At 40.0% G+C, this 72,089-nt stretch overlaps 1 long non-coding RNA gene across 2 annotated transcripts; it reads left to right on the top strand.

Moving 5' to 3' along the window:
• The first annotated feature begins 37,508 nt into the window (after positions 1–37,508).
• Positions 37,509–49,764, top strand: LOC109143683. 2 transcript variants are annotated; one of them, XR_002043991.1, is made up of 3 exons: positions 37,509–37,614; positions 40,056–40,134; positions 49,670–49,764. It is a non-coding gene; the product is annotated as an uncharacterized LOC109143683 (long non-coding RNA). The 2 variants fall into 2 exon arrangements; XR_002043990.2 differs by lacking the exon at positions 49,670–49,764 and adding an exon at positions 41,242–41,877.
• Positions 49,765–72,089: the final 22,325 nt, after the last annotated feature.

The following is a 72,089-nucleotide window of genomic DNA, read 5'->3' as shown; positions in this document are numbered from 1 at the left end:
ATCTTCCTCTGTGGTGGTGATGCTAAGGATGATGCTGATGACAATTTAGCATCTCTTTTCATTCTTTGTATGTCTCCAAAGAAAGCAGCAATTATGTGTTTTCCCTCTGCTGCACTGCTCAGTTTCTTAAAAACAATTTGTTGTGGAGAATTATATCTACTTGGTTTTTTCCTGGGAAATATGTTTTCTTAGACAAGAGTTCCCACCTCAAACTGTGTCATTTAATTTCACCTCACTTTTCATAAGTGCTTTCATATGCCTCCATTTTGGTTTGTGCTGATAGAAAAAGCGAAGCTGAATAGACAAAATTCATCAAACAGTTTGACGGAATCCAAGTACTATATTATTTTTAAATGTATATTTGTTTTCAATACATGTTCCCTGTATATTATCTCTGTGTGTACACATACACATGGTTAAGGATATGTACTCTTTTGCTAAAATACAGTATCACATGATAACAAAGAACAACATCTGGCTTAACAGATAAGCACCTCCTAGTAGCATTTTGATACAGATAGACATATCCTTCCTCCTTTGGTAATGCAAAATAATGAAATACAAGTTAGGACTGCTCTTTAGCTGATGGCAATTGCCAAAAATACTATTATTATCCTATCCTAGGTCATCTTTTTGAAATTGATAGACTAGGAAAAAATCACAGGACAATATTAGTCTAAATACTGATGTCCTGACGCACAATTGCCCTGCAAAATGAGATTAAGGGATTCTGTGCTCTGGCTTGTAGACACTTAATTTCTGATTAGATGACTGGAAGAAACTGTTATGTTCAGAACAGTTAACTGGAAGAAACTGTCAGAGTGTTGATGTTTTCCAGGGTCTGTGGCTCCACAATGCCTGTTAATTCTATTTGGTTTTGTGAGAAAACAAATGGATTGTGTATACTCCTCTGGGGAATTATGAGGTTTCCTTGCTATTTTGCAACTTTTCTTACAAAATTCACTGACATAAACTATACTGGCATATAAAAGGCATAAACAGGGCCTGGTTTCATATGGTGACAAAGGTATCCAGTAGCCCTGAAAGTGAAGCTTGCTGACTTCTCCAGCTTGGAAGTCAGCAGATAACTTGAGGAAAGAAAGAAGTCTCTGTTTAAAAGAAAACACACATGTCAATTCTTACTTCTCCATCTTCCTGATAACAGGCCCAAAACAGTTTTACAAATCCTGCATCAGTTTCTGAGAAAACCTTTTGAAACATCTATCATTACACTGAAGATACCTTTGTCTGAACACAGATTTATAAAACACTGAAATGGTATTCATCAAATAAGCTGCCAAAAAAGGAAGACAGTAACTTATCAAGACTGAGACCCCAAGTATAACCCAATTCTGAATTACAATTAAGGGCCTGAAGTTACAGCCCAGGAGATTTGAATAACAAAGATTCAACTTTCTCTGTGGGATGTAGATATCTTTGATACCCAAGAACTGGCTGTTCATTACAAGCCAGCATACTTCTGCCTTGCCTTCTTTAGCACTTTGAAAAGAGGCTGGCTTTGTGTTTGTGTCTTTCTACTGTCAGAGTTATATACCAAATGTGATATGGTCCTATGTCCCAGAACAAAACACATGCCATGTATTGACATAGAATAGCTTCTGTGAGAACACTTACACTTAGGGACATTGCAGTAATTATCCATTCCCAGCCAACCCACGAGGGAACAGCTAAACCAGAAGGTGGGGGGAGAAGCCATGTTCTCCATCTCCCTTTCACTAGAAGGAGGCAAATGTAGACAAATGACTGCACTGCTCCTTTCTTGGAGCACCCTCTGGCTATCAGCCACTCTCTTACCAAAGTGAGCTACAACATATAAAGTCTTCACTCACTGGATCACACATTTTTTTCGACTATTCCTGTATACCTAAAAAACAAAAGCCAACCCTTATATTCCAACTTGCTTCCTATAGTGATTCCAATAGTTACAGCTGCTGCAAAATGTGTGCTCTCTATTACAATTATCTTGACATTAAGAAAGCTAAGAAAATAGCAAAGGATTTTGTTCTCCACTGGAAACTGTACAATACTTGGGATATTTCTCACTAAGGAAAACGTACATGTTTTAAAACATGTCAGCAGCTGGAAAGATTGCACCTTTAAAAAGTTATATTTAGAAGGTGATGGATTTGCTTGTAAAGGAATCACTTAGAGAGAGGCTCAGTGTAGCTTTGAGCTAAACCAGAGGATGAATTAGTTTTGTAACAACAAGACCTACAAGAGGGTTTAGTATTAAATATTAAACATTTCTCCATTAAAATCCTGAATGGAAATCTGTGTATGATGGATTGATTGAAGTAAACAATCATTCATGTGGCCATGCGCAAGAAATTTGTATTTCAGTCTGGAAAGACACTTTGGTGTTGATGTTAGTTTCTGGACTCTAACAGAGCACTACTGAGCACAGAGGTGGGCATCACCCCTATGCTCAAAGTAACACACCTAGCCCTTGGAGGACTGGAGGAGAGGAACCCTTTAAGTTAAGTTTCTGGTGAATTCTTCACCTTTTTGAGAGACTTTTTGAGAGCTGGAAAGACCAGAGCACACCAACACCTTTTTTACTTTCCAGAAGCAAACAATGGCAAATTAGTCAAGAAAACCTTATGATATATTCCCTATGTAGTAGTTTGTGAAACCATTGCTTCATTTGTCATAGCATTCCAAACGTTATTAACAACAGCTCTCAAAAATCAACTCAGATATCTTTAAAAAGAGGATGATGTGGCAACGTGGTCAGCAACTACTAGGTCCTGTAGAGAACTTTAGAGGCCAAAGAGAATGGAGTTTTCTTAAGTAAAATGACCTTGAGAGACCAAATCTTAGAGTATTTTAATGGAAACTGGGTGTCTAGGTCCCAAGATTTGCTTCAGAAAAGCCCAGCTTCTGGTCATTTGGTGCCTGCAAACTATTCTGAGTCCCTTCCTCCCTAAATTCTATTAACTCTACAGTTTTCAGGATCTCTTCCAGATAAATCAGTTTTGAGCTGATCAGCATTCCTCTATTAATATATTCCAGACCCGTGCTGTAAGAGTACAAAAAATCTGAGCAACTCAAGCCAGAAAACTTGTAATGAGTTTTGTTTTGTAAGAGATGGCAAAATGGCAGAAGCATTAAATTGAGTAGCAGGAAAGTTGGTCTGAACAGCCAGAAGAGTCTCCTAGCTTTAAATTGTTTTTACTCAGTGTAAATTGAGATGTCCCCACTGATTCACTTGGATCTATGCTCACCAAAACTAACCTTCTTGTTACCAGGAAGTCTGGTTTTGGCTGCTTTTTGCCCATTTATTCTAGCACAAACAGCTGACTTCAGTTGATGCAGCTCAGGTTGCCAGTGCTGTGAAATCCATTGTTATATATCTCACCTTCTGAGTTACATCCACCAGAGAAAAAAGTTTATGGTGGGTCCCAATAATTTAGACAACTAGTTTTTCCCTTTTGTTTCTCCAAATGGCCACATACACTGTAGATGAGTTTCATCTCTTGTGGTGGGCAAGCAGTAATGAAAATAATGTTGAATCACTGTGTGGGTAACACCTGGGTAATTAATGGGCTAAAATAATCACAGTTGCATTGTCTGGCTTATATGAGATGCATGAAGTGTTTTCTTGAGTTGGCATTTATCTCACATTTTTTTCCAAAGAATGTATTTTTTAAGGTAAGGAGTGAGATAATCCTTAAGGTATTTCAGGCTTCTGTTTATCAAAATGCTCATCCATCATAACAGCCTACCACTGTTGTCAAATGAGGTCTCTTGATTTCTTCTGCTCATCCTCCAAGCTCACAGCTGGTACCAGCTCCCATTGGAGAGTGGAGAGTGACTGAGCTGGCACAAGGTTACACAGCTAGAGTATGACACTTGCAGGGAAAGATGTAAAAAGGGAGGAGACCATTGCCATACCCTTTTCTCAACAGCAAAATGGTAGATTGACTCATCCCATTTGAAACTGAGCTCTCTCCAGTTACTTCTCCCACATTTCTTTGCTTGGAGCAATGTTGTGAGCCAGATGACAGAAGTTTTCCCAGACTGTATGGGGCTGCACTGGGTATGAACCATAGAAGCCTAAGATCACAGAACATCAGCTAGAAGGAACCTCAAGGATCATCTGGTCCAACCTTTCTTGGCAAAAGCACGGTCCAGACAAGATTGGCCAGCACTCTGTCCAGCTAAACCTTAAAAGTTTCCAGCGTTGGGGCTAGGGAGATTATGCAAATGGCTGATCCCATTGTGAAAACTTTTCCTCTTGTGTCTAATTGGGATATCCCAAGAAGAAACTTGAACCCATTGCCCTTCACCTTTTCTATGTAACTCCTTGTAAAAAGTGTGTCTTCATTTACTTTATATAAATGCCACCCTTCAAGTACTGGAACACAGTTATAAGGGCTCCCCATAGCCTTTCCTCACACGGCAGGCTTCCCTGTCCTCTGATCATCTTTGCAGCCTTTCTCTGGACCCTATCCAGCCTGTCCACATCTTTTCTGTATAGCAGACACCAAAACTGAACACAGTATTCCAGGTGTGGCCTGACAAGTGTTGACAATGGTGAGTTCTTCATCTCTGCTGGTGATGCCCTTGTTGATACAGAGAAGCATTTCAGTGTCTTTCTTTGCCGCAGCAGCATGCTGCTCATCCATATCAAGCTCAATGTCCGCTGGGACCCCCAGGTCCCTTTCCATGGAGCTTCTCCCCAGACAGATAGATCCTAGCCTGTGCCTCACTCCTGTGTTATATTTTCGCAGATGCATGATTTCACACGACCTTGTTGAATTTCATGCGGTTCACTCTTCCGGCCTATCCAGGTCTTCCTGCAGAGTGGCTGTCCCTTTCAAAGCATCCACCTCCCCACTCAGTTTAATATCCTCAACAAACTTCACTAGGGTAGATTTGATCACATTTTTCACATGATTTATGGAGATATGAAACAGTGTTGGGCCCAAATCAATCCCTGGGGAACCCAGTTGTGCCAGGTTGCTGGTTGGAAAAGGAGACATTTACCACCCCGCTCTGGGTGCCTCCTGTCAGCCAGTTCCTCACCTCATGGACCACTTTTCTAGACCACAATGAATCAGTTTCTGTAGCCAGAGGCTGTGGGAAACTATATCAAAAGCCTTGGAGAAATAAGAGCAGACAATGTCTGCAGCCGGCCCTCCATCAACCAAGCAGGTTACTTAGTCATAGAAGGCACTCAGTCTTATCAGCATGATTTGCCCTTGGTGAATCCATGCTGGCTTTCCCCAACCACGTGATTAATTTAACTCATGATGGCTCCCAGGAGGATTCATTATGTAACTTTTCCAGGGAATGAAGTAAGACTGATGGGCCCATAATTTCCTGGGTCCTCCTTTAAGCCCTTCTTTCAGATGGGGGTGACATTAGCCTTCTTGCAGTCTTATGGACATCTTCAACCCTCCACAACTTCTCAAATGTCATGAAAAGCAGCCTCATAACGACACTAGCCAGCTCTCCAACATTTTTGTATGGATATGGTCAGGGCCTATGAATTTGTAGGGGCCAAGCTTCTATAATAGTTCACATCCCAACACTCCCTTAGCTGACTGTGGGTCTGGGTTTTTATCAACCTGGGATTTTGTTCCCAAGGTCTGGTGCCCAACTGTTCTGGTGACGACATTGTTGAAGGAAGTTCTGCCTTTTGAGTGGTGCTGGTGACTAATTCCCATCTCATGTCTAAGAGAGGGCCAATATTTTCTTTCTGTTTCTACTTGTTGTTTATATACCTTGTGTACTGTAAGAAACTTTTCTTATAGTTTTTGACATCTCTGGCCAATTTTGATTTAAGTGGAGCTTTTGCTTTTCAATCTGCATTTCTGAATGTCTTGGCAATGTCTCTGTAGTTCTCTTGGTACTTGTCCTCTTTCCCATCTCAGGTAGGCTTCTCTTTTGGTTTTGAACAGACTCAAAATCTCCCAGTTTAGCAGAGAGTGTCCCCTGTTCCCTTACCTTTAAAGGAGAAACAATGTACTGCCTACTTAGGAGGTAGTATCAGAACTACTGTCATTTGAAGAGACGGCTCTGAGGGACATGGGCTTATCTAACCCTGACACATGGATTTTATTAGCATGGATTTCATTAGTGAATCTTCATCACTTAATTAACAGTGCCAGGAAACTGTTCAAGACAGTGAAATAGCATTTCACGACTTCAACGCAGTCCCTGGCAAATATTCATGCAAATATTGCTGTCTCAGGTCGTTGCCAGCGAGGCTTCAGGAACTACCACAAACTGACTTATTCTGTCTTGGAGGTTGGGATAATTCAGTACTGTGGATGTGATTTAGCCTGAGAGACAAATTTAGCATTGTTTTAATTATTCATATATTATTGTCTACATGCCTAATCTGAATAAATTTCACTATGGGTTCCATCTGTTCCAGGATTTGTTGTTGCCTTTGGTGCTGCTAGTATTGTACATCCTCAGAGTGATGCTCAAGACACGTGTCTCTTCTAGCATTCTCCTTCAAGTCACAGGTTTGTCTGTTTGCTTTGGTTCAGCTTCTGCTGACTTGAACACTAAGCAGAGATTAAGGGGGAATTGCTCAAAGTCTTTGCAGTCTGCCCAAAACACCCTGACTTGGAAGCATGGTCTGAACTCCTCTTGGGTCTGAACTTTCATTTCCTAGAGGAGCTGATGGTCCATCCAGACTTCCCACTCTCACCCCACTCCTGGTGTTTCCATCCAATGGGGCCGATGCAAAGGAAGGGCTGCAAATTTTTAGCACTTCTCTTCCAATCCACTTACATTCTACTTTTGCTTTGCTACTGAAACATAAAGGGAAGATGTCAAGGAAGAGAAAGCAAATGCTCAAGGAAGATATCTGTGTTGGCAACAAAGTAAAAAAAGCTCAGTAGACTTTAATCACTGTCTCAAGTATGTGTCAGGTGAAGTATGTGCCTAACGTAAAACCAGCTATGTTAATATTTTGACAAAGGAAAAGAAATGACTGCTGGGTGAAGGTTCTGTCGTCTAAATTTCAAAATACATGTGAACAATCTGTACCTTCAAAGTTCTGTTTTACATCATAGAGCACTTATTTAAGTAAACAAGAGCAGTTAGCTCTTTATTTCTGTTGTTACTTATATAGCAAGTGATGTCAAAGAACTTCACAGGAGGGTTACTTGTCCATTTAGTTTGAGTTTCCTCTAAATTAAGGTATCTTAGTCTTAAGCATCTAAAGAATGAGGATTAGTGATGTTGAACATATTGACGCAATGCAAACTAGTATAATAAAATCTACGCTTATCAAAATAACGTAAAGAGGAATGTAGTTTCAATAGCAGCTGTCTGCTTTTAAGTAGGGCAGTTAAAGAATTCTTTCCCAACTATAATTAATATGTAAATGCTTTATTTGTACAAGCTAAATCTGTCCAGTCATCAGACACAGACTATTGCTTTTGTATGCTTGGCTGTCATGACACTATTTATACAGAAAACAATTATTTTATCAACCTACACATCTACCCTCCGATCAAATTGTGTCTGCCATGCCAGACAAAGACATACGGAAACTCATATTCAACACTCCTAGGAGAGGGCAAGGACTTAAAAGAATTATTCTTTGACATTAATAGGATAACTTGTGTGCTTTGTAACAAAAAACAACTTTGAGATTGATACCATGGATGGAAGGTTGGTAGAGATGGATGTTAACATCACCAGAGATCCCTGCTTGCAGATAAGTATTTCTGAAGATAGAATTAGATCAAGAAAAAAACCTGACTTTGTCCATAATTTTCTAAATGAAAAGCATTAAGAAATCAAAATCAAAACTCATAAAGTTTAGAGCTAGAAAGTTCTAAACTTCATAAGGCCCAGTATGGCCCATGAGATTCCATGGCAAAATTTTCATCCACCTCTGCAGGGCAGTATCAGGCTTTAAATGCTAACTGACCTTTACCTCCCTATATTTCAATACATTATAATGCACCTTGGAGGATGTAAAAACCACTTAGCTGAGTTTTCCAGACCGGAAGAATTTTTCTTAAAAATGTGAATGTGTATGAAATATTACAGGGTAGTAACACACTGGAATACAGGAGATACTGGAACAGGTTGCCCAGAGAAGTTGTGTATGTCCCATCCCTAGAAGTGTTCAAAGCCACAAGTATTAAATTAGGGAAGACAGTTAAGTTTTAACAACACTCCACTAATATGCAAGAGTAATTTTACATTCTCCATTATTCTTAAGCACTCTCACAGGGAAAATTCTGAAAATTTGGGGGCTTTCTGTTGGTGTTCTTTTTCTGTTTCTAGAAAAAGACAATTACATGTTTTCCCCTGCACATTTTGAATACTATGGTTTCCTGTTACAGAATCATAGAATGGTTTGGGTTGGAAGGTGCTTTAAAGTTCTAACCCTCCCTGCCATGGGCAGGAACACATTTCACCAGACCAGGTTTCTCTACCCTGTGTCCAACCTGGCCATGAACACTGCTGGAAATGGAGTAGCCACAACTTCTAAAGGTAAAAAGTTCAAGTTCCTCACCACCCTCACAGTAAAGAATGTATTCGTCATATCTTACTAAAATCTACCCTCTTTCAGTTTAAAGCCATTCTCCCTTATCCTATCTCTATATGCCCTTGTCAAAAGGTCCAGCTTTCTTATAGACCCCCTTCAGGTGCTGGAAGGCTGCTCTAAGGTCTTCCTGGAGCCTTCTTTCGTCCAGGCTGAACATCCTCAACCCTCTCAGTCCTTCTTCATAGAAGAGGTGCTTCAACCCTCTGACCATCTTCATGGACCTCCACTGGCCTGGCTCCATAGTTTTACTGCAGTCAGGTTAGACTTCTCCCCAAAACAATTCAGAAATTCCGTTTTGACAACAAGACTTTGTATCAACATGCTTAATTTCCCTCCCTCCCCTGCTCAATTCCAAGGACTTTAATTCTAAATGTAAAATGAGCCCCAGCAGGTCCATGTTGGGTCCACCAGCTGAGCCACCAGACCAGAAGCCTTTTAGCTGCTTGGGTGGTGAATGGCTTGGTGTAACCCACTTGGTCTGTGGCTCAGTTTTGCTTTTTTGCCCTGAAACCTCAGCTCTTTTAGGAACAATAATTTTCATATTGTTCCTCCAAACTGAGGGCTCAGAAGGGGCATAAAATTAAATATTAGCGGGGGGGAAATGTGGCCAGTTATAGGCACCTCTGGGGCTTGAACCTTCAGATCAGTAGTCAAAACATACTAGGGGAATTTGTCAACCTCAAGACAGCCTCTGTACTTGAAAGGTGGGGTAGGCTGTCTGAGGAAATCCTTCTTCAAGTATCAACAAATATAAGGCCATAAACCATCCTGGCATCAATCTGAAGCAAGTCAAATACCAGGACCCTCTGGATAAGATCGTTGTTTTTAAAAAACTTAGTAGAAGATATTCTAAAATAATGGATGTTAATAAGAGAGCTACAGAAGAGAGGGATCTCTGCTGTAATACTGACTTGTCTGTTTTGCAAGTCAATGCTTTGTACTTGATCACAAAATTTACTATTTCCTGCAATATTATGCACTTGGTATATAACATTTTATTTCAAAGGTTTTAGGTTTTGAACTATAATTTCTAAAAAAGATCTCAGTCATGTATGAAAGACAGCCTTCTTTTTAAAAACTAATGGTAAGTCTTTAATATCAATATCAATCTTATTGAGATTGATGATAATTTTACCAGAAGCATAAAACTTACATGTTCATTCTACAGTTTCAAACTTCCTTTTGCTCTTTTCTGGATCATAAATCTCATTTGCTCCCTCCTTGTGTGCTGAAGTTACTGAAAATGATACAAAGTACTTTCACATTCCCAGTCCAAAACTTGTGCACTGAAAGACAAGAACAGAAGACAAACAGGTTTAAACTTAAGTGAGGTTAAGTAGCAGTTATGATTATAATTTGAGTCCTGTTTCTCACTTCACATTAAGTACAATAAATTCATTTGAATTTACCACAGGATTAATAATTTGCTCTATCTGGATGCAAAATAAATCCACAGACAGTTGTCAATTTAGGTGCCACTTTTCACATAGTATTTAGAATCACAGAATCATTTAGGCTGGAAAAGACCTTCGAGATCATGGAGTCCAGTCTTTGTCCAATCACCACCTTGTCAAATATACCCTGGAACTAAGTGTCACATCCAGTTGTTTCTTGAACACCTCCAGGGACAGTGACTCCACCACTTCCTTGGGCAACCCATTTCAATGCTTAACCATCCTTCCAGTGAAAACATTTATCCTGATGTCCAACCTGAACCTCCCCTGGTGAAGCCTGAAGCCACTTCCCCTTGTCCTGTTGCCAGCTGTCTGGGAGAAGAGGCTGACACCCACCTTGCTACAATCTCCTCTCAGGTAGAGAGAGATGAGGTCCCCCCTGAGACCCCTTTTCCTAGGCTAAACATCCCCAGGTCCCTAATCCATTCCTCACAGGACTTATTCTCTAGATCCTTCACCAGCTTCGTTACCCTATTAGGTACAATCATTAGGCATGTCTGCTATACAACGACACAACCACACACAGAAGGACACTTGCAAGCGTCTTGCATGTATTGTTAAAAATCTCAAAGACCATATGATTGTATTTGGCTACTACTTAATGTGAAAAATATATGTAAACTATGATGAAAAGCAGAGAAATATTTAAGTTACACCCAAGCAATGCAAACCTGTAATGCTTGAAATTCGTCATTATTCATTGAGGTGGATCTGATATCTGGATGAAGCAATATTTTCTTTTCTCAGTCACTTTGATTCAGAGTATGAGGACAAAATGAAAGACTCAATTATTATTCCTAAAAGTCAAATCCAGAAGCTATGAAAGGTTATATATTCACATCAAATGGTATATAATTTGTGCTTTTATATCCTGACTTGGGACAATGACACACGCAATGTCTGGGCTGTTGTCAATAAAGTTGGTCCATGCAGTCTGTTTGGATTGAAAACTGCTGGTTTACCTTGTTTTCATTTTTACCTCTTTTTTTCCCTGTGTGTGCATGAAAAAGTCTTTCTTTTAAAAAATATTATTATTCAAGTGCATGCTGAAATTGAATCATGCTATTCTTACATAATTTTTCATTGGATTGTTGCAACCTATAAAGAAATCCAATTAAATTTCCCTTGCAGGCACAGAGCCTCATTCAGCATGCCTTTATACAGCCGGCTTGTTGGATTGTATGGCATGTCCATGAATTGAGAACCACTAACACTAACAGTGTTTCAAAGAGCTGTATTATCAGAAAACATAAAGGTTTTGCCATCATTTCTGCTGCCATGGTTTAGAATATGCATGGGAGAGTGTATTTTCAGAACAGTTTTTAGGCCAGTATGGTTCACGCACTACTCTCTGCATCTGATATTCAACTTCTTTATACTAAGGACATATGATTCAATGTTTAATTCAATGCTGAAGATGGTGTACATATTCTCCGTTGAAGAAAATGTTAGTAAAATACCAATTTTGGAATGGTACTCTGGTTTCCCAAATTGCACAAATGTACTCTTTTCCTATCTAAAGGAAGCTGACTGCAAAATTTCTGGAGTTATATTACACAGCAGTGGGACTGCTACATTATTTGTATGTGTGCCTTGATTCTGATTTAAACATCACTGAATGATCCCAATGACAAGCAGGCTCACTCTGATTGCTTTCAACAGGAAGGGCAAGGCTTACCTTCATCCATGGACACACATAGTGGAAACATACAGAGCCGCCTTGATTCACTATCAGACTTTGCCTACAGTAGTTGTAACCACTGTATATCTTGCATGTGAAGGACACTCCAGGTTGTACAATAAGACTGCCTTGGCTTGATCATTCTGCTTCTTCTCATCGTTGAGAAAGAAGGGACAAAGCATGTTTTGTAGGCTCCAGGCACTTTTCATATAGGAAATAACTTGTTGTGGTAAGGAGCAGAAGTATTTATTTACCCAGTAACTGCAACTGCCTCCTTTCACCTCCCCAGACTTCTATATCCTGGAGCTGGAAATAAGCTATAAGATGTGGAATGCAAAGATGATAAAGATCAACCACTATATCTTCCTGTTAATGTGGAATTGATTTCTGTGCTATATTTCCTGATGTTTCTCCAATCTACTTTAAATGTTCCCAAGTGTTCTTTTCCCTTGAGAAATTATTGCACTGTCTAATGTTATGATGATGATGGGCAAAGTGTAGCCCAGATCTAGCTTAAGAACTGAAAGAGAGATATATGCAAATAGTCTTACTGCCTGGGATTTTCTTCTGATAGTCAATCTAAATTTTTCTTCTTTTAATTTCTTCTCATTATCACTCTGGTTATACCCCTGTAACTAAGCTAAATAATTAATTGACATTTTCATTTACTTCATTGGGAGCCATTCATACATATCAGAGGACAAATTTTAGCCCTTAATAAAGAAATGAACTATTGTCTCACTAACTAGATACTGAAAATGCTGGCTTACCACATGCTCACACGAGAATTGAGAACTTACTGTTTAGAATGATCATTTGTCCCAAGAGTCACCTGTAATGGTGGTATTCTATAGATTCTTTATAAACTCAGTCCAGAAAAATACTGTAAATTAAGTCAGGGTACTCACCCTAAAGCCATATTCACACAGTGTTTTTACATTTCTTTAGAATAACATGAGTTTAACATCATTTGTAGAATGGTTAGTGTGGATGTGGTTTTCATTATCCAGAAGCATGATACCCAGACATCCTCTTGACTATCTGTTAAATTATTCTAACACATAAGTCTATCCCTCCTATCTAAGTCAGGACTGAGCTAAAAAATTCATTTGGAGCAAGTTTTTCGCAGTAGATTGATCTTAAAAGGATACTCATTTGAATCCTTTTTGGTATTGCCTGTATCAAATCAGTATTATTCAACAAATCATGAGAACGAGTGCTAACAGTTTATGGGATCAGTGACAAAGCTAGAAAAATAGATAAGACAATACAGGGTTGAATTGAGTAATGCATGTTGACTGGTAACAAGAAAAAGAAGAGAATGTTTGTCACTTTTTAAAATGGAAAATTTCAGGCAGTCATGTAACCAGAAGTTATTTCAGACTCGGGTCGACTATAGTCTGTTTTAGCCACTATATTGTCCAAAAAATGCAAATAGAAACAATCTGGACACAGTTCATGACAACAGAAAGTGTCCTTGAAGATGGTATAGTCATTAAACCGGTCAAATGTCACTGAGAAAGCTGTGTTTATATTTAGTGTACATTTCCATGGGCAGAGGAAAATACTTCCTTGGAAGGAATATAACCAAGGACAAACATGACTCATAGCAGACTTTAATAATGTCAGAGATGAAGGGCTTGCTTTTTTCTATTCTCAGAGGATGAATTTAATGCAATCCTGGGCTGCTCACTGACTTGCTGGGCAGTGTGTGGTAGGGAGGACTGCTAGGGACAGAGGGAGAAGCACTGCATCTCCACCCACTGAACATGGGTCTGTGGACTTGACCTTCTTCAGACCCTGAATGCACTGCTGCTGACTCAGTTTCACATTAGACTTGCTTTCAAAGACAAGTTCAAACTGAGGGTTTAGGCCCAAAACAGAAGAGGTAACCCTAAGCCTTACCCAGAGTTTTCTTCAGAGAGACTATGTGTAACCCTGTAAAGGACACGTCTTGCCCCTGCTCTTCAGCCTTCATGGCTTTAAGCACCTGACACTGCAGGCATCCCTTCTGAGTCTGGTGCTAGAGGACATCAGAGTCTTCCCCTGGGAACACAGAGCCATCAGGAATCAGAGTGATGAGCCATGCAAGCAGCAAGAGGAAAAGAAATAACCTAGATGAGAGTGTATGTGTAACAGAAGCTACCACTCTGCTTTGTTTACTTCAGTAATTTTTTGCTGGGTAAAATGATACCAAGACAAAGCAACACAGGATTAAGTCTTGCACTTTAATTTGCCAGCAGCATAGGACAGTAGCTTCTGAAATTTGGGATTTAAATTTTCAGTTTTCCCAGTGTCTAACACCATGGTTGCACACCCCTTAGGAGTCAATAAATTTTCCTTTTTAACTTTCCAGGTCCGACAGGCAAGCCACTTTTCTTGTAGCTTGGATAACCACCAGAGGTCAGCAAACCACATTACAGGGACTACCGAAGAGTTGAGATAAATTACCGGGTTTGGAGACACGTGTTTTGTTATGAGTATTCGAAGTGCTGTGGTGGGCCCCGATTACAGTTTGAGTAGGTGATGGCATTGCCGGTGGCAAAAGAGCTAGTTCTGTGTCACTCAACCCTACTGCAAGGGAAGAAACGCCGTGCTTTAGCTGGCTTTGCACAGGGTCCCACAGGCCATGTCCTTTGAAACAGGCTGAATTGCATAGAAGTAGTCCAAACCAGGAATATTCAAAAATAGCAATACCACTCCATTTTTCTTCAATTCCAGGGGAAAGGAGGTTTCCAAGCTTGCTAAACTGCCCTTCATCCTCACCCATGATGAAACAGTGTCCCAGGGGAACTTGAGAGCCCACATGGTGAATAGGCTGGAAAGAAGTGGGAAAGATAAAGAATTTCTTTCACCTCCCTCATTCCCAGAGTGAGAATCTTAGAAGCAAGAATTACATGGGGTTAGATGTGAGAATTGTCTCATCACTGGTTCCTGGCTCAGATTTTGCCTGGTTTTTTATATGCCAATTGGCCCTGTGGGGAGCTCTGATTAAAGGCGCATCTATGTCCGGGGCATATAAATATTCTTTTCCATTGCTAGAAACTGGGCTGGGAGTCAGCTGTAAGTGTATCTTAAAAAACATACATGGGTGAATTGAACAGAAAAAACATCTAGCTAAATGGATGCCTTTTTGACTCAGCAGAAAGATTTAGAGGTAATATGTAGCCGTTAAAAGATACAGGAGGCTGGAAAAGAAGAAAGAAGGAGGGGGGCAGCAGGGCTGGGAGAATTTCTCTGAAATGTGTTCTGCATAATCTAAAAGAAAAATGTGTGTAATTTGGACCCCAAATGCAGGCCAAAGCGACAGCATCTAATAGGGGAAACATGATTTAGAGGTCAGTTTATAAACTAAACAAATTTACTGAGTTTCATAAATGGATCTCATGGCAAGATCCAAAATTTTTTTAAAAGGTGGATAAAAAATGTTGTATGTTAAGGAGGGAAATCAAGATGGTTTTTAAGCTGATGTCTTTAGAAATATATGTATATAGACTTTTTTATAGCTCTTGGTGTATAAAATAAGTCATTATTCTAAATAGAAAAATATTGATGATGTCATAGGAGCCATTGCCGGACACATCAAGCTGATCTGATGAACTGGGAAATCAATAGATATTTTCCAAACGAGATGGCATTTCTTTTAATTGGTTGTGTGAATGCGATATACTGCAGAGGGCAAACATTTAAAGTTAATTTTCATTTGGCTTGGATTTCTCTGTGTGGTGTTCTATTATTTCTTTATGTAGAATTTTTTTTGGTTTATTTTGTTTTAACACTTTTTTTTTTATATTGGTTTACATAAAAATTCCTTATTAGAATAGATGAAATAGCACCTATGTATTGTAGACACTCAGATAGTACAGCTTTGGGAGCTATTTGAATATCTACCAAGATTAGAAAGTATTGAAGATTGTACCCAATAATTCCCACACTCCTTTAGACTGATTGAAATTTTTTTACTCAAATAAGTCTTTTGATTTCACCCCCATCACAGATACATAAGCAGTTGTCCTCATGTCCCATAGCAAATGAACATCAGAATTTGAAACAGAAACCCCAGCTGCTTAGACTTTAAACTAATTGCCAGGATGTACAAATGGCACACATTGTAGATCAATACACTAACATACAATTCAAGTGTTGTTAAGTAATATTGCATGCCCTCCAGAGTCCCTCAGACACAGAATTTTTCAAGGGCATATGATAATGAAACCCTTGTAAAAAAACACTGTTGATCAGCAAAGGATGCTGGGCAGGGACCTCATTTGTACAAAATATTTTAGCTTTATGGTTTTGCATGTCAGATTGTAAGTAAAAGAATCTGACAAATACTTGTTCATTCTTGAGGCAGCTAGCATTTTTTGTGCTGTTGTTCTTTCATCAACTTCACATTTCTCCTCCTGAAGGGAGGAAGAAACAGATCTGGTATTAATCAGCAATGGTAAGGTACATGCAAATATATGGTATATTGTCCTTTTTGATTTTTTTTTGTTTAATTTTTAAATAAATTTTTGTAATTACAAAATTCCTTTTGTTAAAGGAAGGTGTTCAATTTATTTCCACAACTGCAACGGCAGAGCAATTTTCTAGGCAGGCTGAAGTGCTGTTAATTCATGCAGGTACTTCAGACTTCATATCTTGACTTATGAAACCTATTTGTTGATTATATTGCTAGGGAAAATGCCAGTTACAGTTATTTGGGGTGGTTTTGTTATGAAGTTTTCTAATTCTGTCAAATGTGAGCATTGTGATTTCACTAGGCTCATTCTGCTCAGGTGCTAAACACTATTTTATATTTACTTGCCATAAATGTAATACATTTTACCCCAAATTTTGCTGCTCACCCTGTTGCTGGTTTAAGTCTTCTGTAATAATTTAATTCATAATTTGATTATGGTTTACCTTCTTACAGAGAAATATTAGTGGATTAAAGAAACTCAGTCATTCTGCTTACATCTCTTCCCCATTTGATACTACTGAATATAATAATGTGAGGTACTATTATTTATTTACACTGCAGTAGTGGAAGACACTTTGAGGACATTGCTTTGTCCATGTCCAGGAATGATGCACTTCATCATTTAATTGCATGAAAGCTGTAAAAAATTTACATCTCTTAAAACATGTGAAATCTCCACAGAAATCAATGACAGAAGTTCACCAAGAAATTTAGCAATACTTTGAGACCAGCCAATTATACTTTCTATTAATTATTTTTTCTAATCAGTTTCATGTTCCAAAATACCCATTCTTTACTCATAACATGTCTGGAGCTGCTTCCAATATTTCAGTAATTTTCTTAATATGGAAATAATATACCTAAGCATTTGTAAAATGCCTTTAACTACAGCATTTAAGTGCTGAGTATGTGCCACTTACTAGGGATAGTGATAGGAAGTCAAATTTTCAGCTTCTGAGGAGATGAGACCAAAAGCAAGATACACATTTTCATCTTCTATTAGGGGAATTTAGGAGAGCCAAAGTGCAACTTTCAGGGAGCTCAGTTCTGTCTGGATAAAGAACTTCTTTTTGCCGCTGTAAGGACATTAAAAAGTCAATGGTTACAGTCATGGACAAAATGATCAAAACTGTGTTCTAACTTTGCATCTCTAAAATTATACAAATGCACATTTGTGCTCATAAAACCCAGCCATCTTAAATATAGTTAAAATAATTCCTGAGCCAACTGATAACATTTCAGACACAAACACCTTGGAGAGCAGATGTGATCCTTGCACTTACACATTTCATAAAAATAATTTTCCTGGCTACAACTTGAAGAGCTGGATCCATATTTCTTAACAAAGAAGGGGTGTTGGCCTGACCCTGGCAAATACTTGGCCACCTTGATGAGTTCAGACGCCTCTGTGTCCCTGTTGTGCAGCATGACAGATAATGCCAAGTTTCTTACTCTCGGTATCTTGCAAACCTTTTATTTCTTCACAAACCATGAAGGTAGGAGGTTTTTTTCTGAACTTCTGAAAAGAGCAATAGCAGCATTCCTTGCTTATCTCTTGTTTATTTTTAATGCACCCTGGCTGCATTTTGCCGGGCATGTTGTTTTGTATGTGAAACAGAGATTTAGTATCATATCTTGAATCTTTAACACCACTCCTTTGGAAAGAAACCCATTCTCTTAACTATTTTGAAAATGCAGCAGAAACTGTAATTCTTGAGTGACTCTAAGGAAAACTACAGTTTCTTTTTCCACTTGGGAACAGATGAGGAAGATTATGTGGTATGTGGAAAAGGCAAAAATTTCTTGTAGTCAATAATTGCATGGGTGAACAAGTACAGCAACTTCATAAATAGCAGTACTGTTCAATGTCAACAAAAGTTGTTCAGCTTAGTTGAAAATCACAAGCTTAGAGAGATGACTCAGACTTAAACCTTTTCTCCATTGATTTTATGGACTTTGCATTTCTGATGTGATTTCTTAAGTATGGGAATGATGGGTGAACAGTGGGGTGTGAGGGACTATGAAGATCTTGCTGCAACTCAAGGAATGAGGCAATAGCCAGAGTGCCAGTTTATGAATCCCAGCTCTGTCGTTTGCTCCAGAGAAAAGTGGTTTTAGGCACAAGTTCGACTGATATACATCTCTGTTTCCATTCTGCCAGCCAAAAGAGGTATTTCCCTCCATATCTCTGCTAAACCCCTTCAGTGTAACTGCTTGAAGATGTGCAGAGGACACTGGGATTGCTTGTTGCTTTCCTTTAATTCTTCTTAAATCTGCTTTGCTGCCTAATCAGAAGACTTACTACACCGAATTCTCACTACATGAGTTATTTGCCATCACTATGCCTTCTCTCTATGTGGGTGATAAAAACTCTTACAGTGGAAATATAGTTTAAAGAAAATAATAAATACATCTCTCAAATTCCACAGGGAATGATCATTCATCCAAGAGTTAAGGATTTCTTAGCTCTGTCAACAAAATATCCATCAAAATACTTGCAAATTATGGGAAATTCAGGTCTACAATTGACTGTTGAATGACTGTGTAACTTGCTTTTGTGAAATAATTTGGGAATAGCTTTTAATACATTTTGGCCACTATAACTTTATAGCTTGAGCAACCAGTGTAGAAATCCCATTCAAAGCTGAATTGCAGCAGCATGCAATGGGTCATCATCAGCATGCTTGTCCAACCTCCTCTTCCTCAGGATTTACACTTCCTCAAGTAGAAAGTGTTCTTAAATTCATGCAGTTCTGCTGCCTGAAGCCCTGGGCCCCAGCTGTGCCGGGAATCAAACAGCAATCTTTCATGTGCAACAGGCTGTATATGTGAGGACTTTCATATAATATTGATGAGGTTAAAGGGTCTTGACTGATTTTGAAATTTTAAGATGGAGAAGTAGGATTTCAAAATCTTGCTACTGTTTCAAAAAGAGTCCCTTCCTTCCTTCCTTCCTTCCTTCCTTCCTTCCTTCCTTCCTTCCTTCTCCTTCCTTCCTTCCTTCCTTCCTTCCTTCCTTCCTTCTTCCTTCCTTCCTTCCCTTCCTTCCTTCCTTCCTTCCTTCCTTCCTTCCTTCCTTCCTTCCTTCCTTCCTTCCTTCCTTCCTTCCTTCCTTCCTTCCTTCCTTCCTTCCTTCCTTCCTTCCTTCCTTCCTTCCTTCCTTCCTTCCTTCCTTCCTTCCTTCCTTCCTTCCTTCCTTCCTTCCTTCCTTTCCTTCCTTCCTTCCTCCTTCCTTCCTTCCTTCCTTCCTTCCTTCCTTCCTTCCTTCCTTCCCTCCCTCCCCTCCCTCCTCCCTCCCTCCCTCCCTCCCTCCCTCCCTCCCTCCCTCTCTCCCTCCCTCCCTTCCTCCCTCCCTTCCTTCCTCCTTCCTTCCTTCCTCCCTTCCTCCCTTCCTCCCTTCCTCCTTCCTCCCTTCCTCCCTTCCTCCCTTCCTTCCTTCCTCCCTTCCTTCCTTCCTTCCTTCCTTCCTTCCGTCCTTCCGTCCTTCCGTCCTTCCTCCCTCCCTTCCTTCCTTTCTTCCTTCCTTCCTTCCTTCCTTCCGAATTCCTTCCTTCCGAATTCCTTCCTTCCGAATTCCTTCCTTCCTTCCGAATTCCTTCCAAATTCCTTCCTTCCTTCCTTCCTTCCTTCCTTCCTTCCTTCCTTCCTTTTCCTTCCTTCCTTCCGAATTCCTTCCTTCCTCCCTCCCTCCCTTCCTTCCTCCCTGCCTTCCTGCCTTCCTGCCTTCCTGCCTGCCTTCTTTCTTTCCTTGTTTCCTTATTTCCTTGTTTCCTTCTTTCTCTCTTTTTCTCTTTCTTCTCACGTGTTTAATATGTATTCAAGACTACCCTATCAAAAGAATTATTAATTAGACAATCATTTAGATATTGGATCTCATTTCATTTTTTTCTCAAATATTTATGAGACATGCATATTTATGAAAATGCTCATTTTGTAATCTGTAAACCTACTTTATGAGTTTGCAGTCAGAATTCAGTCTTCCCAGGTTTTACAAAATCCTATTGCTAAATCTGACCTAAATCTGTTAAATATTGACTCCAGACTTGTCAGACAGAAATGTTATTCCAGTAATAAAACAACTCTATTAAAGATCATTGATATAATAAGTGAGATAACTTCACAATGAGTGTATCAGTGTTTATTTTAATGAAACGGATTTCCTGGCACATTGTCAGCTAAACGTTTTATACTGAGAGCTGGAAAAAAAAAGAGACATGTTAAAATTAGCCTGTAACAACACTTATGATTCTGTCTTTAAGTCTTTGCAACTAAAAGTGTGTAAATGGAACTGCTTTCAATAAAGCACAATAATTTATTCTAGAAATTAGCAAGCCCACGTTCCACCTATAAAATCATTCTCTGTGATGTGCAACTGGCCTTCATTTCAGTGGCCTTGATTTATAGTTAGAGTTTGCTTTATTTTCAAGAGGTAGAGACTGGGAAGCAGCCGGACAGAGCTATTAAAGCTGTTGTGCACAGCAATTTTTCAGGGGTTTATTAATTCTTGCAGAGAATAAGCCAATGAACTGAGCATTTTTCAATGTGAGAACACCTTTTGTAAAAGAAGTGTTTCTTGATGAATAGATGCAGACTAAAAACCAAAACATATGCATGTTTGCTGTATGAAGTTACCCATTCTGTTTGCTACATTTTCAGTTGCAAAGACTTATCAAAATGAAGGTTCACATTTAGCCATCTTGTAATTTCACCTCTGTCAGTGGTTTTGGTCCCAGGTTTTCTTTGATGCTTATATTGATGCCTGGTTTTTTTACAGAAGGAAGACCCAGATCACTACAGACAAGAAAGACAATCATAATAACTTAATTCCAGTGAGTGGAAAGCACAAGTTCTCTCTAAAATAGAAATGCTTATATTTTCAGATAAATTAAGATAGGATCTATATTTTTGGTTTATAATGTATGAAAGTGAACTCTAATTAAAACATTTCTAATTAAAAGGTATTTCAGTCAGTAAATCTATTAAAAACAAAATTATGTGTCAGCTACTCCCAAACTGCAGCATTTGCTTAAAAAATAATTTGGGTTTTTTAACTCTCTCTCATGGAAGGTTTTCTCATACGCCTTGATTCTGAACATATCAGCTGCTCTTGGGTCAAAGTTCTTGAGGACTTCAAAGAGAATGAATCCATGCAGTCTTAGGTTTTGTTTTAGCACAAATATGTTCAAATCACATGTCGTCCATCAAATGTGAGCAGCTCTTCTTGGCCACAAGTGAGGTGCAGATTCACCTATTTTGAATGCTGAGAGAACTGAAGGGACAAATATCTATGGATGGTTTGAACAGACTTGTAATGCTGTAGGTCATGCTAGCTGAACACTCAGATTGCAAAGATCATGCAAAAGGCTGAGTCTTCTCTTAAGTTACAATTAAAAACACCAAAGACCACAGGTTTGTCAGAACAAGACTCCTAATTCATGTGGTGCAACTGCAAATGTGTACAGAATTCAGAGTAGAAGCACCATATCATAGTGCACTTAATATTTTACTAAAAATTTCCTGTGCTAATGTGTAAAAGATGGGTGAATCATTTGCTTCTCCAATAGCTGAAGCTCTCTTTTAGTGAGATTTGTTTTCACTTTTGTGCTAAAAGATATTCAGAGACTATGCACCAGGTTCAACCCAGAGACACATGAAATGGGCTCAGCTCTCACTGCTGAGGACAGTATTTTGTGGCACTCTCTGGTTTTCAGCACCATATTGCAATGGGAGACAGACATGGCTGTGAACAGCAGTGATACATCCTACTTGGACAACTCAATGAGGCAGACAGGTTGCTATCCTACACTTGACAGTCACACCCCTACCTTTGTGGGTGCTGCAGAAGCAGGTGAAGAGATCTGAAACCACTGGAATTATTCCTGTGTTGATAATGAAAAATCACTGCAAATGGTAGGTTGAATAAATAATTTATATGAACAGCCTTTCTTCTCAAGCACTGGTTATGCAAAGTGCTCAGCAGGCTGGATTTTACAAACCTCCTAAATGTTGTGCTTTAGCCTGTATATAACTCTGTGGTGCTATCTGAAGAGTTCAAGGCGTATGCCAGCCAGGATTGCAGCCAATGGAACAGCACTGAGAAAGAAAAAGACGTGAACTGAACTCTGAGAGAGAGACAAAAAAGAGGATAATTTCCTGGTTTATAATAATCCAAATTGTTTGGCAATTCAAGAGTATGGGATAGAAACCATTCTTATGTTAGTGATACTGCAATAAGGTTAAAGACTTTTGCAACTAGGTAAAAGGATCCCCCAAAATCATCACATTTAGACATTTTGAGTTTTCTGGCATTGTTTCAAATTGTATGTGTATGAATCCTTCAGAGTTGTCAGCAAAACTCCCAGATGTCTTGAAGTTTCCTTGAGGAGTCTTCACATTTATTTGAAGAGAAGACAGGTGCAAGCGTTGAAATGAGTCCTTCTGTCCTTTCCCTTCTCTCACCTACACGAAGTTTCCTCTCTGAAGCATGTAATATTTTAGCAAGAAGCATAGCTGTGCCATATCTGTCTAGTATCACCTTTAGTATCATGGTAACACTTTACATTATCTTACAGCCAAGAACCACATTGCAGGTTTGAACAAGGGATGTTAAGTTCATTTCCTTTGATTGGGCCAAAAGAAGATTGAAATTTATAAGAAAGAGAGAACCAGAGGTGAATGAAGTAGACTGACTTACAATACATCTTTCCTCTATAATGAAGGCATGAACTAGTAAGATTGGTTTCAAAAAAAAAGGGCTATATTCTTCCTTCACAATACACAGAAAAAGCTGGAGTTGATGAATTTGCCTATTCCAGCTGGAGTCTGTCAAGTTATTAGCTGAATGGTTAACAGAAGTCTAAGTAAAAATGTACAGCCTTAGCTTTTCATGATGCTTTTGTTTAAACTCTTTGCCCCTGCTTTTCCCACCCCACCTTCAAGCCAGCCATGGCAGAGGAGTGCTCCCCCCATGCTGGGGTGCCTGCGAGGAGCCGCTCTGCAGAAAACCACACATGCAAGCATTTTGTTGTGACAAGCTGGGAGCGTGTCTATCTGTGCAGGTCCGTGTGTCTGTGTGATTTTGTGCCTTTGTTGTAGTATAAAGCCTGGAGGGGAGTGAGAGACGTTTTCTGACAGAGCAGTGGCGCCAGTGCTGGGCCCTCTCAGCCCCACCGAACAGCCAATCGAGGGCGCAGGGGAGGGTGCCGAAACTCGGGTGCAGCACACCCCATTCCCTGGAGGCCAGACCCCTGCTCTGCAGAGGGGAGAGAGAGCAATTTGAAGATGCTCAGGACTGTGCACCCACGCTCTCAACAGCCTCAAAGCACACACTCCAGAGGAAAGCTGAAATCTCGTAACTGAGTGTTAATTATGTCTGAGTGGATTCTAGAGAAAAGGAAAACCATATACTGTATCAGCAGAGAAATGGTTTCACTGTGAGGAAACTAATGATGCTTTTATCAGGAACAATATAAAGATTGCTTTTTTACTAGTGTGTGTCCCACAGGGTTTGGACTATGAGATATTTCTGTATCTGGCTTTAGGTTCCTCTGAGCTTTTACATAATCAAATCAATATAGCTATGATTCACCCTCTGGCAACAGCTTCTCCGTGCAAGTTGCTGCTGCTTCTTTAGTGACTGAAGAGGAAATAAATAAATAAATAAATAAATAGAAAGAAACTTATTACAAATCCGTAAACATTGATTTGTTTGGGCTTAGATTTTACTTTTTTTAATTGCCAGAGAAAAAAAAAAAAGAAGAAAAAGTGTGAGGAGGCAGGAGGACGTATGAATTTCTGCTCAATGGGGCAGACCTGTGATTGCTAGCCTGATACTTTGAAAAGAAAAGAAAAAAGTGGATTGATAGGATTTCATGAACCTACACTAAGTATTGTCCAGACACAGACTGAAGTGTGGCTGAAGGGCGGATGGGGCAAAGAAGGGGCAAAGGCTGTAAAAGCCAAGGCAGGCAAAGAGTTCAGAGATGAGAAAATTTGATTTTGTACTATCAGTACTGTATTGTTTGGGTCTGCATTTTAACTCCCAAACTCGAGTTACTCATCTCCAGTTTCCAGAAAAGCAAAGGAAAACAAAAACCTCCAATATTTAAAATGTAAAGATAAAAATAAAAAAAAAACCTTTTAAACCTCCAAAAAACCAAACAAAAAAAACCCCAAAAAACCCCAACCAACCAACCAACCAAAAAAAAATCCCAACAAAAACCCCCACAAACCAAAAAACCACCAATAAAAAAAACCCAGAAAAGATCTTTCTCCCAGATGTATTTCTTTCTACGCTTCCACCTCACCATTCATGCTCCCAGCTCTTGACCCCCAGCTAATCCTTTTCATTCCAGCAATTTTCCCTCTCCCCCTCCCCTCTTTTCTGGAGTCACACTGTCATTGTCACAAATATTTTCCCCTTTCAGCCATGGTTGCTGGTGTAACACAGCGCTCTGGCACACACTTCATACACTAGCGGAATTGACTTCTCTTAGGATCATCTTGTCTTGTTTTTCCCTTGGCTGACATCTCTGTTTCACCAAAACAAAGGAAATACTGAACAAAAGGATCACTGGGTTTTTCACAAAAGAAACCCCATATTTTAAACAAACTTCATTTCTTTCTTTCTTAAGGTCGTGTGCTGTCAGGCAGGACTTTGGAGGAGGGTGTCCAAGGAGGATGACACTGTTAGACCAGGAAACTCCTCGATCAGTGTGGCAACCTTGGTTGCGAATGTGCCAACTAACTTCCCAGCATGCTGTTAATCCTGAGCTAAATTCCTGCTAGTGATGCTCTCCTCAGTGACAGATATGTCAGCTGATGTTCTTAAAGTTCCTTGGGATCTTTGGACAGATGGTGTCACTGACATTAGCTTTTGGAGTTTTCAATTTGTTTTTGACAAAGAAAGGAAATGACCACCTTTCCATACATCCTCCTCCCCTCCACCCCCCTTCTGTATGAATTTTCTTGAGTTTTTCTACTCTTTCTTTTTCTTTAAAAAAAAGGAAAGGATATGTCCCTTACTAAGACCTGGAGTAGAATTTTATATTTTCCAAGTACAGATCATGACAGAGGGAATACAGCAGGCTTTTCCTGTTACAGACTCATTCTTCCTAACATAAATTTTGTTTATTTCTGCAGATCTAGCAGCAAGCTTAACATGGATTCACATGCTCCCAGAGGTGGTTATTCCTGCACCTTAGAAAGGCACTCTTGTAAGAGCGCAGATACCCTGGGAGAGCCTACAGCTGGACTGCAATGGAACTGGCCAAGAAACCTCAACATTTATTTGCAAATAATTCTTGACACTCAATGCAAAAAATATTCAGTGAATATATTTTTCTATACTTTGACTGGATTACGAAAATGGCTTATTATTAGTAGAATAATTTAAGGGAAACCAAGCTCTTTCAGCCATTATTGTTCAAATAATAGTAATATACATCTTGTGCTGGAGGAGTGGATAATCTGTAGGTGTAGATACAATGCTGTTTAAATCTTGTTGGTTTTTTCCAGGTGTCTGATGATAATGACTACTGCTTATGGTTAAGCACTGCCCTCCTTTTTTTGTGAACCACAAGGATGATCTCTCTTTTCTCCCTGTTCCTTTGTAGCTCCAGACATCACAGGATTTGAATTACTGGAAAAGTAAAAACAACTTCAATCTTGAATGTTGGGGAGCCTTTAACTTTTCAGTTCATGTAGAGATAGTGGTGACATTCTTGTATAAAGTCATATCTCCCTTGTGCCCTGTCATAATCTTCTCAGCCTCATTTTGGTGAAGGTGTTAAGGGTTTTATCATGATCTCCAATAATGTAGAACAAGGGGCAACAAAATTGTTAGTTCTTTCTGTTGTAGCTACTACCTTTATTCTAGCAATGTGGACTTCCTTTTCTCAGTCCAGATAAATATAATCCATGTACATATCAAAAGATTTGACCAAATATGAAAATTATGTGCAACATGAGATTGATGTCTACACTTCTAGGAGTGAATGGGACACTATGCAGGCATGGTCCCTGCTGGTGCAAGCTGCCATCCCTTCCAATGTACCAATATCAATAAAAGCCAGCCTGCTTCTTGTGTGAGGGTTTAACTGCTTCCAACACAGGCACACACACACACAATTAGAAAATACGCACTAAAAACCTAATAATACTTACTTGAGGCTTTTAAGCTCCCGAGGGGTAAATAGATACAAGGTAGCAAACCAGTAGAAGGAAAGAAAAACAGTTAAAAAAAACACCTAATAAAAAAATCCTATAGGAAGGAGACAATACTCCCCTACTCACTTGCTCCCTTTACCCTCCCCCACACCCCCATCCACTTCTTAAAGAAGAAAAAATTAAAAACTGGGCTAATTGTTGTGCTTGCTGTGGTGGCTTGCCTGGAAATGAGCCTATGAGTTGAAGGCATATGGTGCTTATGTTGGAATTGTTTTCTAAACAGACTTTTTGCCTGTGTGTCTTTTTCACCTCTTTTAAACATCTTGTGCCAAAAGCAGTAAAAACACTGCTGCATTAAACATAAATCAGGGCCCTGTGCCTGCAAAGGACCTCTGTTGTTGGAGGGGGGTTGTTGGACTAGGGATGAAAGGAGACCTACCACTGCATTGATCTGAGGTGATTGTGGGGAGCATATTCAGCTAGGATGCTCCTAGCTAGTTAAGACAATGTGGAACATTCAAGCAATTAATGAACACATGCTTCAAGTAGAAAGGCTGAACAGGGGATTTTAGTGGATGTGCATGTTTCTTGCACTAAATGTAGTCTAAAATAATACATTTTAATGTATTTGTTTTGATAGAGTACTTTACCTATGTATTTTACCTTTCCCATGACAAATCATACGTTGACTATTTCTAGAACAGTGTGAAAATATTTGTTAAATGTTTTTAGTAAAAGGAATGGCTCTGCAAGTTAACATAAATTCACTATAAATTTAGTGTGGGACAACCTGCACTATGGCATGCCTGCAAGCAACTTTCAGAAGTCCAAATTTAAGAATTTGTTCCCTGTGTTGCTAGTTTGCAAGTAAGTTGTTAAGATTTTAACCCTTCCATGAGAAAGGCATGGTTTTTACATCTGTGATCTCTTCAGACCCCCAAATTGTTGAGGTGGACCTGCCTGCTTCCTACTTGCAGCAGAAATTGTCAGGGTAGAAGAAGACTACTGGAAATTGTTTTTGCAGTTTTTGCACTTACATATATAGTGTATAACCAATTACATATACTAATGTCTATGCATGACCTTTACACAGAGAAAGCAATGAACAAACATCTGGGGCTTTTATGTGGGCTGTAGTTGGAAGTTAGCTTAAAGTGAAATTGTTTGCCCTTATAGTCTCCAGATATTTAATGCAATTTTTTAGTGATTAGGCATATTAATCTAGGTATCCCAATCTGTGTATTTAGCCAGCTAAATTCCATGCATGATAGCAATGAGGGACAATATTTATCGAATCACCCTGTCAAAGGGTGGCTTAATTTCTACAGGGTGTCATGCAGACTGAACACTGTTTATAAAGTGCTTGGGATTTATTTCTGCTTTTGGGGAGTAGAAGAAACCTATCCACAAGTTACACCTCAGGGAAGGAGATTGGGGAAGGTACTGAAGCTGCAGTTGTATCCTCCCCATCACTCAGTTCTGTGGGAGACTAGTCAGGGACCTTTGCTGAGATTATGCTCAGTCATCTGTTGAGGCATATTTCCTTTGAGGGCAGACTTTCAGCTGCAGTACTGTCATCCCTACTGTTGCCAGCGTCCCCTTGTGCAGGAGGAATAATCCCATCCTCCTCAATGCCATGGATGGCAAGTGCATGACACATGTGGGTGTGCGTACTCCCTCAGGTGAATGGGAGCAGCATGCACAAGAGGTAGATTTCATGTGCAGAAATATATAGAAAAGGTAATATGGCTACTCAGAAATCAGTGTTGTGTTGGGCCAAAAAAGAATGTGGCTCTAGTGTTGGGTTCTTCAGCAGATCCTTTTAGAAACTTGTAACCCCACTTCTTCCATAAGGAGCAAAGCCCAGGTGGAAACTCTGACCCAAAATGTATAAAATTTCCTTTCTTCAAAGTGCTTTTATTCTCTTGGCATAGGGACAAATTGTGCCTTGAGGGCCAGATCTGCAAGTGGATCCATATGGAGAAATCTTTATGTGTTGGGAACATCATTCAAGTCAATGGGATGCTGCGAGGGCACAGAAGCTTGCCAGGTCCAAGCTGCAATTTGAAAAGTGTTTTGTGTTCCTTCAAGGTAAAGGCATACTATAAACCTAAGCAATAATTCTTTTAATAAGAAAACTTGTGCTTGTGCTTTTATTAACAAAATTCAAGAGAAGACCAAAACCAACATAGATTCTATACAATAAAAAATATTTTTTTTTCCGAGCAGGTGGAAGGAATTTTATCTTGTACTTGGAGCTACAGGGAAGAAAAAATCCAGCGGATATCTTATCCATAACACAGGTATCAGAAAGAGTACAAGTCCTAAGATGTCTAACCTGGTTATATAGTACAACTGAAGGCATTGTGGGCAGTGCAAGCTATGCTGTGTCTGTTCAAGGGACAAGATGACAAATTCTTTTTACAAAAAAACCACCAAACCCTATAAACTGTTACTGAGTGAACTTGAAAGTATGTTTAGGGAGATCTGGTTATGGCATGTGAGAGCAATGCAGAACCATAAAGATACTGTTGTGTATATTACCTTTGTGTTTTCAATGTGCTGTTGGCTACAACCTGACCTGATGGAATGAGCATAAATCTGGGAACCAGAAACTTCTTTGATTTTGTTCTCTGTTCTATTTATTTGCTGTATCACCTTGACTAAACTTATTTGACAGAGGCTTTATTTGTAGCTGCCTGTTTGATATGTGTAAAGGGTTTGCAGGTCAGTTGCATAAACCTCAAAGGCTCAAGAGTGAAGGTGTTCCTCACCTTCATAGAGAGCACTGAGACTATCCTAGCAGTCTCCACTCCAAGGGAAGGAAATTTCTCTGGCCTGCAAAACAGACAACACAATCACATTCAAATTAGATTCCTTGTTGCTTTTCTATCCAATGTTGTAAGATTAATCTAGATTTTACATCAACTAATTTGGGTCCTTCTGTCATGATTGCAATATAAAGAGGGGTTTCTTGGCTTTACTTTTCATTTAAGCATCACAGGGACCTTCTATTTAGTGGGAAGCTAAAAAGGTTAAATAAATCCAATAAAGGTTAAATGTCATTTTGTTAGATGTCTATCTCCAAATGAAGCCCAGCCTTTCCTTTGCAAGTCCATATTTCCATGTGAAATGCTTGCTCCCATTACATATTTATTGCAAAACAGATGCTGGTTGTTGACTTCAGTGAAAACAGGACTGGGCCTAAGAGAGTTGCCTAACTTTATTATATATTTTAAGTTCATCCCTCACTGGAACAGAGAGGCACCAGATGGGTGGTAGTGGTTTGGATGGAATGTGTACCCCACAGCCTTTTATTTTCTTTTTTTTTTGTTGCCTGCTCTTGATCTTTCAAGAAGTATGTTAAAATGACTACAATCCAAGTAGGCATATTGTATATAAAGTGAATGACAGCTCCTAGCGCCACCAAGAAAACCAAACCCTTTGTTTATTTAAGAGTTTTAAAAATACATTTGGGAGTAGAAGTCACAGAGTTATAAATGAGCTCCCCGACCACCACAAAAAAAATAATTATAATAAAAATAATGGCACCATATTCCCTGATAAACCTGTGCCAGAAAAGCTCTTGGGGATCAAGTTTTTGTCAGTCCCCAGCTTTTACCAATTTAAATTCTTGGCAGCATATTAAAACAAAATGTAGAAGGTATTTGAGACTGCAATCCCTCAGGTACTAAATCTAGTGTTTCCTGGCACTAGATGAATGTTACTGGAGTTAAAACCTAGCACCATAGCACCAGATCTCCATAGCTGTTCATATTTATACTTAACAGACAAATATGTCATTCTTTCAGTATCCCTTTACACTGCCAGTTTTTTCTCACATTTTTTTCTCTGATAAATACAAAGGTGAGAAAGTTCCATGCAGTGACTGACATCATGCTATTTTTATTTGCTTTTCAATGTCTAGGACACACCTTTTCCACCCTGAACATGTTGCATTACACTACTTCCAATTACCTGCTTGGTAGCAAAAAAAGGAGGAAGAGCACATTATCTGCTGGCTATATGCACATCCTAAACACACCAGAGCAAGTTTTCCACTCTGCGTAGGTGGAAACAGAATGTGTCTCAGACTCTTGCCCTGAATCTTCTGAGAAGTCCACACTGGCTTCTGTCACACTGCACACTAAGACTACTGTGGCTGAGTTAGTCAGCTGTTGTCCTCCTAGCACCAGATACCAAGTGGAGTTTGCTCTCTGACACCATCATTCCTATTTTCTCCTTCCCCTATGCTATTCTGTGTCACTCAAGACAGGGGATTTAAAAATCTAAGTCTAAATTCAGGGGCACTCCCAAGGCTGAGGCCTCCTTATGGAGATCAAGGCTTTCTACTCACTCTGCTCTGCAGGGGTGTCACTGAGAGTACTCTCATACCTGAAGATTACTTAGAAGACTAGGTAGATAGCCCAACCTGTGCCATGGAAATAACTGCTAGTATTACAGCTGATTTTGGGGCAGGTCCATAATACCCTCTCTAAAGACTCTCTTTGTTCTTTTTTCCAAACTTACATCTTTATGTTAGTGTAACAAGCACCTAGCATACACAGTCTTTTGTACTGTCTGATCAGATTACACTATTCATTCTTTTAGCACTACTTCATAGAAGTCACCTTTCTTAATTCTCATTTTTTCCCCATACATTTCTGAGTATTCAAGGGCATAAAGACAGAAGTACTTCCACTGTAAATCAAGCCTCCTCAGCAAGTGAAATATTCAATTCCTAATAGTCACTGCTTTCACCTTCTGACCGTTCCACTTAAGATTGAACTACCACAACTGGCCAAAAAATGAACATAAAATCCCTGGCTGTTGGTGGAACCAGATATTCCACATATTCATGCTGTGCCTGCAGAAGTACTGATTCGTCCATTGATTTTGCTACCCAAAACCCCCAAATCAACAAGCATAGGAGCAGATAAAATATCTGAAATAATTTATACGGTAAAGGTATGAAGTCAACCATTTATATCCTTGCTTCCATTCATGTGTCCTCATCTCTTTTTCAAAACCATGGAACTGCCCAGAATATAAATCTAGACAGTGAGTGAGCCAGATAGCGTCTTGAGTCCCTTCTGTAAAAAAATGGTTGTCCCTACTGCTTGCATTTCCAGGACTCAGTAAGAGCACGGATCTGATGAAACCTCCAACAGGGAGAAAAACAGAAACACAGGTTTCTGAAGGATTTCACCTTTTCTTTCAAAGGGACACCTTTGGTGCCTTGGAGGGCTTTTCTCCTTAGCTCTGAAGACAGAATTTGGCCCTTTGCAATCTGTTAATCTTCTGTCAGTTTTGCTGTCTGCCTCAAGATCTGCCCTTGCAATATGAAAAAGAGAGAGAAGAGGCACGTGTGAATTTGGCCCAGGAGGGAATAAGGAGGGAAGAAAGGCTGGGTAAGAGTGGATGGTTATCTATTTACTATATGATACCCAGCTTTGTATTGATTTCACCTATTTGGTGGACTAAACATGAACTTAATAATCAGATCCTGCCTAAGCAATGTGCTTCCCCAGTAATTGACTCTTGCATATTGATTAAGATGTTGACGTATCCCAGTATTGTTCAGTGGTAATGCAGCTGAGAATGGGCCTTCTCTCCCTGCGTTCTCAGCACTCTCTGTACTGCTGTCACCACACTCCCTTTAATGGATAAAGCTGTCATCCTAAAGCTAAAATGTCTTGCAGGCACAAAGACAAAATTAACTGTTCAATAATTTATGGGACATGGAAAAAACTTTACCCAACAACTTCAATTGATTGCTGTAAGTGTTTTGACTGCACTTGCCTGCTTTGCATAAAGTCAGCTACTTTGTAGATCCTGATTACCATTTACAGTAGTTTCTTGGCCCTCTTCACATTACAAGATTTTGAAGAACTTTGGCTTGTTTCAAGGGAATTTCCTGTGTTATGCAGACCTGACATTTTTTCTCTTCACTGTAGATTCATGAGAAAATCAAGATCTTCAATGAAATGCAGTTGGTGAGCTTAATAAGCAGAGTTTAAACTCAAACGATTTAGATTGGTTTGAGGCTGTCTGTTTTTCCAACTCAGGTATCACAAATACAGGCAATCAGTGGACCATCACAGACAGGGAAACCTTTTGCACTTCAGATAAGTTCGACCCAAAAGTTATTGAAATATCTTGTTATTTCAGAACCCCTGAAGTGAGCTGATGGACACAGTCCAGTTTCTGAACATAAGAGTTCATATCACAAAGGCAGACCACAACAATTTTATCAAGAAGGCCTATGCAGCAAATGATGTCTCTTCTCAAAGATATATGCTGTCTTTTTGCTGGTGAAGCTGACAGTGTATCGTGTATTAATCAGTGGCAACAAGAATTTAATTCTCCAGGGATTCTACTTCCTTTCATTATTGCCAGAGTCTCTAAAAACAAAGGGCTCTTCCCCATCTAGCTGCCTATTTCTAAAATTTTTTTTTTTTTGGTAGTTGACATCTTTAATTGCACTTTCATTGTTTTTTTAGTAAACTTAGTGTTCATGAAACACAACGCATGTAATGTTTGGTTAAAGCCAGGAATAACAGAAAAAAGATGGTGGACAACCTTCTGAGATAATCTTCCTAGCATATTTCCATTCCGTCTTACAATATCTTTTTCTGTATTCACAGTGGCATGTGATGATTCTGTGGTGGATTATAAGTTCACAATTAGGAAAACATATTTTTATTTTGGAAGAAATGAAACACGACAATCAATCCAAAGGATACACATCCATTAGGACCTTGATAAAGGAAGCAGAGTCTGCTATCTTCTAAAAGTGACAGGGAATGATAAGCATATACTTATCCAGAGATGTTCAATTTTGGGCAGCCATAGAACTGTCATATTTTCCTGTTTCAAGCCCAAATGACTAAAATAGTCTTAAGTAATCAAGGTGAAATTACACTGATCTTCCTATTTATCCAAAGTGCAGCTTTCCAGTGAAACTTTAAGATCAGCTAGGTTATGCTGAACTTACCATGATAACTGTGCAAGGATTGTGTCTGTAGCATTAATTTGGGCTGGTAAGATCAGATATTAGCATATCAAAGCCTGACACTTCTAATGGGTATTGGACCCGAAGCAGTAGAAAAATGTCTTTTAGGTGCTGCAAGTTCTTGACTTGCTGCTCTCACAAAAGAGCAGCTGGCCACAACCTGCAGTGAAGTGACATTTTGGAAGACCTGAGAAAATTTAAATTTGCTATAGGAAAAGAAAAATCAATTTTTAGATTCTTTTGCTGGTCAGCATCCAAACAGTTAACACGTGGTTATCTAGGGCCACATCTAGAAGAAAAGGGCACATAGTGTATGCAAAGTGAAGAGGAAATCAAAACAGAATGAAGCAAATAATGAAACCATATCCAGTTGTGTTTATTTGCTTTTCTCATTTCAAGGTGTTAATCCTGTGTTACTGAGAACATTCCTAGAATATTTCCCAGATGGAGACACAAATGCACCAGTATTTCCTGCCTCTATGTACTTTATTTCCATTTGTTCTCCTTTGAGAAGTTCTTTCTAAACAGTCCCTCCAAGCGGCAGGATGTGTTGATTTCCAGTTTATTGTACTGCTCGGTAGTTCAGCACCAGCCATCAGAATTTTCAGTAGTCTCTGCTGTTTGCTGCAGAGCCTGTTCAAAGTCCAAGCCTCTGGAAGGATCCCCAGGAGGACTACAGCTGGGCCTGTTTGGATATCAAAGTCCAAATTAAAAATTTATGCCAGTGTTTGAAAAATATCTGACCAAAATCTTGGTATGGATTAAATCTCCCTTGCCATGCAAGCTTATCCTACTGGGGCTTGAGGATTTATTTTTAAAGTGAAGAGAGGACCAAATAGCTGCATAAACTGATTTGGGTCAGATTTTTGTTAGCTGAATTATCACTGGTAATGAAACATTCTAGACCTCACAGGGAGGCTAAAAGAGCTCTGGTTTTTCTCTTTCTCTTTCACTCTTCCTTTTCCTCCCCTCCTTCTTTTCTGCCTTCCCATCTGCCTGCCCTTTTTTGTTTTGTCCTTCCCTCCTTCCTTCCCTCCTTCCCTCCTTCCCTCCTTCCCTCCTTCCCTCCGAATTCCTTCCTTCCTTCCTTCCTTCCTTCCTTCCTTCCTTCCTTCCTTCCTTCCTTCCTTCCTTCCTTCCAAATTCCTTCCGAATTCCTTCCTTCCTTCCGAATTCCTTCCTTCCTTCCTTCCTTCCTTCCTTCCTTCCGAATTCCTTCCGAATTCCTTCTGAATTCCTTCCTTCCTTCCAAATTCCTTCCTTCCTTCCTTCCTTCCTTCCTTCCTTCCTTCCTTCCTTCCTTCCTTCCTTCCTTCCTTCCTTCCTTCCTTCCTTCCTTCCTTCCTTCCTCCCTCCCTCCCTCCCTTCCTTCCTTCCAAATTCCTTCCTTCCTTTCAAATTCCTTCCTTTCAAATTCCTTCCGAATTCCTTCCTTCCAAATTCCTTCCTTCCAAATTCCTTCCTTCCTTCCGAATTCCTCCCTCCCTCCCTTCTTTTTAATTTTCCCTATTTCAGTGTCTTTTCTTTTCCTTTTTTCCTTTCTTTTCCCCACCTCTCTCCTTCTCTCCCAACCTCTCTTCCTCCCTTCCCCTTTTTCTCTCTTCTATTTTAAGTTAGAACTCTCAGCAAGTCATTTGCTCACTACTTAGCAAATAAGGACACCCATTTGCAATGCAGGAAGCAAATTTCCAGGACTAAAATTCAAACTGGGACATCAACAACATAGCAGCAAGAATATGTTGCTGGAAAAATTTCTTTGGTCCTGCACTTCAGAGATGAACTGAAAGCAGACAAGACCTTGCTCAGACACCTTTTTGTAATGACTCTTCAGTGCAGGGCTATAAGGCAATGCTTAGCTAAATGGGTTGAGGAGTCTAAAGTGGCTGTAAAAGCACAGCCACTGTGCTTATTGATAATTAACTTGCTTGCATCTCCCTGCAATCCATTGTTTAGTGTCACCCATGTATCTGCTGACTGTTTTTTTTGCTAAAAAGCTATAGGTAAAGGCAGGAGATACACACTTGTGTGTTTGTCACACCCTACTCTTGATATTTTTTTTTCTGCAGGAAGCAGAACTCTGAATTAATCCAATTATTTCACAGGGTCTTGGGTAAAGAATAAAATGTCTGAATTATCCCAGTTAGGTTCACATGGCAATAGTGGATCAGCACAGTTAGTCTGGTTTGCATCTTTAGAAGAAATCCCAAAAGATTTTGGAGAGCAGATCCTTCACTCCAAAACCTCATGAGAAAACAGAATTCCCCAGACTTGGTCCTGCTCCATAAGAAGTCTTTGTACTCTTCACATGAATGCCTTTTATTTGTTTTGGTTACACCTCCCACTAACTTGTTTGCCACTCCCTAGTTCTTATGGTGAAAAAGAGAGCAATTGATTGCTATCCACCTCCTCCTCCTCTGTGTCACCATGATTTTACAGATAAAAGAAGGAAAGGATTCAAGCCTGCCTGAGAATAGTATTTGCAGGCCAGCTGTGGGGTTCAGACTAGACAAGCTGATACATCTGCCCTGAAGCTATGTCTAGAAACACCAAGCATTTGTCTTACAGAGTGAGCACAGCATCCAGCCCAAGAAGCCTGTAGTCCCTTCTGTGTGCTCTTTGCCAAGCCCATGGAGGCTTTGCTGTTCCCCAAGACATGCTTGTCCAACTCCTGCTGGGTGCACGAGGACAAGGAAGTGCCACCACACTGGGGGTCTGCAGGGCTTTCTGGCCTCCAGCAAGGGGCCTTGGGGCATTTCAACCAGGGCAATGGAAGTTACCACAGAGAGGAGGAAAAGCCACCAGAAGCATATGCAAGGAGCCAGCAGCAAGTCGACGTCTGAGGCCCTTCAACAGTAATGTTGCTCACAAGGGTGCAGAAGAGTCTCCTACCTGAGTCCTTAGTGGGGTGGACTAGAGAGAAGGAGCACTACCACTTGCTCCCTCCTGTGACTGCCAAACCAAACCTTCTATGACCTGCCACTGCCAAACATCCCTGCACAGCCTTCAGCCACCCTTAAAAATGTTGCCTGGAGGCCAGTAGCAAACAAGAGCATCCAGGCAGAACCGTGCACAGCATGTGTGTGCACTGCTGCGCATGGGGTCTGATCTCACCCAGAGCACCCCTTGCCATGGCAGGTGAACCCCAACATGCTCTTCTGGTTGACCTATCAGTGGAGGATGAGAAGAGAAAAACAAGGGGTAGGCTGGCATCTGGCCAAGAAGCAAGAGGTTTGCTGTCAGCCTTGTGGCTTCTGGGGAGGTTTTTCAATTATTCTTACTAATTTTTTACATAAGACCGGGTGTTCGGTGAATCTCCTCATCTTGACCAGGCTCTCTAATGAGCACACAGACAGAGACATCCAGCACACAGCCTGGTAGCCTGAACCTGTGTAACAGAGAGGGTTCACAGCCCTCAGTTTGTGTGCTCTGCTCCTGCAGACATGGGAGGCCCACACAGGCAGGGGTTGTCTGCCCTCCATGTCCTCCAGCAGGCCTGTCCCGCAGCCCCAGCCAGCCCCTGCGAGTGAGAGATATGTGGCAGGAAGCCATCTCTCTGCTCTCTTGCAGGCCTCTGATGAACTGAAGATGGCCTGATACACAAGGTGTGGGGGGCTTTCCTTGTACATGGTGACTGTGTTTCAGCTTTCTTGAGCCAGCTCCCGGTAAGAGGCAACGAACTGCTTTTAAATGTTTTCTCTCGGTTTTTTGGCTTCCCAGGAGTGCAGCCAGTGTCTGGAGAGTTGGTAAAGCATGAGCTGGCTTTCAGGGCTTTCGGCTAACTAGCATCCTCTCCCTGTGAAGCCAATCCAACTTGCTTGAACTTCACAAAATAAAGAGGTTTCTTCAGGTGACAATAATAAAGTATTTTTGTACTTTATAGCATGTATTTCTCCTCTCTGGACTTCCAACCCTTGGGGAAGGGGTTTATTCCCATAATTATTTCCTTTCTTGTCCCCTCTGTTTCACACAGCACAGCACTTGAGGGGCCCATGCCTGATGCATGTCAGAAAATTGTTAGTTTCTATAGAGAGAGCCAGGGTTCAAGGACACAAGCCTAGTAGGGTTATTGCATGAAGAATTTCTATTGGTTTATAAGAACACAGAGCAAGGTAGATGACAAAGATATTAAAGAGGTGATGCAGGAAAGACTGGGTGCTTGATGCACTGATGTTCATCTTGCATTTGGTTGAACAGGGAACAGCTGCTCCTGGAGGAACATTTTCTGAAGCAATCACTGTTCTGAGGAGGAAAGGAAATCATCCACTCCTACTTCACCATAGCTGCAAGGTAAGAAATACATTAAAAAATGATATTTTAAAATTCCCAGATAGGGAGTAGAGGTGGTTTTGTTGCAGAGAGCAGGGAAATCTGGTCCAGAGTAGCCTACAGGCATTAAGAAGAGGTATAGATGTCATGAACTCCCACAAACTACTTCTTTCTTAGGATTGCCTTGTGTGGCATTGTTAGGACCCCTGAACCAGTGTGCAGTGTCTTTTGTACAGGAGTTTGACTCAGCAGGAGAATGATGGCCACAGTGGACAAGACTAGTGTGGCCATCTATGTGTCCTGCCAAGTGGATCGTTTGGTCCCTACATTGCAAAGACTCCTTCTTGTGATCAGAAGATCACAACTGCAGCCCTGCAGTGTGGATGGGGTAAAAATGTGGGTCTTGCCTACATCCCCAGCAGAGCCCAGAGGTGAACACAGCCAATTCTCTTCTCTGACTTTTCTATAGACTTCCACAGTTATTGCAGACTTCCTGATTATGTTTTCTTGCCCAAGCCCAGGGGAAGTCAGTTCTGAAATTCCCATTGGCACCTCAGGCTGTTTACCACTAGTTCTACAGCTTACCTCTCCTCATGGCCCTGCAGTCACAGCCCTGCAGTCTTCCACAGATGGAAAGACAGAGTCATACGGTGTAGTAATGAGTCTTTATATGTCCTAATTGTATGGGAGTGGACAGGAGGGGAGAACAAATTATTTTCAGCCTAAAAGAGGCTGAAACTGGGTACTAGCAAGAATGAGCTTATGAGAATAAAGTAAGAATATAGAATATTGCTTACTGAAATAATTTATGGCAATGAATAGGTGAAAAATAGGTTGAATTTTCATTGTGAGGAAGTTGTGTCCTTGTTGGATTTCTTCAAGATAGGTCTGGTCACCTTTCAGCATATTTTGGAGTTAGAGAATGCAGAAGACTTTTAATTATAAGACTTGAGATCTCTCCCAATATTTTTATTATTCATCATGGTCTTCTTGGGTCACTCATAATTTTGTCTTTCATGTAGGCTATTTTGTGTTATTTTACAAGAAAACCTAAGGAAGATCCTTAGGTTCCATCCTCCACTGGAAGTCTGTCTTCTTTCCCCACTTCAATCTATTTGGATGGAAGCCAGACTGGGTTGCATCTGTAATCAAAGATCCTAAATTAATCAGTGTATCAAAAACATGCTGGGACATCCATGTATTGCAGCCTTCTCAGACCTACCATTTCATTCTCTTCTGGGCTGTCTCACACTCCTTGAGAAAGACAAGTACAGCTCAGAAAAGGGTTTGGGAAGGAGTGTGAGGCAACATTTTCTTGACTTTCTTAGTTTCTTGTCTTAGCAATTTCCAAAACTGCATGTTCATTCTGCTTCCTCATGTTTCCCACAGTTTTTTTTGCAAGTAATGGATACTGTTTCTAAGCCAGGGGTATACCATGGAAAGATTCATCTTTTATTGTGTGAGAGGATGCATAATTCTTAATCACTTGTTTTGACATGCGGAAACAAATGAAAGAGTTAAATAAGAGAAAGAAAGTTTGCATAAGAAAGTAGATTGTAGCAGTGCCCTAGGCAACCCAGTACAGATCTCAGCACAAGGGCAGGCCACAGGAAAATGATAATTTGGGCAAATATGGTAGGACCCAGAGTTGCAGACATTTTTTTCATCCTTATCCACTTATCCCGCTGCTCTCCACCCATCTAGCATCTGTAAGTTCTCTGACTCCCTGGGAACAGTGGCAATCTTTTCTGGCATTGGAGTATGGCAGGCAGGAGCTCTTAGTGCTGAGTTTACTTGATGGTCTTAGATGGAAGCATCTGGCAGTTTATTCTTGGTCTGATTGTTGCTTCCTGGGAAAACTAGAGGGACTTTGCAGACAAAAGGGGCCAATATCTTTATAGCTACACACATCACAGGAGCAAGAATTGTGTACCAGAGCTCAGTGTACAAGATCACTTTTTGCAGTTATCCTACGCCAGGTGATTGCATCTGTTACTGGTCATATAGAGAATCTGCAAATATATGTAACCTGAGGTTTGGCAAGCTAATAGGCTTGGCAGATATGTGCACATTCTCACCTGTGAATCTTAGCTCAGCTCTCAAGAGTGACTGCAGTGGTACAGTACAGGCCAGATTCTGATCTCATTTACACCCATGCCAATGCAGAGCAACTCCACTGATGTCAAAATGTAGGTCTAAAAGCTGTCTGCCTGTGGCCTGAGCTGGAGTTTCATTTATGTCCAGCATGAGAAAAAGTTGCATCTAAACTGCTTCCTACAGGGGGCTGGGCATGAAAAACCAGAATAATTAGACAATTGTGAACCAAAGCACAGGCACAGTTTTGGACTGTTTTCTGAACTGGGATAATGTAGTAAATTTATAACTATTCCTTTGCTGGTGGCTGGTTTTGTTTTGTTAATGCCAAAATATCCATAGTAAAGTTTTGCTGGTTCTGATGGTAGGTGGGATGCTCTTTTCAACATTTGCTCATGAGACTTCTGATCTGTGAATGTAGAATACACAGCGACATCATCAGAGGTGGTAAGTCACATGTTATCCAAGACTCTCTCTTCCAAACATAAGGGAGAGTTTCTGGTTTTGCAACAAATTGCCCAATATCAAAGTTAGACTTTCATTTAGTTTCTCAGGGTGTTAACTACTCCAGCTTTGACTCACTCATATTTTAGCAAAGCGGGTCAAAGAGACTTTATATTATGATATATTACACAGCTATTGATACCTTCCAGAATCTTCTGATTTGATCCCCTCAGTCTGGACTGAGATTGAAGATCTGCACAAGTGTTGTTTAAGTGTAGAGACAGTAGATGCAGCTTTGTATTAAATTGAAGAAGGGGCTGGAGAAGGGCAAATGGAGAATGGAAGAAATAGGAGGAGTGTGGAGAAAAGTTTAAAAGTAAGATGAAGACAAGGAGTTAGAAGACTCATCAGGGTCAGACAGAATCTGATAAACTTTGACAAAAGCCTCAAGATACTTGGAGGTGTTTTCTAAACCTTCCAACCTTGCAACATTCTCCCATCATAGTCTGGAGGTGAAGTGATTTATGAATATACATGCTTACACTGTTCTCTGTGATCATCTTGATAAGGTAAATATATCACCCAGCAGGAAGCTACACTACACAATAGTCTCCTTCCTGAGAGAGAAATTCAGTGTTGTGGGCCCCAGCTATCCCTTTCTGACATACGCAGGGCGTGCAGTTTAGTTCTTCATTAAAAAATGTCCCATTGAGATGTTTAAACATAGATCTCCCTGTAAGGGTGAATGCTTTGAATTGCCCTCCATCCAATTCCTCTCCATTTAATTGGTATAAAGCAGCTTCCCCTTGGCTACTTCCTCCCCTGAAATTACATAAGTAGCCTCACTGGAAAGGCATAGGTAAATATTTCACACTGCACATCATGGATTAGGAGCACAGCTCCCATTAACTGGAGCTGGAATCACTCAGCTGTTTTTCCCCTCACACTGTGTTAGAAATGTACCCTACAGGATGGAGAGACTGGGCTCCCAAGTGCCGCCTTATGAAGAAGGTGCGGAACACTTTCATTTAATACTGCATGTGTTTCCATTAGCAGAGTCAATTGCTCTCTGTCCTCAGTTTTAAGACTCCCTGTTTGTCTCTATTACAGCTCTGTTTCCACATGCCTGCCAATCCTCCTTAGTCCTTCCATCTGAGCCTGCAAACTTTTGATGATACAACACCCCAGCATCTTGACTTTAATTTGATTTAAAATTTGTGATTGCAATTATGGACTGAGCATTTCTATGGGCTTACTGCTGCATAGGAAAGCTTTTATGCCCAAGGTATTGTCAGTTTGGGGTGTCAGCTTAAGGGAAGTCAGTAGAGCAGAGGCCTGAGTATCCTGAAACCTGTGATTTTATATCACATGGGGAAACAAATGTGACTGCTACTTTGATTCACACAGCAACTGTCCATACTAGCATGACTCCTTCAGGGTGGAAAATTTATGTATCTGTGTAAATACTAAGCAAAAACCCAGAAGATATTCATCACATATGTAAAAATAGAGCTGTGGTTAATATAGTGTACCCTGTGGTCTGTTACTACTCTGGGAAATGGTGTCTCTGCTGTTTGCATGGCTATGATGTATCTACTTGTGAGATACCAGCATTCCTCCTTTACAATTACATTGCTTGAAGCCACTACACTTTGTTTTTACCACACTCTTCCTTGCCTAGGAAATTTACAAAGAAAATGGCCTGTTCCAAGTAGTCTGGGCAGGCGAGGCCATGTCATGGCAGCTAGTAAGAAAATTAAATTTCCACTTATGAAAAAGTTAAAGGTTTTAAAAAAATCTAATTCAAAATTTTAATTGTCAAAAAAGTAAAATTTCATTTTTATTTGACATTATTAAAATAAAAATATGCATTGAAGAGTTGTACCTAAAATTGTAAAATTCTACAATGGTTTAAATAACCTGAGTGCTTCGCTTTACATTTTGAGCTCCTTTAGAAATCACAGATTAGACTTAATATTTGTATGAATGTGTGAAGGTAAAAAAAATTAATCAAAATTAGGAAAAACATTAGAAAAACATTTTTACTTAAACAGTGTGATGTTTGTCAACTTTATCAAACAGCAACAGTGAGTTGCTGTTTTTTCCCCCCAAAATTTAAATGAAATAAGCCTGCTCTTCAAAGACATTTTGACTTTTTTTAAATCAAATTCCTTAACAGAAATGTCTATTAGTTATTTTCACCAGTTTGATCCAGATCACAGCTGCTATGAAATTCTATATATGGACCACTTTCAACACAAAAATCTTTGCTACCGCCTTGCTGATCTGTCTTTTGTTTTGAGTTCTTTGCTAATAAGTAATGAAAATGTTACAGCCTTACAGCTTGTTTTGTGGTTGCAATTACGTAATCATTATTAATGAAGCAACAATGTCAAAACTGTGTGAAACCGAACTCACATTTAAGCACTTACAATAAACAGATATAAAACAACAGATGTCTCAGTTTTTGTTCTCCAATGATTTCATCCCTTGTTAAAAATAAATGTCTGGTTTAAAAAAGAAAAGGGCTTTTCTCAACTCTTACAAATTAATTGAATCCAGAGCCTGGTAATACAACTAAAGAGCTCTCTTTTTCTATTTTTTTTCCTCCCAAAATTTGTTTGTGAGGATATTGCTATTCAGTAAGTGATAAATTCACTTCAAAGCAATCCAGAAATCTAGGCAGTCAATGGTGTAATGGTCATCTGTCCCAGCTGAAGTGTTAGCCCCTGATAGCAATCAGAGATGTAGCCAGATTGCTAGGCTTGCCTCATGGCTTGAACACTCTGAAAAGATTTTACGACAGAGATGGTTTCTGTCCCCAGTTTTGGTTCAGACAGTTGATACTGGTTAGTCACAAATGGTTCAGGTTTCAGTCAGAATTTGTCAGTAGGGGCAGGGAGGTCTCTAGATCTGGGGAACCTCAGAAAACCAGCGTTTGGTTTTATGTAAACATCAAAAGTCCAGATGCTTATTTGAACCATCCACATCTGTTGAGTCTGCAAAACTTGGTTGGATATTTAGCTGGGATAGGTTTCCCTGCAAGATTTCATAGACCTCACAGCTGAACTTGTGGCCAGAAATACCAGAGCTTCTTTTGGTATTTAAGTACTTTTTATTCCAGTGTTAACTGGGAATGTGCTACATTTAATGAGTGGGGAAGATATGCAAAAATTTAAAAACTTTGCAAAAATCCAGATCTAGTGAACAGACACTGTGAAAAAAATACTTACTAGGAAATGAAATCTCCAGTAACAATTTGTGAAGAAAAACAAAAATATATTTGATTTTGGATATTTTGATTTATCTGAAATTAAAACTCAAAGTACTCTTTCCCATTAAAAAATCTTTGATAAATTTTTTTGGGGAGAAAAAACATAGAAAAGCACTATTATTTTTAAATTTTTATTCAGCTTCTTGAAAGTCAGTGCTCAAATTTAGTATTTGGAGAATACTTTTTTCCCCAGTCCCTCTGGCACTGGAAAAAGTGCAAAACAACTGTCTTTGCACTTTATTGCAAATCTTGCACAATTTTAAACACACAAACCGAGGTTCTTGCAAATTGCATTCTGAGAATATAGCACATTTATGCTTACAGCACTATAAGCAATGACAAGATGTTTTGAACAATCTGTTTTCTCAAATTAGATTAACATCATGGAGAAGCACAATCTGCTCGTTGACACTGAAGGTACAAAAAAGCCCCCAGTGTTTTGTGTCCTCCTTCAGGACGTTGCTTTGGCAATAGACATTCACTGTCTATGTCATCATGAAGGATGTGGTGCACTTTTAGAGCTGCTGTTCTTTAGAAGAGACATCAGGCTCCACACAGCTCTGCTGATAATCAAGCAGTAAAAATACAGGCAGGAATTGAACGTCCTTGTCAGCACTGTGCTCTCTGGTCATACAATACAATGCATTCAATCCACTTTTAAAGGTGATGGGTGAAAAACTACCTACTACATTTGTCTGCACTAAACTAGCATTACCTAATGAGCCTTAAGTCACTACTTCCAAAAACAATCACAGAAATGTCACCAGCACAAAATATTTCCTAAGAGCTAATGCAATATTTTTGTGCCTAGTGCTCTTGAATCTTTACTGGGGAAATACAGACTTTCCTAGCATAGCTGAAAGTAACAATAAGGTTCCCCTTTTGTGCAGACATTATTGAAATCATATCAAGTTTGTGCATAGTGTAAGTAGTTTCATACTCACATTCTTGCTGTTAATCCCAGAAACTACCAATTAAACTTCCTTCTAAATTTATTACACACCTTGTTCTGCAAAGCACAATTTTTATTATCTAAGAGAGCAAACCCAAAACCCAGGAAACTGAAACTGAGAGTGACGTATGATTTTAACCTTCAATCAACATGAACATACGTTACTGTTTTGTTTTGCTGGGTTTTGCACATTATAATTGTATTTACAAAGGAATTCCTTGAAAGCATATGTTGTGTTGAATGACTGTATGCAAACAACTTTGGAACTAGGGAACTTTGATCTTTGACTTACAGACTACAGGGCAAAGGTTAAAATCATGAGCTTTGTTGTCCTGTCGGCAGCAGTTCCTTTTGAAGCTTCCTGCTTCCAGTGAAAGTGATATGCAGTTATATACAAAAATCTCAATGTCTTTGGTTGTGTTTGTAAAAGAAAAAAATATTGATCCTGTAAATTTTAGTATTTGATCAACCTTCTTAGATAATATGAGCAAGAATCTGACTGTTCTTGAATGTGTATACATGTAGAAGTTAAAATGGAGCTATGCTCAAAAGACTTATTTGCATACATAGGTAATGTGCAGAGAGAGAATCTTGCTGGCTATTTGCAGATTTACATAAGGAAATCTGGTTGTTGTGCAGACAACTACTTATTTGTGCAAGATGAAAGCCCCGTATAATAATCCAGGTTAGAAAAATTTGATCGTAAGAGACTTTTTTAAATACTTAGACATTGTCATTCCAATGGGTTGTAGACATTTCTTAACAACTCTGCAGAAATGAGACAAAAAATAAAAAGGCTGTTGTAGCTGTAATGGGAATTCACTGCGTGAGACTTTGCACTGCCATGAACAACCTATATTTATATTGCCTTTTACATAAAAAATAATTAAGTGTGCTGAAAGAATTTACTGAAATCTTATAATATCAGGAATTTTGAGTGCCCCGGAAAAGTGGAAACTTCACAGTTACTCAGACCATAAGGCTGGGATACTTTCTTACCCTCAAGCAAAGCCATGAATGGCATCTACTCCTTAAGAGGGTGTCTGAGGCAGACCTTGCAGACTAAGACACAGGGCAACAATCAATGCTGTGAGATTCTTTGCTATTAATTGGCAGAAATCTCGTTTATGTGTTGCTAAAGAATTACAGCTGTTTCATACAATGGGTAATAAATGAGCAGGACAAAACAAATGAGTGGAGCAGTCCTGTCCTGCTCCACCCCAACCCTGGTATTAATTATCTAGTCTCTTGCAGCATGTCAGTCCCATTAACTTCAGTTTGGCGTTTCTGTGTGCAAGTATTTTAGACCAGAGCAAACATACTGGTGACATAAGCAGCAGCCAAACAAATAACTAGAGTGTAATTTTCTGAGAAGTTGTGAGTAATTAGAGCTTCCTAACAATCTCTAATTTGCTCCATCTCTTTTAATCTGACACCCTCTCAGTCACACAGACTGTTCCACACCTTTCTTTTCCTTCAGCACAGAATGTTACAAACACTAAATGCCAAAATACGGCATGAAATGTACCCCATTACAGCTATTTTCTAGCGAGGTTTGGCTACTGTTTTACTGCTGAATTTGACCTAGATGCATACATGGCAAATACAGCAATCTTCACTGGTTCTGCCTTTGCTGTGTATTTTCCAGCATGTATTTTCTCATTGTGGTGACTGGGTGCCTCCCACAGGAGCCCCAGGTAGTAGAAAAGCCTTGTTTACACAAAACTCCAATGGAAAAAATCCAAGCTGCCTTCTAAACACTTTAAAGTAACACTTTCTAATGCTTCCTACGGGTGATGTTGACACATTTACAATGTTGATTTAAAGAGTAGAGGGAACACAGTTCTTCCTGACACCCCACATGTAAAGTTACTGGCCCACCCTGTCACTGGAGCCACACTGAAATGACTGCCAGCAGATCTCAAGTGCCAGGTACATAAAAGTGAGCAAACAGGCAGACGGTGACCTCCGTGGTTGTGGAGAAAACCTTTGAAGTCTCCCCTGCTTTCTGTCCCTCTAGGGTGGAGTCGCAGTCAATATGAAACACTGATCCTGCAGTTCCTGAGATATTTGGTTCAACAGTTCCTGAACTTTTTGTGAACCATTTTAGCCCAGGTTTGCTGTACCAAAATGCAATTTAAAGATTTCCTCCATTTCTTTACCCCATCCTTCATTCACTGTCCTTTGTTGGAACTAATCTGACTGTAAAGCTTTTTCAGTCTTCAGAAGTTCTAATTTCTCAATCACCTGGTCTGACATGATCCTGATTTTCTTCAATATTTCGTCTTCTACCCCAGGGAAATTTATGTCTGTTCCTGGCATTTGTCTCTTATCTTCCTTTGTGAACATAGAGGGGAAAAATTAATTTAATTTCTCTCTTTCTCTCTCTCTCTCTCTCTCTTTTCTTCTCTCTCTCTCCCTCTCCCTTCCACAGTGAGGTCTTCTTCTGTCAATAAATTACTCCTGCCGCATCCTGGAGGCCAGCTATCTCTTCTTTCCATGTATTTCTTATGGCTGGGGTTTTTGGTGTGGTTTTTTTTTTGTTTGTTTGTGGGTTTTTTTGTGGTTTGTTTTTTTTTGGTTTTTTTTTGTTTGTTTGTTTTGTTTTGTTTTGTTTTGTTTTGTTTTGGATTGGGGTTTTTTTTGGGGTTTTTTTGTGGATTTTTTGTGTTTTGTTTGGTTCGTTGGTTGATTTTTTAAAACTTACTATTCTTTTTCTAGATAGCAATGATTTTCCATTCTTCAGGTTTCATTTTCTTACTTTGTTTTCTTTCCTCCATTCTTTCCATTCCTTTCCATTGCTTCTAGTCCTTTCTGTAGTCCACTCTGGACTTGATCTTTTAAATTTTTCATGTCCTTTCTTCACCTTTGATTAGTTTTTCATTTCTTTGTTCTTTATTAGGTGTTGGCAACTCAGTACTGTAGGTGGCATTTTCCTTTTTTTCTCTCCCTTCTCTCATCCCTAGTCCATGCTGAACCACAGCCCAGAATGATGTCAGGAGAGCATTTAGACACCTTTCCAAGATTTGATACTGACCACTCAGCTCATTAAAGGTCTTATGATATATTTTGCAAGAATGGGTGCATTAACCCCCACATTCTGGACCAATTCCAAATGGAATGATTACTTACTGCCTACCCAGACTCCCCTTACAGTATCAATGGGATAGATTAATCTTTACTTGACCTGTAGCATAGCATTACTATCAGTATGTACCACTTTCTACACCAAAGGTGGCAGAAGGGAGGCTATTTTTCTGTTATAGGAGGTTCTTTTCTGATTTCACAGTGCAAACAATTTTGAAAGGAAGTACTGCTTTTTCTTCTTATTCCATTTTTTTCCCCCGGTAATTTGTAAACAGAATTCTTGCATAGTCAGTGTTCAACCTGCAGGCAGTACTTCCTTCCTCCTCCTTTTCTCCATCCCCACCTGGAATATACTGCTTAAAAGTGACATACACTGTTCCTATTTTCTTCTCTTTAGACTCTTATCTTACACAGTTCAGATGATGCGCAGGTTGGACTATTTACATCCACCGCAGCAAAATCAGCTTCAGACAGGAATTCTTGCAGTGGCCTCCAGTTACATGTATTTAGAAGGAGCTGCAGTCTTCATAGAAAGCATTAAACTCAAAAGATTCATCCCATGAGTTAATGTATCAAGGAAGTGCTTGCAGAGGCGAGGGAAGAGTAGGAGAAGAAAGCACACTGAGGCGTAAAGTTTGTTGTCAGTCCATATAGTATAAATGGAAGCAGCAAGCTGTTTCGTCAAAATAGGTGTTTGAGAAAGGCTTCATGAGTGATAAGAACCAGAGAGAAAACATTTCTAGGAGTGCTGAAAGCATCCCTTAAGGTTGAGAGTGAACTAATAAGGCAGCAGTTTATTTAGGTTCAACTCCCATGACTAGTTTGTGACCTTTATGCTCTTCTTTATTGTTCTAAAATAAATGGACAAAAGTGTTCCTTTCTGAATTCCTGTTGTTACTAACAGCCACATTCTGTCCACATGGCTCCCACCATGATCTGACTGGAGTGTAACTGTTGACTGACCCCAGATGAAGAAGTCTTCTATTACAAATTCCTTGACTTCCTTTTCACTTGATTCCACAGTATAGCATTTTGACTTCTGAGATGTTGAAAAAGAACAAACTTCTTTTCATACTATTTCCCCTCCTTTTTCCCCTTTTCTAACCTTCCTGAACTCATGACTTGCTTTACTTGTCTAACCCAGCATTACCTAAAGTATACAAGGCCTTTGCCTGACCACTATCCATGAACTTCCATTTTTCATCAGTTTTTCCTCCCCTTCCCTATGGCCTTTTGTTATCTATTTTCCAGCTGTTCACCTGTCTTGCTACTTTATTTCCTTCTGCTGTTGTGTGTGTAACACTACTGCCATAGATATATCTTTGGACTCTTCTTCCTGCTAGCCTGAACTCAGCATTATAGTTGTTTCTGTTCCTCACTGTATGTAGCTTCCAGACAGTCCATTTTGTCTTTTACCTGTACTGATTTAGTGTTGTTTCCCTATGCCTAAACTGTGGTCGATCCCTTTATGAACGATTTTGGAAGGATTACTAAGTGAAAAAAACATATGAAAAAACAATATGAAAAAAATTTTATGCTGAACCACAGGAAGTTTCAAACCACAGGATTTCTCTTCCTAAGAAGGCTCAATTAAAGAAATGTTATTCATGGACAGACCCTGTGATCCTTTAGTTGTCTAGATGGAGTCCATTTGGCCATTTTTGTTTCGGATATTTTCAGATCTTCCTGACAGTGTGAATGCTGATCATCATACACAAATCAGCGGCTTCCAGACTCAGGCAGCTTGCTTGCTTGCTTGCTTGCTTGCTTCCCTCCTTCCCCAGAAAACAACAATTAAAAGTGGCAGCAAAATAGAGTATGGTGAAGATTTGTACCAGAACTGAAGATCTGTTTTACAGCATCTTATTTTCTGTTTGGAATAATTGTTTACATAATGCATGGTGTGATCAGATGTTTCTTTAATGCATTCACAATTGCTTGGCTTCTTTTGCATAGTGAAGGATCATGCTATGTTATGTCTCATAATGTTGTTAGTGAACATAACACAATACTGGAAATGAAACATGACAGTTAAATGGCAAAATACAAATACTTAATTTTAAATTAAGAATACACTATCAACTTAATTAACATCTCTCAGCACCTTCAAGGTTTTATTTACAAACATGCTGGGCCAAATTCTTTGCTCAGTTGTAACCATGCAAACATCTATTGTATATGTCTGAGACTTAATTTTCTGCTGTGTCTGCACTTTATTTTTATAGACAATGTCAGCTATATTCCTTTCCAAGGTGTAATGACAGAAGATGAAATGTGATTAAGATGGGGATTGAGCAGGAAGTATATTGAAGGCATTGGTATGAGGTATGTGACTGCAAACAATGAATGCAGAAAATGCATGGTTGAAAACAAGGCTGAAAGGCTCAACCCAGTCTCATGAGTTAAGGGATTTATGAGTGAAAAAGTGATGTGTCTGAAAACAAAAGGAGGAAGGAACTGGTATAGGGAAAGGGACTCTTCCCTGGCAGTCATTCTCATGCATGCAGCCTTTATGCAGTGGCAGCAACTGCTGTAGATGACCTTGGCTTTGCTTTTATGGTCATTTTGAAGAAGAATGACCTCTGAGCCTAGGCCCACCAGGCTTGGAAGTTCTTTTTTCAAAGAGGCCACTCTATTATGGATAAATCTTACTGGAAGGAAAGGGGACATAGACTGTGATGTCATTGAGGTGTGTCTGAGAAAGTTAACCTTGTTAACCTGAAAATCACCTGGCCCTGGTGAGGTTGCATATGTGTGTGTGTGTGAGGTAGTGGGTGTTGCTATTTATCTTAATCTACCAGCATCTGTGAGTCTTGTCCTGTCTTGTCAATTTCTCTTCTGAAAGTTCACAGTGCCCTGCCTCTGAACAAACCAAATCCTGGGAGACAGGCTTTCACTGTTGTTCTTTGTCAAATGTACAATCCTGTGGGAAAAAGATGGAATAAAGCCACAGAAAATCTTGAGGATGGAGTATTGGTACATGCTCCATATCATGAGATGTATGTAATTATAACAACTTAAAACCATAGTGAAAGGGTGTAAGAAGTCCTTACACTGTACTCACCTACCCTACTTCTTCTTAAAACCACATGAAAAATGCAGCCATTCTTTCAGAAGGGCTCTGTCAAAACAGGTGACTTTTTTAAACTTGTGCTTTCTTTAGTTTATAATGTATTAATAAAGGATTTTGGCTTAAGTGATTTCCTGAGAGGAACTATTAAAAGAGGCAGAGGGAAAGGTTCTGATGAATGCAAATTGCTGTGTATACTACATTTTAACATCTCCTAGAAAATGTAAAAACACAGCCCTTCATGAGGAAGAGCAGTTAAACTGTATGGCACGTAAAAATGCTTTCAGAAAGGTTTGATCTTAGCCATTATTTTAGTTCATTAAAGAAAATGAAGTAATTACTTTTTAAAAAGAAACATGCATAAGCACATTACCAGTTGAAGTACACATACTATGAGTACTTATAACTGTTTTTCAAGAAGGCAGGCAGGATTTAACTGGGTGTTGTTTTCTGTTAAAACACTAAAGGTCTTTTTTTATGATAGGTTCAAAATTCTCAGCAGCTATCTTGTTGTGTGACAGGAGTTTACAGCATTAGTTTCACCAGACAAGGACTGGTGGAGTAAAATTAGTCATGTATGTAAATTATAATCATGCTGAATAGTTGTATGTGCTCATTTAGCCATTTTAACAGTGTGTGATGTTATCCTCTCTGCAGGACTAATAAGCATTAGCCATAATGAGGTCAGTCAGTCAGTCAGGCATTATCATGGGATTTAATTGGGACACTGGTCTCTGCTGAAGTGAAAATTAATAACTTTTGTCAATGTTCTGGCGAAATGTTCTGTCTTATTAAACTATGAGGGTCAATTAGAAAGCATTATGTAATAAAGTCCCCAGCAGCAGAACTCAAATTGAGTTATACCACAGTCATTATTCCAGGACGATTGCATTTGAAAATGGAAAACCGGCATGCCATATGGAGGGCGCAGGTTATATTTACAAGCATTGCATGTTAAAGCTTCGGCAAGAAGGAAACAATTAAATGTAATACTGAAATAAATCAAAGCACTGAAAGTGCCATGTTGTGCCAGGCGCTTAATATAGCCAGCATACCCCTAGATGCGACTAGGCCAAATGGCACCTGTTTATAAGCCTTGTTTGGGTTCTGTCAGACAACGTCCTCCCTCTGGATTGCTCTGATGATTCAAAGTCTGGGGCACACCTGGAAGGCTCAGCCAGGCACGTTGACTCATATAAATAACAGTTTATTGTATGGCTATTAAGACCAGAGATTGCTTTTATTAAAGTGCAGTTATCATGATACATCAAATTAAAGAACTTTTAAAGCATGTTTAACGGCCTCCGATATTCCCTGTTCGGTCATGTTTTACAGTACTTTGAATGGGGGAGATACAAAGCCTCTGTCGGTGCTAGCATCTAAAGTCAATGCCAGCAAAGATGCAGAGAGGCCAAGAGGGAGGCAAGTAGGTTTTATAGGGACAGTGACAACCTCAGAGGAACACACAATCAGTCACTTTACTGTTTCTAAGGATTCTCTCTTACCAAAAAATTAGTAGTATCTCATGCTAAGCTCTTTTCCCCAGAATTTACATCCCAAACACTGTTGGAAATAAGTAGTAGTATATAATCATGAAATTGTTAATGTTGGAAAAGACCTCTGATATCACTGTCTCCAGCTGATAACCTAACACTGATTAAATAACTAAATTTCCACAGGTGCCACATCCACATGCCTTTTGAACACTTCCAGGGATGGTGATTCCACCACTTTCTTAGGCAGCCTGTTCCAATGCCCAACCACCCTGTCAGTGAAGAAATTTTTGCTGATATTGAACCTAAGCCTGACCTGATGCAAGCCGAGGTGTTGGAGTACCCACACATTGCAATGGAGGAGGGCTGCTCATCCTCTGCTGTCACACAAAGACTCCCCATGAGTTCTGTGATTTGCTCGGCGTGACGGTGGGCCTGTGTGTCTCCGACTCCTTCTGCAGGAGGAAGACACTGGTGCTACTGCTGGGGAGCACACCACCAGGCAGGGTGCCTGTCCTTCAGTGGCTCCCTCCTGAATTTCTGTATGGCAGGGCTACCTGCATGGTGCAGCTCCAAGACTCAGCAGAGCTCTGCAAATCCACTGAGCATCAGCCCTGCCAACCCAGAGGACTCATGGCCTCCTCCTCTCCTGCCAAACCAAAGCAAGCTGGGATCTCCCAGAATGGGTCTTCCAGGAGTTGATGGACCTCCTGCTTGCTCTCCCACTGCAGGAAACTGCAAGCCTCCCTGCAGAGAGACATTGTGATGGAGAGCCGTCCCCAGTCTATGTTCCAATTATTATTCACAGATGTGAGGATGATTTTCTAAAGGACTCATTGTTTGGCCTAACACAGCTGCCAGAGACAGCCACAGTATATCTTGCCCTGCATTTTACAGAATTGTGCAAGGGCTGCGCATTTCTGGGAGCCATAGTCCTGAGGGTGAGCTCTGATCCTAGCTTCTGGTGCTTTAGAAAGTGTAATACCAGCCTCACTGGGAGGATATTTTTTTCATCTGCAACTTTACAGTCCCACAGGACTTGACATGATTATTGCTGACAGTGCAAGCTAGGTTAATTTTTACTGTGGGGTTTGAATAAGATGAACTGAACTTCTGTTTCATTTAGAACTGTTCAATTAGGGCCAAGCATGTGATTTCCAACTCAGCTGTAAACTGACAAGCAGAATCAGGCATGATTTTCCCCTTGCTCATTCCAATTTGATGACAGTATGGCTTACGTTGACTGTTTTGGTGTTGCTTCTGATTTACACTGGTGTGAGAAGAGATACAGGCTTGTTAGCAACCCATCCCTCATGGAGTGAGAACATTTTGCAACTTAGCTCAGAGCAGCTGAGAATGTCAATATATTTGATAAGCATTTATGAACAGAGCCTCAGTGCTAGCCTCAGGAGATCTTCTATGGTGGAAAAAGGTCATCAGCTAGACTGTTAAAGAAGCACTACTAAGTTTAGACACTTTATTTTTCATTGCCCAACTTCACATTCTACAGTTTGAAAAAAGTCAAACATCCCTTCACCTCTCCTCCTGATGATGATCAAGGCTGCTGAAAACCACTCTCTCATAGTCCCAGTGTATTGGTGAATGTCCCTGACAGCCAGATTGTCTCCAGCAGGGGACTTGTTCTGTCAAGGCTGGTCCCAGCACCCAGAGATGGCCATACACAGTTCTGTGCCTAAACAACAAGACTGTGCTTTCTCTCCTTCAGATTCTGCAGGATAGCCTGTCATCTTTTCTTTCTCTTCAGCCTTTGAAAGTCACCTTATCTCTGATTTTCTTTCCTGGACAGGAATAACACATGCAGAAGGTTTCTGTTTCTGGCTGGTGTGGCTGTGTGTTTTATGTTAGACTCACATCTACACATATGCGCACACAAACATGCATACACACATATCCATATATATCTCTACACCCACAGATACATGCGCCTTCATGCTCACTTGTGGAACACCACCCAGATGCAGTGGTTCCAGTTTGCCATTTGAAAGCAATTAGTGTTTATTATTGTAAGCATTTTCAACATAGGGAATACTTTAAAGACAACAGCCCTGCTAATTGCTTTCAAATGGTGAATATCAACATTTTCACAGTGGTGCTGCATAGCCTAGGCTGCATGGATGCAGATGCCCTCAGCCTCAACAAAGATAAGTGCACATTCATTCCCAAACAGACATACATCTGGCTTCACCTCCCCACTGAAATACTCACAGACATTTCCCAAGGAAGTTCCTTTATTATTTTCAAGTGCACAGGACATCAGAACTTTTAGCTTCCCTCTGTGTTTTCCCCACCTTTTTTTTTATTTCTGTGAGAATAGTGTCAGGCGCTTTTGTTGTTGTTGGAAAGATTAAGTGGTTGGAAAAGTGCTGATTCTCTCTAGTCATTTTACACCTACAGCGTTTAGGAGACCTTAACACAAACAGTGCCAGGTCTCAGTGCTGGGCTGCCTGCTTCATTCTTTGGCAAAATGATAATATTTTGGCAGAAGTGCCCTATGTTAACAAAGAAAAGTTTGATTAATCAGCAGGAGGCAAGACTTGGGAGAAAAGGCAGTGGGAAAGAGAGAGAGACAGACATATTCTAAAAAGCCTAATCAGTATTAAAACAGCTTTAAAAAGGAATAAAAATTCTTAAATCTCTTTGATGATATTCAAAGAGCCTTTTTTAATATATGAGAAGGCACATTCTAAATTCTTAACACTGCTAGTGTCACCAGCCCTTTTTTCCACTAAACCATTTTAATTCCATAATTTAGAAGGTCTTGAAAAGTAACAGGATCAAACTGCAGTGTAATTGGATACACTGTGCACTTCCAGTGTGAATTTGGGTCCCTGGTAGGCACAAGAGATTTCTTTCTTACTTCTAAGATCACATAGAGTGTACTCATTTGAAAGGAGAGAGAGATACAGCAGCAAAGTAAGCTTTTTATAAGGTGGATGAACTAAGTGTGCTGCTGGAAAACACTCGGCCATTTATTTGGCACTGACAGTTTCTTTGTGATTGGAGGGAACACTATCGACAGGGAAATCAATGTGGGTTTACTAAAGAACGCTGAGTGATCAGGGAGCAAAGAAGCAGTCAGACAGGAGTGGCAGCCCTCTGCACTTCCTTCAGAAACAAACAGGTCTAGACATTTTAGTTCCTTCTTCTGCTTTTCCCCACTTTTCACAACCAGTATGAAGTGTCTTTATGCTCAATTATTAGTTCTGCTGATCTGAGCACTGCAATAAGTGGAACTTTGGATGTGGTCTGTTTCTGAGAAGCTCGGTAGAGTTGCAAACCTGGGGTCCTGCAGGGCTTTTAAAGACAGAAGGCAGCAAAGAAGGAGAGTGGGAGAAGAGAAACATCTGAACATCTGCTGGAAAATCCTAACTGGTTTGTTCAGCTGAGTTCAGCAAGAGCAACAGCAGAGGAGTTGGCAGGTGTCGCCACACTGTAGATGGAAATCACTGCAGATGATCTTGAGATATAAATAAGAATATTCTGGACATTCCCTATACCTCCTTCCCTCCAGACTATTTTTGCTTCCCAGTGACAGCAACTTTATCGTGTGATAGTTAGCTCAGGGGAGGTATTAAAATAGATAGGAGCAGGCTATGCTTGTAAGCAAATTGCTGCATGTATCAAAGATGCCCTATCACAGTATACTGTTTTCTTTAAAATTACTCTGGAGGTGAAAAGTAACAGAAACTACCAGTCTTCCCTTCAGGAATGAAAATATTCACCTCTCAGACAGACTTGTTTAGGGTCAGGGGAAGGAGAAGAATTAATAACATTGCATCCTTTTTTCTCCAGAATTTATACAATATGAAAATACCAGCTTTGGCTTCACTAAGTGTTCCTCTCCCTCTCTCCCTCTCTCCCCCTCTCTCTCTCTCCTCTCTCTCCTCTCTGATTCTCTCTGATTTTCCATATGTGTTCATCTCTGTCTCAGGCACTATGTGTCCCTGTTACTATAATATCAGAGGATTTCACACACATATATACCTAATTTTGAAGAGGATCTCTTAACTTATTCACTCATTGCATTTTCCCTTAACTTACCCTATTCCTGGCAGAAACTTTCCAAGTCTAATCAGTCAGCAATCCTAGTCAGGGCTTTTTCAACATTTACTCAGCAGTTCACAAGTATGTTGGTTTCATAGAGTTTCCCACTGTACCATCTCTGTTCTACAGCCTAGCCAACAGGCTCTGGACAGCAGGACAGCTAGATCCAATAAATCTGAGACCTGTCTAGGTGCTTCATTTATCAAGAGGCCTAATTTACCCAGGCCCTTTAGACTAATTGCAGATTTGTAAAAAATGCTGATAATGTAGAACAGTGCATTGTGAATGTCCCTTGCCATATTTCTGCTAATGTGTTTCATCTGGAGTACATAAAGAGACAGGGATGCTGATTTTAGACACAGCACTTTGGGGCTAATCCAGTTAAATGATTATCCCTAAAAATCTGCAGTGATGTCATTTTCCCTATAGAACTCTGCCAGTTGCCTTGTTTGCTTTATTGTGAGAACTGCGTGATCCCAGGCTTTAGAAATTCACTCTATATTTTTGTTCTAATGCACTGTAACTTTCTCATCCCACTCTCCCAGCTACCCATCCCTTCTTGTTTATAATAACCATGTTGACAGAAACTCTGGCTCGGACTGGCTTTTGTGTATACACAGATAAGGAAGACGTACACTCCTTTGTTTGGTACATGCAGGTATCCGCTATGTTTTTCTCAGTGTGCGATTTCTTCTTTTCATTCCCCTAATTTCTCAGTTTTCTCCATAGACTACTATTCCACAGTGTTTTGGTCACTTTTATCAACACTTTGCTTATATTTGGCCACCTCTTCTGCACTTTGCTCCAAGATTCATCGCCTCAACTTTTTTCTAAGCTTCTCGTCTTCTTATCCGTCTTCTGTAATGCCAAATCACTGCTCCACGGATTTGCAGCAAACTCAGCTTCTATGTTCTTTCTTAGATACCTTCTCCTTTCCTTTGGTCCTGTAATTCCTTTGTGGTTTCGTGTGTGTTCCAGGGAACTGCATTGGGCACACTCTGACTCTCTCTCTTTGTTGTGAGAAGAATCCAAATTTTGTTTTGAAAATGTCTCTGTCATGTAACAGATACAGTGCACCCATTGATCCAGAAGCCAGCTGATCTGTAATATAAAACACTAACAAATAACACTATAATAATCATCATTATTATTACTTTAAAAGATAATTTTTATAAAGCATCCACACAATTTTCACTATAGCTGAGGGCAGTGCCTAGGCAGTTCCAAGTGTGCTTCACTACTCCATTGACATGTTAAAGCTGATTTTTGCAGCGTGGATTTTGAGGGGAGACCAGCATCTGGAGTAAGAAAAACATCAAGAGATCCTTATTTTTCAGGAACCGGCTGTACAGGTCTGTGATAAGGCAGCCTCAGGAATTTGGCACTATAAATATTACAAAGCTTTTAGAGACAGTCTTATGGTATTTGTTTATCTGACACCAGATTCTTCATAAACCTTCCACGCAGATAGAGGAAAGCAATAAGGATGTCTTCTCAGGTATCCCAGCAAGGCTGTATGTGGCCTATCAGTGTTTAGCAAGAAGATGCAACCAAGTCTGACTGCTATGGTATTGCAAGGAGCCTGCTTTAAAAGTTTTCTCTTGTTTTTTTCCCTGATGCCCCTCAAGTATAACCCAAGAGTTCAATGAAAGAGTACATGATGAGATAAACCCTATCCACACAAGGCAGGTGGATTTTCAGAGTAGAACAAAGAGGGACCTTATAGGCCAAATAATGTTAGAGCCTGTTGGCTCTCAGGAGGGGAAGGTCATCTCTCAGGGAAGTCACTAACATCTGAAGACTGCCAGCGAAGGTTCACTCAGGGCTCTCTGCAAAGATCCTAGGTAAGTTTTCCTCTTACCATGTTTCTTCTACTACTTTGATGTATACTTATATATTCTTACGCAATCATGCTGCAAGATGGAATAGACCAACAGGATTCTTGACTAGGAACAGTGAAAGAAGCAAAGTTAGAGGCATTGTTTAGAGTTACAGTATTTAAACCCCAGAAATATCCCTTTCTAGCCAAAAGTTCAGCTTTGCCAAGCACTGCAGTCATTAGGTTGATGCAACAAGATGCATCTTATGTAGCACAATCCCAAGATGAGTGTCAGACCATATGTATGCACATGGACACAGTAAGAGCCTTGGATTTCTCATTTATATTACAGGGATGAAGGGGAATTATCTGAGAAATTTCTTTTTTCCCCTCTCTAAAAATTGCCCTTGCAGTGTGTTATCTGGATAATCTCCACTTCTAGACTTTTGCAGGCAACTTCTAGACTGTAGAAGAGCATTCAGGGGGGAGATAGGAACTAATGAAAGTCTGGCTGACATTTGGATCATACTCGTGCATTTATCAAGATTATCCCAAAGGCATATGTCACAGAAAGAGAGTAGTTTTTCCATATTAAAGATGGCATTAACCTTCTATCCTATCTTGCTCCCTCTGCTATTCCCAAATTCTGTAAATATTTCAGATGTCTTCTGCACCACTCCCCCACCACCCAGCCCTGTTAAAAATGGCAAGATGATGAAAAACTCAAATTTAATCCACATCTTTTTCTGTCTCTAAGGTAATTAAGTCTCATTCATTTCTTTGTGCTTAGAGTCAAAGGTAGCTGATTGTTAAATACCCACTTCAAGTTGCTCTTCTGACTCCCAAAGATGCGTCCGAGCTCAAATAATCCCCATACAAGTGCCTCAGAAGCTTTCATCAGTCAGTGTTCGCTCCATTCTACTTTTCATGCTGCTTTGCCATTCACAAAGGTATTGTGGACAAAATTAAATAAATAAATGAGGTCTCTCTTTTGAGGAAAGGTTGGGACTTCAAGGAAAAAGCTTTTATTTGCAAGTCTGGCGTGGTGTCAAGCCACACTGATATCTGGGAAATGTTCACTACTGTACATTTTCACCCATTTGCCCATTCTCCAACTGTGCGAATGCTGCATTTAATAGTTATAGGGGCACTGTTGTTCTGTACCAAAATATTTCATCAGGAGATGAGAGAAATCATTCAGCAACTGACTAAGAGTTTTGGTAGTAAATGATATAGTAGCTGTCATGGAAAGTCAATAGGAATTTTATTGTAGATCTCAACAGCAACACATACATATTAATAAGTCCTTATCTGGCAAATACTTTAATTTTTAACTTACCAAGAGGAGGATATTCACCCTGACCAGAGATTTCGACACGCTACCCTGCCTTATACAAACTTTCCCAATCAGCAGCCAGGTCCTGGACTAGAATCATATAGGTCCAAGTCAGGCCACTTCAACACAAGCTTTGACCCAACCACTCCAAAGAACTGTCACTTGCTAAATGAGAACAATGGCTCTCATCAGAACAAAGACAAGAGAATATTTTGGCCCACAAAAGCACCAGTAAACCAAGCAGACTAAAACTGTGTCTTAGAATGATTCTACTTAGAAGTAAAATGAGTCCATATATCAAGAAACTAGGTAACCGAAAAGAAAAATTATGATTTGAAGGTTCAGAAGTAGTTTTCCTATGAACCTTTTAGGCTGTATATAAGTAGAAGAAAATCATAGCAGCAAGAAGACTTTTTTTCCTTGTATTGATTTCTGCTACATTTCTAGTGACTTACTGAGTAGATAGCCAGAGGCAATTTATAAGTACAGTAACACCAGCAGACTCCAGAGCACTGGGAGAGAAGTGCCACAGGTTGTACCCAACACAAGAATAGTTCAGTGCAATTGCTTCACCTTACCTATGTGGGTGAAATTCAGTACTAGCCCCTTAATTTCAGTGACATAGGGCATTTTATACTGACTGAGGAACTGGGCTAAAGTACTTTCAGCAGCAGACTTCAGTTAATTTTTTTTCTGATATTAAAGTGACGGAGTTAAACAAAATGCATGCTATCATTTTACACCGATTTAGTAAGAATAGGATTATACTTGGTTAAGACTGTCATTTTTCTTTGTAACTACTTGTACTCTCCAAATTCTTAAAATTCCATCTGTCCTTCAGAAAGTCAAGCCATTACCTTAGACATGAGTTTCCAGCCCTAGTGGAAAAGAACCCAGCAAAATCAGTAAATTAAGTTCTCTTCATTCTTGCACTGATGGAAGTTTTAAGCAATTTCAGAGATGGAGTTTATTGGAGTTATAATACCATTGATGAGAGTTTCATACCTTACAGAGACTATATATTAATGTAAGATTATTGCCTTTTGTGTGGATTTTTGTGGCCAAAAGAAGTAAAATACCTTTATTCAAGTGTTTGTTAATATCATTGATTTATTTGTCCTTACAAAACAGCATGAGAAAAAATAGGAAAATATTTGGAAATGCTTTTTTTCCTTCCAGAACTCAGAAAATGGAATTGCCCTTCAAGACTGGTTGTTAAAGTTGAATCCCCTAAATTATAAGTATAAATAATATACAGGAAGATTGACCTCTACACAAAAAAGGATGTGAAATCTCCAGAGACTGAAGCTCAGGAGAACAAGCTCTTCCCACACTTCTTGGTGAGCAGGTTATAGAAGCTGCTTCATCTGAGGATGCATAGCTTCTGCTTAGTAGAGCTGACCAGAGAGGAAAATGAAAGAGCCTTTTCTTTTAGAGGGCTGCAATGTGTGTTTTGGCAACTCTTACTTTCCCTCTTCTTACTGAGAAGACTCCCTATTGCACCTCTCCCTGAAGACTGTTGTTAATCAGTGTCAGCCCAGTGTGGTCATTCCCGTGCATACATTGGTTCAACTTGAGACCAGTTCAAGTGGGCAAGTCCCAAGACAGACTTGTGTCACTGCTGAGGATACAGGGACCAAGTGTGCTACAAGACTTGGCCTGCCTGAATCTGGACTGCAAGGGGGAAGGCTACTGCTGGGATGTGAGGGCAGAGAGTATGAGCCAGCCAAAAGTTCTGTGGAAGAGTTATCTATCATTCATGTAACTGTTGCTGTATTGAGTCTTTGGTACCTTCTCAAACCCTAAAATGTTACATGTTCTGTGCATAGCTCTGGGATTAGCAATGGCCAAATATTGCCTATTAGAAAATCCCACAAAATTTTTCACTGATTCAAAGCATTTCTGGAGAAGGGCTCAAGATATCTATGTTTCTGGCTATACAGGACATGCAAGACTCTTTAAATAAACTCCATGACTGCTCACAATATCTGGCTAAAGGATTGAAGTTAAATACGCACACAGGTGGAGAAAAAGCTTTTGTCCTGATTTAGTGACTTTGTTTTCATCTTTAATTAAAAGACTGGAACAGGTATACCAAAAGAATCAGATTTCATTCCATTCTTGGTCTTTCAGTTTTTCAGCTGGGTTTACTCTTGATATAGTCTGTTGAGAACTTCAAAAGGGAACACTGCAAATCATTGTCATTTGTATTCAATGATGGTAGCTGATGGCATCTCACCTCCTGAGCTAGAAATTTTCAGGTAGCTGAATATCCTACCATCATGTTTTATCCTTACGAGGAAATGCATGAAAAGTTAGAAGTTTTGTTAAGGAGAGATACAAACTCAGCTCACAATTCCTGGAAGATTTTCTCTCCCACAGCTCTTCTGTTACAACAGCCCTTTATCCTTGAAGGTGCCAGGGCCTTGCACCTTGAAGGTTCTTTGAAATGTAGAGAATTCTCTTTGGCTTCAGCTGGAGAAGTCTCAAAACCTACCGCCAAATGGTCACTAATGCCTTAGGCTTTGGACCCAGCCTTTAAGTCTTTGCTTATGTGTGTCATCTTGATAAAGTTCCACAGGACAACTCACATGAGTAAGTGTCTGAACAGCTCACTTTCTTTGTGTTGCTTGTTAGTGCTTGTGTGCTTTGATATTCAATGTGTCTATATCACCACACAGCATTTTATTTTTATTTTCATAAAATACTTGAATTAAATTACACTGATATGAAATATGCCTCTGGGCCTATGCAGATGTTTCCAAAAAGCCTAATAACAAACAGATCACAGGGCAGAAGATCACATATTCTTACAGTCACTTCCAAGCCTAACTGCTTTTCAGAGTTCTGATTACAAGAAAAGCCATGCTGCCGATGTTGCTTTAACTGTGATGTTAAAATGAAAACTCATTGTTGCGTCCCAGGGGGGCTCAGGAACATTGACTTTGCTGCCCATCTGAAATGGTATAATGTTCTCTATTTCTATCATGTGGGTATCAGTTCCAAGTTGGAAACCAGCCTTCTCTCATAATTCAAGCTGGGGCTGTGCTGATGCAAACCTTCTCAGATATTATAAGCCAGTATGAGCTCAAAAAAAGAATTCACTGCTCAAGGCCAAATAGCTTCAAAGCTAACAATCCTCCAGAGTCGGTGTGAAAGTGTTGAAACTGTCAATGTCAACTTACACCATGCATAGTGAGTGTAAAACTTCAATAATGACATCACGAAGAAAAGGACAAAGGGCAGGCACTACACAGGAAAGTGCCAGTGCTCTTCAAATCTTTGAAACCTTCAAGGATTTATCTGGACTAACACTTCTACACATAGTCATTGGGGTCTTAGGCTATACTGATTAAGGATTTAGCTTATTCAAAGGCTCTCACTGATAGCAAGGATGACAAGGTTTCAGCAGTTATATTGGATTCCATTAGCTTTCACTTAAAAAAAAACATACCCCCAAACCCTCAGGATCCCGGTCTTTTTTTCTGCCTCTGATTTTCTTTCTTTGAGTCAACCTTTATTTTTTTCCTTAACACACACACATGCACACATGCACACACACACATTAATATATATTAATGCCTGGGTTTGATTCACAAACAGGTTTTGCAACACTTGTGCTCTCAGTTCTCAGAATGCAGATCCCAGAAGAATTGAATCAATCCTTCAGGAATTCCCTGAAGCACCACATAACATGTTCACTCATTTCAGTTGCACTTAGGGCAACAGATAGACTTTTAAAAGGGGAAAAACATATCAGAGAAGAAGGTAGGGGTATTCTAGTTTAAAAAAAAAAAATCAGCTAATCAAGAGAGAAATTAAAAAGTGAGACTGTGGTTTTGGTGTCAGGGATAAGTACCTATCCTAATGCTTTTAGTGCAAACTAAATAGAAATAAGTGTAATGGAGGACAGACATGCTTCCTTTATAACTAGGTTTTCAGAGAGTCTGCCTCAGACAAAGAGCAAAGAGATGGCACACAGGAAGAGTGATCAGTTTCCTCTGTCCTCCCTCTCTTATTTGTGAGAACAGTAAAAGAAGAATCCATGTTGTATGGTGCAGACATGCAGTAACCGTTGAAGCCCCACATTAAATATCTTCCTTGAAAAGAAACTATGAGTATCATCTGTTAATACATGGCAAAAACAAGATGAAGAAAGATTATTTATTATTTAATAATTTAATAATTTAATTACTCTCCTATTACTCAAGAGCTTGTGACAGGGTACTGAATGCAGGCCACCCAACTCTTAATCCAGCACGTGAAGCCCCAGCTCATTCCTCATTCTTGCATTTCTCATTTCTACTTTCTTCTAGTTCTGCTGTAGGTATCACCAGTTTCTTGCCACTTTAGCTGCACCAGAACCCTTGGCACATTTCAGTTGCTTAACATGGGACTTTCTGTGGCGCTGTGTAATCCATGCTGGTATACCCATGACATCTGTAGGGAGCTGGAAGATCTGACACAGGGCCTATGGAGACCTGTGATCATCTAAACCTGCAGATACAAACCAGAGAGTGGCTGAAATGGCACTAGACATCACCATTTGGCAACAGAAGTGTACCACACATACTTCAGTGTTGCTTTCCTGAGGAGTTGTAGGAACTGTTGCACAATATTGCCTGCTGCACCAAAGATCCTGATCCCATCCCAAAGTTGTGAGGGATGGACTACTGTTTCTGAAATATTAGCTCAGGGACCCTCGTGCACTCTCTTACACAATTACCTAAGACATTTTCTAGGATTACCTGCATTGTCATGGAAGGAGAGTGTACTCATTCCAGAGTCTAAGCCATTTAATGATACAGTTGACAACACAGCATAATTTTTTTTTAATCCATCAAAGGCATCTATTTTTACTTTGTTATTACAGTCCCAGTAATTTTCTGTATATCAATTCCACTCATGCAAGTAAAAAAAAGGCTTTTCAAGAAAACAAACCAGCTGAGAGTTGTTTCTTTGTCCCACAGAGAAATATGAGGTGGGAGCCAGTGGAGGAAGCTTCAAGTTATTGCAGCCTTACCTAGCTCTGGGATGGAAAATAGTAAAGTTAGATCTGTGGGTTACTCAGCTCAAGCTAGTAAGTTACTTAGAGGCAAGGTTTGTTTTTTTTAATATAGTTATCCTACTTAGAAGACCTCAGGCAATAACGCTCTGTGGGATAGCTGTGCAGGCCCACACTAGCACAGAGGGGCTCTCTGACACTCTGGGCAGCAGCAGCCTGGAGATACTCTGTGTGGTTTGCAGGTTCACTGGGGAATGGAACCAATTCACAGCCACAGTGGCCGACTTTAAATGTGGAATTTCTGTGGACAGATGCAGATCATGGCATGAATTCTGCTGGTTTTGGTCTGAGGTCTCCCTGCCTCCTGTACCACCAGCATCCTCATTTTGGGCCCTCACAGAATTCTCAAATCTGCCACAGAGATGTGGAGTCTCCTACTCCAGGTGCACCAAAAGCCGTTGTCTTGGGGCTCATGACCTCTGGGCTTTAAACAATATCCTGAGGGTTTATTTTTCACTGTATTATGGTTGTTGTTGACGTAAAACCAACTGTTTATTTTTCTTGCTGCACTTGGTCCCTTAAAAAAGCAATTAGCATGAAAGGATTGAAGGGGTGAAGGATTATCACAACCATGGGAGTGGACAAGACCAAGGGGAGGTGGGAATACTCTGCCTCCTTTACAAGCTACTCTCTTCTGTGCTAATGCACTTGTTTTTGCTGAAAGGACTGCACCACAATGCTGACTTTAAACTTTTATGAGGAAGGTTTCACATATTGGCTGTGAAGTGATCTCCTCAAACATATTTCCTTTTGGGGTCTCTGTAATGATTGTGTACACAGGTATCCAAAGAGCTGAGTTAGCTGCTGCTGGACTGTTATTTCACTCACTCCGACTTTACATCCTCATTAGGTCACTAACTTCCTTCGATCTCTCCCCAGCTTGTAGAGTGGTATCAGAATGGGGCTGTTCTGGAGGGGGCTACTTTCTCATTTTTCAATAAGGCCTATACAGCATAAGGAACCTACATTAAAATCAGAACACTGGTCTTGTAAGTTAAAACTGTAATAGTTAAGTTTCATTATGAGACAAGAATTTAGATGCTTGGGTTTCTTTTCCTGGAAGAATTCTTTCATATTCTTGATATATTTCTTACTCTGTGGTGATAATGAGCCTACTTTGGTGGACCCTTTCTTACCAGAGCCTCTCATTTATACAGTTTTACTGTCGAAGGACTTGCTGAAATCCTCTGCTATATCTCTGCAAAGAGCAAAACTCTCCTTGGGGCAAAGAGCAAGCACAATATGGGACTGCATTTAAACACCACTGGAGGAATAAATACTTCTTAGTGACTTGCAAATCTGTACCCATTCTCCCATAAAAGGTATCATACATATTGTTTCTGCCTAGGTAGCATTCCATAATTCCATCCAGCTGGAAGAAAAGGAGGCCAGACAAAACCAGTCAAACCGAGGATATCTGCTTCACTGATAATACCTCAACATGAATCCACTAAAACAGCTCAGGCACATCAGGATTTTAAGAAACTCCTGCCCTGACTAATGCTTTGTTCTGATGCAAAGTTTTAAAATGAATGCTGCTCAATATAACTTGAGCTTCAGCCTGAATGTCCCCTGGTTGTCTGCAGTTATCCCAATATCTGGTGCAGGAACAACCCAAACTTTGAAGATGATCTTTCACTAGCAGTGCCATCTCTTCCTCTTACCACAGCCCAAGTGTGACTACAAGAAATACTCTTTGTATGTGGTGGAGGAAGGGTAGATGGACATCTAATCTCTGAAGAGCAGCATGGAAGTCAGTCGCTATCTCAAGGAATTAGTATAAGACGGTAAGGATAGATAAAATACACTGTCTCCTTGTGGCCTGTCAGCAAAGCAGGTAGCCCATGCCATAGTAAGCATCTGAGAGAGGGCAGTTACTTCTTTCTTTCGGTCCTACATCCAGTGCTCACTGATTTCTTCTTCTGTGACTAATACCCATCAGTGCCTCATCCACCTGGCTGGATCTTCTGTTACTTTTCTGATCATTTATGAGCAATATACTCTCTCATACACCTCACAAAGACACACTCATTTGCAATCATTACATCAGCTAGGGATTTTTGAGTGACAAAAGACCTCGCTAGGATTTCAGAAAGGGTAAACTGTGGAAAGCACTGAGAAGGTATACCACAGACCAAACAGGTATGGTCTATCATTTAGTTCACTCCCTTGTCAGTGAAATGACACTGATCTTTACAACCTGTCCCCACCACATGCTTCCTCTGAAAAAGTCTTATTAGTCTTCACAACAGCATGGCAATCTCCATTGAGGAGGCAAAATGAGGCCAACTAGATAGTGTCTATGAAAAATAGACATGGAAGAGACTAAGATATGGTGCACAATGCCAGAGAGGATAGCAAAGAGCTGAGAGCAGCTGTGTACCATTCTACATCCACCTGAGATTTCACATCTTCGCAGTAGTTTTGCAAAGCAAAGCACTCTTCCCTCAGAATGCAGGAGGACACAGGAGTATATTCACAAGACTAGTCTTATGACTCTAAGTAATCACAGTCTTGCCTGTTGTGTAATGTCATCACTGAAAAGGCTGGTTGTACTAATAGGAAGTGATGGCTGATCCCATTTAGAGAAACATTTCTAAGAAGCAACAAGCGGTATACTATCAGGAGGACTTTTAGATTTCCACATCTCTTCTCCTGGGGGCGCCTGCAGATAAAGAAGAACTAGGAAGGAAAAGTAAATGTTTACTTTCTTTTTTTTTTGAAATCACTAAGTACAGTGCTGCAAATGCAGTTGCATTTGTTCTATAAATCACATAATGACTCAATAAAAGCAAGAAAGACGTGTAGCAACAAGGGAGGATGAAAGAGTGAAAAATTCTGTAGGCCAATTATGGGAACTTTGTGTTTCTCCTTTAATATGCAGGCCTTCCACAGCGCGTACACAGTCATGGTCTGTACTTAACTCTCCTGAGATAAACTCAGAGAAGTTCAGCTAAAAGAATGGTTTCTCCAAATTTGTCCCCTTAGCTGAACTAAGTACACAGTTCTTATTTGTAAAAGGTGATTAGCATGCAGGTCCTACCACATCATTTACAGATGTTTTGCTGGAGGCCAAATTCTGCTTGATTTGCATAACTGTTTTCACCATTGTTAGCTTTGGTTTTTCCGTGACACTGAATTATGACATTTTTAGAATGTCTTTGGTCCATAAGCTACCATGAAGGCCCAGTAAAATATTCTATACTATATATGTTATCTCATAAACAACGAAGAATCAATGCAGAAAAACTGAATTGCCCACAGTCACAAGAAAAATCATCATCTGTCAAGACCTGCCAGTTCCTAAAAATCATGTTTATACTATACTTTTCTTGATCTCCCATTTCAAAGTCTAGCCCAGATGTGCACTGGTAGAAAAATCCTGTGGCTTCTCCGTTCCTGAACGTCCATCACAACCCACTGTGTTGCTGTTGGGAGAGCGTGTCTCTACAAGCTGTACTTAACTATCTTCTGCATGCAAATCATCAGCAGCATGTGACCCACCCAGAAACAGCTACAGCAAGCATATGATCTTGGAAACCAGAATTATTCCTACTGATCGGCTTTGTTCAAGAGTCTATGTTCACTGAGAGCAGTATCTTTGGATACAGTTGGATTCTGTGGTGTTGGAGCTGGAAGACAAGCCTACCCTTGCCTGGGTGATATGGAGGCAGTACTCAGGTTGCACTCATCATCTTTCTGAAGTTGTCTCCAGTGAAATGTTTGCATCAAATGGTATCAGGCCCCGGTAACAGAAACCAATGTATTTCCCCAAGCCTGGACTAATCCTCCATGCCCTTTCAATGCCATGCCTGCTAGTTTGCTTTCCCTAACAAAGATTCTATACAGAACAAGAGTCATAAAGGCTGCTGTGCCTATTAACTCTTCAAACTGCATGTGCTCTCACCCTCACCCCCACCCCAAAAGGGATGCATACATATACATCCTGCACGGAAGGAAAGGCTTTGCACAAGGCATTGCAATGGAAATGTAGTATTTCATACTGTAGTGTCAAGCTTGCCATCTAAATCAGATACATCATCCATTGACGCCAGTGCTCTAAGTTACTCTTTGAAACATATCTTCCCTCTTGAATTAGGGGAGATCATGTACTAAGTCATCTCTGTATGGAATCCAATACAGAGCCCTGCAAAGCAAACAGCCCTATGAAACAACGAGGCATAGGGGAGGTGCTACCACTGGGTTATTGCTTCAAGGGCTGGGCACAGACAATACTGGGGCAGGTTGGTGGCCTGCTTGTGTAGACAATGAGAAGCTAATCAAGACCTAAGATAACTGCTCTGACAGATAGTATCTCATAAACCTACTTGCAGCAGTTTTAAAGATCATCACCCCCTCCAGCTCCAGGGATGTGTGCCCATGCATCAGGTGCTCCAGTCCATGCCTGGTGTATTAATTGAAACCGCCAAGCTGTGAACTGCATCAGCTGAGGCATCGGCACACCCTCTGTTTTGTCCATTTTGCTGACTCTGCAGTGAGACTATCCCCAGTGGCAGGGATGGCACAGACAGCCAGGGCAGTATCACAGTTAGCAGGTAGAACTTGATTTGCCAGGGAAGGCCTGTCAGGACCCTATGAGTATAAAGAGCAGAAATTTTTATTCAGGAAAGATATTTGCATAACATACATCAAAAAGGAATATAAAGATATGATTTTCCCCCATCCAGGGGAAATAATAGATAGAAGCTCACCTGCTTCCTTTGCAGGCCACCTTCAGAAGCACCTGCTGATATAGTCTCATTCTCTTTTCTCTCTGAAACTCTTGTCACACATATGAGATTTTTTTCATTCCTCACTCATGCCCTTCATGAAAGACAGCAGTAGTCTCCATGTGCTGTAATTGGACTGACTGGCTGGCTGATTCCTGTTCTCCCCTTGTGCAGCCCTGGAAACCTGGGAGAAAAAAGGTGGAACAACCAGCCACTCAAAAAACACCAGACCATTTAAAAGGTTAAGGAGTAGAGCATGAAACTTCTGTCTGTTACAGACGACTGGGCATTGCAATTCCGATGTCTTGTTCCTAATACTTCCATACTATGATTGTCACAAGGATAACAAAGGATGGGAAAGACAAGCCATTCTCATTGGGAACTTTTAAAGGGGATTTCTGTGAGTTGAGTATTACACTTCCTTTTTTTCCGAAGTGTGACAATGTTTGAGAAAGCAAGGTACGGTATGCTTAGCCTAAACTCTCTAAAGGATGTTAAATGTTGTGAATGTTCAAAAAACACACTGTGTGTGTGCACATGCACCTAAGTCAAGCAGTCCTTCTCTTGTTATCCTGGGTGTTGCTTGCAGTGGAAAGAGAATGCTCACACCACCTCAGTATCAGTAAGTCTGAACTGATAGTGGTGTTCTTACAGGGTAAAAATGACCATTACGGATAACATGCAGTTAATCTTGCAGATCAGCTTCTCCTCAGCTCAGCTCAGCACACTTATTTTATTTACATTTCCTTCACCCTCTCCCAGACCATAAACAAAGGAGCTGCTGATTTTGATTGCCAGTACCAAAGCATTTTAGTATTCTATTAACTCCGCCTATTTATATCCTTATTGAAGTGTCCTCCTTTTTCTTCCCTCTCCTTTTTACTAACCCAGCCTGCACCAGATATTTATCTATTCTCCCTCCTCATTCTGGTCTTCTGTGCTTCTCCTCTGTGGGTTCCTCAGCAAAAGGCAAACATCAAGAAACTCCTCTAAATTGAGAGGAGAGCTTAGCACAGACTCAGCTCTCATTCATTTGCAGCAATGCTGCTGCAGTGCTCTTGAGCGTATATGTCCTCTGTCCTTCCTTCTTTCAGACATGACTATGACTGCATCTTACTCATGTTATTGCAAGGGCTGACCAGAGTTCCAGCACTCCAGATAACTTGAGGAAGGTAAGTATGTTCTTCTGCCAAAAATGTGTCAGTCACAAAATCAAAAACTCCTCCATCTAAATCTGATGCTTTCACTGTATGATTGGTGCAACATAAAGGAGGATGGAAAGGGAAAGTAACGATTCACTAAAAGGCTGCCTTCTTAATTTTGCCAGTCTGTAAAATGGGACTCTCCATGTTTGTATCAGAGGGTTAAGACTCAGAAAGTGTCATATTTTGATTTCTTCCCACTGCTTAGAATTCCAGATAAGAAGTAATAAAAATTATTCAAAATATCTGTTAATAAGGTTATTTTTAAAGGTTACAGAACATTTGCAAACAATATAGCTCATAAAACTTATATCTTTTGAGGTCTGAATTAGACTCAACTTCCATTCCAGAGCAGAGCTCATCTTGTGTTGTTCATTTTTGCTTCGTGCTACCCTTAGAAACTTGGCCTATCCCAGGGATAAATTTTTTGCTAAAGAATAAATAAATAAACAAATAAATGATTCCCTGTATTTAGTGGTCACTGCTTCAACCCCTGAAGTGTTGGCAACTGAGAATCTTGTGACAGATGGAAGGTAGTCACTGTGTTAAACAATGGGCTTAGCCCTCTTTGAGTCACGTGGTACAGCAGTTAAAGATATTATGGAACAACTGTTGTACCTTATGCCTTGATTATGTCAGCATCTTATGGCTGCTGTAAGCTACACTATTGAATTGCATCTTGTTTTCCCTCTTAGTCCTTCCAGTTTTGCCTACTCATAGGCTTAATAGATTAGAAAAAATGAAAGACTTCTTTACAGTGTTTTTGCTGTCTCTGAGAAGTTGATCTTTCAGGACTGGTAACTGACATATTGAATTTGGCCCTTATGGTAATTGTTTAAATGTTATAGAAGCTTTAACATGTCATCTGTTAAACTTATTGGTGATGCAGCTGTTCAGCTTGCAGTATGGGTAACATTTACATGATTTACTGGGTGACGTACAGTTTTTGATTCAATAGTAATGTATTTGATTCAATAGGTGATGCATCTAATTCAACTGGGAGTCCGTCTAATTCAAAGGTGATGCATTTGATTCACTAGCTGATGTACCTGATTTAGAAGGTGATGGATCTAGTTCACTGAAAATGATTCCAATTCCCCCATGCAAGGTATTTACTTCAGTGTGTGATGAATGAGCTTTAATAATAATACATGTTTCTCTGATAGTGGATATATTGGCTTCAATTTATATCACAAGCTTCCCAAATCTGGAGTGGAGTGGAGTGACACCTTGCAGCCACCATTCAGGTGAGGATCACCAGCAGTGTGAAACATTAGCCACTAAAATAATGTGAGCAAATTATGTGATAAAAGCTGTGCTTCCCAGATGAAATATTTTCACCAGATGTGATGTGGGGATACAAATGCCCTGTCACTGCTGTTATTGCTACCACAGTACATGACAAAAATCCCCAAATCCATTTACCTTTAGTGTCATTGCTGGGATTACATACTGAGTACTTATTTCCCCAGAGCTATGTGAGCTCTCAAATAGCAGCATCTGAACTAACAGCTCCCCTTTCCTCATTTTTGTGTGTGCTTTTATTTTGTTAGAGGTTGGCAAATATTTAGCTCTGGTGAAAATGGGGAAAAGGGTGTTGGCAAAGAGCAGTATCACATGGGGTAAGGCATGTGGGAACTCAGGCCTGCACAGCATACTGCTAACCACCTTTTTTTCACTGGAATCATATCCTGGTGCAAACTTATGGAAGCTTCTGCTTCACAAGCATTGGTGCATTGTTTTTCAGCTGGTTATTGCCTGCACTTGAAACAGATTTCTGAAGAGGTCAGTCTCATTGCCTTGTCCACTTCAGGCTCCACCTCCAAAATCAGTGGCAGAATCTTTGGGTGATGGTTGAGATCTTT

This window comes from Corvus cornix, chromosome Z (genome assembly GCF_000738735.6).
Source record: "Corvus cornix cornix isolate S_Up_H32 chromosome Z, ASM73873v5, whole genome shotgun sequence".
NCBI classification, from domain to species: Eukaryota; Metazoa; Chordata; class Aves; order Passeriformes; family Corvidae; genus Corvus; species Corvus cornix.
The sequence above is the reverse complement of the archived record's forward strand: the minus strand, read 5'-3'. Positions and strand labels throughout refer to the sequence as shown.